The sequence below is a fragment of the Medicago sativa genome, chromosome 1 (assembly GCF_051527215.1).
Source record: "Medicago sativa cultivar Bolivia chromosome 1, Bolivia_mono, whole genome shotgun sequence".
NCBI classification, from domain to species: Eukaryota; Viridiplantae; Streptophyta; class Magnoliopsida; order Fabales; family Fabaceae; genus Medicago; species Medicago sativa.
In genome coordinates, this window is record NC_140749.1 from 50,116,781 (window position 1) to 50,188,869 (window position 72,089).

The 72,089-nt window shown below is 34.0% G+C and overlaps 2 protein-coding genes, 2 long non-coding RNA genes and 1 other non-coding gene across 8 annotated transcripts; 1 reads left to right on the forward strand and 4 right to left on the reverse strand.

Moving 5' to 3' along the window:
* Window positions 1–14,601: 14,601 nt before the first annotated feature.
* Window positions 14,602–18,956, reverse strand: LOC146955112 (uncharacterized protein At4g14342-like). Of its 3 annotated transcripts, none has more exons than XM_085720081.1 (3): window positions 18,796–18,956; window positions 16,980–17,225; window positions 14,602–14,857 (listed from the first exon to the last, which is right to left on the reverse strand). In XM_085720081.1, the coding sequence occupies exons 2-3, from the start codon at window positions 17,193–17,195 to the stop codon at window positions 14,810–14,812; spliced, it is 264 nt and encodes an 87-aa protein (XP_085576207.1). In that variant the 5' UTR covers window positions 17,196–17,225; window positions 18,796–18,956; the 3' UTR covers window positions 14,602–14,809. The 3 variants fall into 3 exon arrangements, with proteins under 3 accessions (XP_085576207.1, XP_085576219.1, XP_085576213.1); XM_085720093.1 differs by having other exon boundaries at window positions 16,980–17,219; window positions 18,796–18,910; XM_085720087.1 differs by having other exon boundaries at window positions 18,810–18,890.
* Window positions 18,957–26,082: 7,126 nt separating this feature from the next.
* Window positions 26,083–28,180, reverse strand: LOC146955113 (uncharacterized). Of its 2 annotated transcripts, XR_015008002.1 has the most exons (6): window positions 27,965–28,180; window positions 27,241–27,308; window positions 26,811–26,905; window positions 26,579–26,684; window positions 26,398–26,482; window positions 26,083–26,315 (listed from the first exon to the last, which is right to left on the reverse strand). It is a non-coding gene; the product is annotated as an uncharacterized LOC146955113 (long non-coding RNA). The 2 variants fall into 2 exon arrangements; XR_015008008.1 differs by lacking the exons at window positions 27,241–27,308; window positions 27,965–28,180 and adding an exon at window positions 27,039–27,131.
* A 6,469-nt stretch (window positions 28,181–34,649) lies between these two features.
* LOC146955114 (F-box/kelch-repeat protein At3g23880-like) lies at window positions 34,650–39,554 on the forward strand. The gene is made up of 2 exons (XM_085720104.1): window positions 34,650–36,167; window positions 39,286–39,554. Exon 1 carries the CDS (start codon window positions 34,909–34,911, stop codon window positions 36,163–36,165), a length of 1,257 nt encoding a protein of 418 aa, XP_085576230.1. The 5' UTR covers window positions 34,650–34,908; the 3' UTR covers window positions 36,166–36,167; window positions 39,286–39,554.
* On the reverse strand, window positions 37,790–38,750 carry LOC146955115 (uncharacterized). The gene is made up of 3 exons (XR_015016217.1): window positions 38,613–38,750; window positions 38,193–38,321; window positions 37,790–38,092 (listed from the first exon to the last, which is right to left on the reverse strand). It is a non-coding gene; the product is annotated as an uncharacterized LOC146955115 (long non-coding RNA).
* A 21,739-nt stretch (window positions 39,555–61,293) lies between the features above and the next one.
* Window positions 61,294–61,400, reverse strand: LOC146955116 (small nucleolar RNA R71). The gene has a single exon (XR_015025199.1). It is a non-coding gene; the product is annotated as a small nucleolar RNA R71 (small nucleolar RNA).
* Between the last annotated feature and the right edge of the window lie 10,689 nt (window positions 61,401–72,089).

Here is a 72,089-nt window from a genome sequence, read left to right on the forward strand (position 1 = left end):
TGATGTTTAGTTTTCTTCTGGACCACAACAATGAAAGTTGTTCCTTTGATATAGGAAAATTGCTACCTCTAGCTTCTAGTTCATTTTTATTTTATTTTTGTTTCAATTTTAATTAGATATGAACTTCTAGTTGTTGATTTGTGGATTGGTTTTGCATGTGATGTGCTTTTTTTATTATTTGAATTTCAACATCAATTGTTTGTGAAAAATTCTACATCGTGCTTAAATTTGTAGAGAACTGAATGTGGTGTTTATGGTAGTAGTACTTGTATATTAACCCTAGTTGTCATCATATGTGAATTTATATGGGGTGAACACAGTTGCATTATCTGCATATGTGGATGCATTGGTTTGTAAGCCTTCCATCATTGATGTTGACATACCATAGGGTTGTTTCCTTGTGACCATGGGCATAATGAAATGTTGCATAGAAAGGAATCTATTATCCAACGAAGTTATAACTTGATGATTAGGGGTCACATGAAAAGTTGTTAATGGTGGTACAAAAGCCACCAACTCTGATTGTGTCATTGCAGTAGTTGTCGAAACATATGCAGGGGCAGTTACCCTCGTAACTGTCGAAACTGGCACCCACTATAGGAGAAGATGTCTGGGCAGATTGTGCTTGTGAAGATTGTGCGTTAGTTTGTGAAGGTGATGCATAAGTACCACTTGTATTGGGACGAGCCATTTCTTTAAGGGCTTTGCTACTCCTTAAATGCATGCACAAAATAAAGTTTTCTCCAAAAAAATTTGTCAAAGACAATTAAAATTTTCCAGAAATACTTTTTCACAAGAACTTTTTAGAAAAAATTTGAAGTAATGGAATTTTCTTCCAAAAATTGTAGAAAAAGGGTCCCACCGTGCATACCAATTTCTTTACTTGTATTTTTTTTTTTAAACAATAAGACTAGTTTTGAATAATTACTTGCAGGATCAAACTAGAAATCCTATGACATATTGTGCAATGATTTTCTAGAAAATGTATGAATGTTCATCATATTCGTGAATTTGCTTATGAACAAGATGAATAAAATTGTTTAGGGATGAAGATAACTTTCTTTTCGACAGAAACCAACATATTAAAATAAGCAAAGACTTGAAGTTTTAAAGACAAAAAGACTTAAAGAAAAGTAAATTGCATTGCATAAAAATGAAGGTAGTTCACAAGATCATCAACATATACATTATGACTCGTTTCTCTATGCGCCGGTACTTTGAGTGTATAGAAATTTTGCTAAATGATTTGTGATCCGTTTTTCCTATGAAAAACTATTAATATACATATAAGAGAAAATAACTAACAGACTAACAGATAGAAACTACATTCCTTCGACAGCTTTATGCATGTTTCCCACATGTCTGAACCGTCAAACTTGCCTTTTCAGCAAGAATTCAACGTCTACAAAGGTTTCTCCAGTCGAAAACCTTCACTTGCCGAAATCACTAACTGTCAAAATCTTTTGCTATCGAAATCCAAATGCTTTCTCTTTGGACTTAGAAAATCCTACAGTCTTAGACACTTCTTTTCCTGTCTAAAAAGACATTTGAAAATATAGGCTAATAATGCTTAAACACTATTTATTTGATCTTGTGACCATATTAGAATTCCTCACTTTTGTATTACCACGTCTGACTTGAAGTCCCACATCGGAACATTAAAAGATTAACACATCAAAAGTGTATTATAAAATAGGAAGCTATAACAATTTGGCTACTAGCCTTTGTTTAATTGTCAATTGTGAGTTGAGATATTTTTTTTCATTGGTTTATAATTTAGACAGAAAGATTAGTAGAATAGTTTTTTTTTCTTCATATCCCTCCATATTTAATTTAATTTAAATAACCGCTGAAAGGAAATCGTATTACAAAACAGACAGCGGAATAAAAAAATTCGATTACCTATCCTTGGATCATTACGAATTTGACATGATCAATGATTAGTTTGTTACCTCTAGAAGTACAGAAAAGTATCGATCACAGTAAAGCAAAGTGAAGAGCCTCTGCTGGACCACACGAATAGTGCTCATGTGGTTCCCGATGCTAGCCAAGGGATCAGAGGTTTGGGAGAACTAAGGGTTTCTCAAAAACATGTAACCATGACTACACAAGGGTTCTATTTATAGAACTCCTTGTGTGTTCAGAAAGACAGCAGTCACTATTGGGATTCCTTAAGCCCAATAACTCATTCAACTTTTGCTAACTAATTAGGGTTGTTTGCTAAACGCACCCATAATATAAGTCTTACTTATATTTTCTCCTTTTGACCATTCTATTGTGTGTGACCCTATAGGTTCTTGCCACGTTGGCAATAATATTAAATTTTCTATTTAATATTATAAACAGTGAGCGGTATCTAGCAACACATCACTGCTATCCAAGTGAGAGGAATGTCAAGTGATATGAAAAAACCTTTCCATGATAATTTTCATGTGTACAATTACTCCTTTGTCCTCATATATATATTGATCACAAGGCATAGATTTTGTCACCCTTGCATAGATCCATATTTATATTTCTTGATCCCGAAATATATTGAATAACGAATAAGTCCAATATCTGATATTGACTAAGTTCGGCATGGCATGCAATTTTACAGTCATATTTCATCAAGAGGCCTAAAGATATATCTCTTGTTATGAGGAGGGACAAATCTCATCTAGGACACTCATGTTCCTCAACATGATTCCTCAAGTACCTATTAACCAACATTATGGTTATCCTTTTACAGACAACGTTTGAATGACAATAAAGCACTTGATTCCACATCTAGGGATCATAGTGGTTTCAGGTCTAAGAGTGGTATACACCATTATCATTGTGAGAAAATCTTATTACATTTTCATAACATACTATGTAGTATTCTCACGGTGGGTCAATCCTGTATAAACATTACTCCTTATATTTATACCTATGTATAAACTTAATTTCTCATATACATGACCCATGAGATGTGGTCATCAATCGATATACATAATAGTCTTGACACTTTATTATTATCCCAATTTATATTAAAGCTTGACTACGGATACATTTAAGAATAGTGTTCTTTACATTAATGTATCTCATGATTAAGTAACAGTTAATATTCCATCACACGAACTATCTATTCTCTGGACTTTATTTATCTTACAACAAATATAATAATGAATGCCATATATATTATTCAATAATAAAAGTCATGATACATAGCATAAATTTAACATAAACTATTGGCCTTTAGGGCTTACACCAACAACCACATGGAAAAAAAATGATGATTATCTCTAATCCATAAATTATAGTGTTTATCAGTGCTTTTGGCAAACAAAAGTGCTAGTTTTAAAAAGTTACTTGTAAGATCAAACTAGAAATCTTAGGATATGTTGTGCAATGTTTTTCCAAATTTTGTTTGAATGTTCATCATGTTCATGAGTTTTAAATGTGAACAAGTTGAAGATTCGTAGTTTGATTCAACGGAATCAAACAAGTTTCTAGTGATTTGAAAGTAAACTTAACTTTAAAGATGAAAATAAAGAAGTTTAAAAGAAATAAAATTGCATTGCATTAAGTAAATAGTTCATCAAATCATGTTACATACATTCTATGTTACTCTTTTCTCTTTATGCTTGGATAATTCGAGCATGAGAAGTCTGATAATTATTTGTGACCCTTTCTTCTTATGAAAAACTACAATATATTCATAAGAAAATAACTAACAAATTAACAATCCTAAACTATATGTCTTCGACCGACTTGGACTTCTTTTCATGTGTTTTGGACCTTTGATCTTGCTCTTCAGAGATAATTTGAATTCCTTCTAGTCGAATTCAAAAGACTTGAAACTGTTTACAAACACCGTATCTAGTCGAATACAATTGCTTCTAATTTGAACTTGAAGAAACTCCTCTTCAACTGTAACTTTACCTGTTGTAAACAAACACATTGCCCCTCAAAAATGTCATTTTGGGCTGAATTTAAATGAACGAGAAGATTGACATTTTTTAAAACTTCCCATATTCCCAAGAAAAATGATGTTACTCCTATCATGATATCTCTTCAAACTGTCTTTTTAGTTTAAAAATCATTACTACGCCACTTTAGGGATTTAGTGGGTCACCACATTTAGTTAGAAAGTTAGAGGGCCACCTTATCAAACCTGGGAAAACCAAATGTCAATCAATGGATTTTGCATGCGCCCACTTTCTCTGAATTTTCGACCACGTGGCATCTTCATATGGAGAAAAACTCAAAGGAAAATTTTATGGTACACCTAAAACATTTAAGTGTACCGGTACACTAACTCTTTAAATTAATAGTTAAATGAGTTGTTTTTTAAAGAAAAAAATTATTTTTTATCATTTATAATTATAATAACTAAATCTTATTCATCAAAAGTGTCAACGAAATAAAATTAAACTTTTTTGAATTTTTATTACTCATAATTGAGAACATTGATTAATTTTTACGATAATATGCAAAAAAAATATTACTATGATTCTTATAAACAATGAAATGATGTTTTTTCTTATGAAATCATGTTTATAAAATATAAATATTAACAAATAACTATTTATTTCATAAAAAATAATCGTTAATTTATAAAATTATGAAATAAGAGTACCGGTAAACCTCAATTTATAAATGTACCGCAGAAGTTCCTCTTGAGTTTTTTTTTTTTTTAAAGAAAGTTCCTCTTGAGTTTTATGAGAAAGGTAAGAGAGAGAAGATTGCGAGAGAAGTGAAAAGGGGAGAAAAAGTTGGATTTTATACTTTTTGAAGAGAGAGAAAGTTAAGAACCTTTTGAGTTTGGGAGCTCCATAGTTACATATACAAGAAAACTTCACAAAACCCTTTAAATCTTCCGGGTCTAATTACATGGGTGTCACCAGGTTTCAATATATCTTGCAAACATCTCTTTGATTATCTGACTGATTATGTTTACTCTTCACGTTTTTATTTATTTATACATTTTTATATTCTCTTATATGTGTGTTCTATTTCCTTGAGAGAGTACTCAAATAGACTCGATGCCAATAGATGGGAAGCAAGACTGGAAAAGAAGAATAATAATAGGAGGCTAATTTTTCACTTGGGAACATTTGGTGAGCTCATTCATCTTAGTTTATCTTATCACTTTATTCAACACGATAATGCAACATATATATGTCCTCATTTTTTTTTAAGGATCATGTCTTCTATTTAATAGGTTTAAATGTGTAATTGGTCCCTGCACTTTTAACAGATTTTGGCATTGGTCCCTGCACTTTTTTTTGTTTGGCATTGATCCCTGCACTTTGTAAAAATATTGGCATTGGTCCCTGCACTTTTTTTTGTTTGGCATTGGTCCCTGCACTTTGTAAAAATATTGGTATTGGTCCCTGCACTTTGAAAAAATATTGGTATTGGTGCCACGTGGCATGAAATGATTGGGACCAATACCAATATTTTTCCAAAGTGCAGGGACCAATACCAATATTTTTACAAAGTGCAGGGACGAATGCCAAACAAAAAAAAGTACAGGGACCAATGCCAATATTTTTACAAAGTGCAGGGACCAATGTCAAACAAAAAAAAGTGCAGGGACCAATGCCAAAATCTGTTGAAAGTGCAGGGACCAATTACACATTTAAACCTATTTAATATTCTTAGGTATTTATAAGAATTCCTAGGTGTTATTTCCATTTAAGTTTCTTATATACTCACCTTTTTTTGAGAGGAATTCTTATACACTCACCTTAGCTACTCGTTGTAATAATATATACATACAGAATTTGGATCCTCTTCTCCTCATTCTCTCTTTTTCACCAAGTTGTATCTATCTCTCTTTAAATTTTAGAGAGAGACACAACTTGATGAAGGAGAGAGAATGAAAGAATGAGGAGCAGGAAAGAATCCAATGTAATACATACACTTTAAGTACTAGGGAATGTGTGTCTCTGTTCGGCTGTTGTTTCCCTCTCTGCTGTTTTGCTGGTGTGTGGCCGCTGTCTTGGCAGTTTGGCATGCTGTTTAGTGGTGCTGTCCCATTCTGGTGTGGTTTGAATGTGAGGCAGGGGTATGCCTGCGTCTTTCGTAGGTATATGTCGGCGTCTAGGTTCTTAACCTGTGTATTTTGGGTTTTTCAGGGGTGTCATTTGGTGTCCCGTATATATGCGACGCCCTCCTTGTATTTTTTTCCCCTTTTTTCCGCGAGTTTTTGGTGCTCGTTGCACTTTCCGCGACAAGAATAAAATTTAGCTATTCAAAAACAAAAAAATGGGAATGTGTGTCCTTGTATAAATTCTATATGAAGCGCGTAGTTGCATTTGTGTAGGAGAAATGCTTACTTGCTCACAAACACTAATAAAAAAGGTTTAGGCACACACTCATAAACGGAAAAAATTAAAAGAGAAAATAATTGCATGAGGTGACTAAATTCTTTTTCATTTATTTTCCCTCATTTATGTGAGTTTGTCCAAACTTTATTTATTTTTGTTTGTGCTCATGTAAGACTTGCTCTTCATGTAGTCCAAACTACAAACCATGGTTTAATATTATGATTGCAATCGCGCATGCTTATCATGTAAGACTTACTTGCACAATGATTATTGTGGCGCGCATTGCGATGTGAAAAAAAATTACTTTGAAAATTATATAAAGTATCCCCAACATACCACTACGGTTGTTACCCCCATATCATAGTTTTAGTTTGCTATGTAAGTACTACTGGTTGGGAGGTGATTGAATTACATAGTTAAAAGAGTTTGTTACAACAGATATGAAGTAAATTGGTATAGGGTTTTGAAATTTTAATTTTTTTGTGTGAAGATTTGAACAAATATGGTCAAAATTGTCTATTGCAATTTCTAGTGCAGTTATGATGCAGTTGTACATGTGATTTCACACCGCCATTGCGGTGCGATGCATTGTAGGGACTACGACATCAACAATATTGCGGATGCATACCGCAATTTAAAACCATGTCCATATGTAGCAATATTATGGTCTAAGTAGCGTGCTGCATAGTTTTTGGATTAAGAAAGAAAATAAAAATTCATTTTCGACTTAGTATTGAATATATTTGTGTAATATGTTACTAGTTGCACAATACTTTCAACTAAAGAAGGTCCATTTTCGACTTAGTATTGCTGCAAATATGCTGGATATTATTGCAAATTTAGTTAAAGATGTATTTACTATTTACACCAAGATATCAGTGTTATATGCAATTTATTATCAGACACTGAGGAAAAAGCTGCTAGAGCATATGATGCAGCAGCAAAGAAACTCAAAGGAGATGATGCAGCCACTCATTTTGGTCCCAATGATTTTGATATTTTCAAATACATGGAAGCATATCATACTGAAAACCAGGAAAATAATCATCCAGCATTGTTGCATCAACATGATGATATCAACTCATCAGCTCCAATTGTACTTTACAATTTCAATAATAATTCAGTTTATGAAGTTGGAAATGATGGAAACAGAAGCATTGCAGATCATTATATGGAACAATAAATATTTGTTGGAACAACCATTATTGGAGTCTCTTCAAACCAAGGAGTGGTAGATAATGCTCCTGCTAGTTCATTTTAAGCTTGTTATAATAAAAAATTCCAGAATATTAATCATATGCTAAATGTTTTGCAGATCAAACAAACAATGATTTTGACATAAGTGGATATCTTGATGTGGAGGATCAGAAGATTAATGGCGTCTAGTTTTCTACTTGACCACAACAATGAAATTTGTTCCTTCGATATAGGAAAATTGATACCTCAAACTTCTAGTTCATTTTTATTATATTTTTGTTTCAATTTTAATTAGATATGAACTTCTACTTGTTGATTTGTGGATTGGTTTTGCATCTGATGTGCCTTTTTTATTATTTGAATTTCAATATTAATTGTTTGTGAAAAATTCTACGTCGATCGTGCTTAAATTTGTAGAGAATTGAATGTGGAGTTTATGGTGGTAGTACTTGAAATTAACCCTAGTTGTCATCATATGTGAATTCAATGAGGATAGGGTTTGTGGTGCCAACATGACACTCTTGATGAAAAAAAATCGTAGACACTTAATCAATAGGTCTTATATTATCAACGTTTTCTTTTAATGACATACAAATATTATCGAAAGGAAGCAAGATGGTACAAATATAGGAAGGAAGTTTCACCGAAGATTCCACATTAATGCAAGAGGTATGTTTACTGTGAACTCGATATATAGTACCCTAGAAACAAATTCTCTCTTATGTTTACTATATCGGGTTCAGTAATTGTATATGATATTGAGAAAATTTTAGGAATGCTACACTCTTTCAAAATTTTGCGTTTTCGGCTCCTTACTAGAGTTAGTTTGTTCAAGAAGGGATATTCGACAGTGTTCAGAAGCCTTCATGTACTTGGTATTGGTTAAGAAGGGAGTAAGAGGATCATCTTTTTGTAAAGTGTGCGCAGTGGCGTTGCGAGGACCCCGGACCAGGGGGTTCAAATATTTTAAGAAAATGACATACTGATTTTACAATTTCTCTCTACGCGGTTTTATATTATGAAATCGTTAAATAATTAACTCATTATCAATGAAGTCGTACTCATCTCTTTTAATATAAGATCTTTTACAAATTTCTAAATAGATTTATTATTTTTCTTTCAAAAATGTAATTTATTATTAATACTATTAATTTGTTTTCTTAATATGTGTAAAATATGTTGTAGGATCTTATAAATAGAGACGGACAAAGTGTATAAATTGTTGTTCAAAATTATAAAGTATTGTATTACATAATATTTGGATTGATTTACCAACAACCTTTTAGCTTTTGGTGGTAATGGCATGCTCAATTGGGCATCTAAAACATTTTTTTTATACGGTGTGTAGTTTTTTTTGCATTTTTAGAATTTCAAAGTTCTTCAAGTATTAATAATAAGGAGAATATAAAATATAATCCAATAATAAGAAAGTGAAGAAAGAAAAAAAACTGAGTTATTCTATCGAAAAGTAAATATAATGATACAAATGCAGTGTCAATAGTCGGTCATCCTTGGCGTAGATCTGTCAAAAACACAGAGGTGCCAAAGTGAGGTTCAAATCTATAAATCCAGGAGGTTCAAATAGTAAGTAAATAAGATTATTAAGGGTAATTCTAGAAACTCAGGGGGTTCATATGAACCCCCTCACTCTTAACTAGCTCCGCCCATGAGTGTGCGTTAGCTGGGGGATTTATGACATTTTAATTGTTTTGCGTTACACAACTTTGTTTCTCTATTGGTATTGTCCTAAAAGGCCCAACCAAATTATCCTTTGGTCGGCGAATAGGATAGCACATTAAAAATATGACATGAAAGCCTAATAAACGAGTCAAGTCCAAGACAACTGAGATGACCACCTCATCTTATCACATGGTTCAACACATAATCTAACCTCCTACACCATATCAGGAGACATCATGTCTCAGAATAACATTCAACACAAAGTAAATGACCATCTACGATGTCTCACAAACCAAGCGCTGACGGGCTTCAGCTACCGTTTTGTATAGTTATTAGTTTAAGAAAAGATTATTAATGAAGGTTGGAGGATGACATGTTTTTCACCGGACCACATCAAAATGAAGGTTGTTCCTTTGATATACGAAAATTGCCATCGCTAGCTTATTTCTAATTCATATTATTTTTGGTTTCAATTTTAATTAGATTTGTTTTTGACAATATCAATTTTAACTATATTCTTTTTTTAGTGGATTGTTGATTAGTTTTCATGTGACACGCCGTCTTTTTCATTTGAATTTCATCATTAATTTTTGGCTTAATTGCATATTTGGTATCTTATGTTTATTTTAGGTTTTAAGTTGGTCTCTTATGTATTAATAGTTTCAAGTTGGCCCAGAACGTTACTCACCTTAAAATAAAATAGTCCCTTCTGTCACTTGAACGTTTAGAGTGAGAATATGAGTGATGTAGTTTAACTTGTTTAGAAAATCAATTTGAAAACATTTTTCAATTTTTTTTTGTTTTATTAAACTCAATATCATGTCGCTATAGGGATTAATTTATTTCAATGTGAGTAATATTTTGGACCAACTTAAAACTTTTAAAACGAGAGGGACCAACTTCAAACTCTTTTTCTTACAGACAGAACTTAAAACTTTTAAAACATGAATGACCACTTGAAATCTAAAATAAACATAAGGGATCAAACATGCAATTAAGCCTTAATTTTTTTTAAGGCAAAACTTCAGCAAGTAATTTCTTGCAGAAAACTCCACATTGTGCTTAAATTTATAGAGAATTGAATGTGGCGTGTTTATGGTACTTGTATATTAGTAACTCTAATTGTCATCATACTCAGATTTAACGAGCATAGTGTTTGTGATTGTACTTTTGATTAAAAAATTAAATGTTTGTTTTGGGAATTGAAAAATACCTAGCTATCAGATCACTTGTTCTTACAAGGTTTCGCAGTACTCTTTTTTTTTTTTTTTGAAAGAACGTTTTGCAGTACTCTTGCAAAAGAGACAAACCAGTCAGCCCATATGATGAACAATGTCCAAACCCATGTCCAATTTTGTGTTAATTTAACACTGATCTACTCAAGGGGTGTGTCTCCACCATAGTCACACGGTTCACAATTCGCTTCGGTACGTGGTACGGGTTCGGGTATGCGGTTCGCAACTTTGAAAGAATTCGGTACGTGAGGGGGTATACAGAGTCGGTACGCTTAGGTTCGTGGTTCAAATATAATAATCGGTATACTATGGATAACAAAATTAATTAATTAAAAATATAAAACAAACAAAGCAAATATATAACATGTTGAACCTCACTGATAAATTATTTTACAAAAATATGAGATATACTAGTTGAACCTCACTGATATGAAAGCATTGAGATATATAAAATGAGCTAAGTCCCACATCGACTACTTAGCAGCATAGAATGAAAAGCTAAAGTTATAAATAGAGCGCCCTCCTAAAGTTATAAATAGAGCGCCCTCCTCGCATATTTGTCGTAGGGTTGAAAGTGCTTCCCATGCCTTCAGTAGGTGGGGCCAGTGAATTCTCTCCCTTCTTTAATGGGTGGGGCCAGCAAATTTTCTCCCTTCTTTAATAGGTGGGGCTCGTGAATTCTCTACTGGCGAGAATTTGTTTTTCTATTAGTTATTTAGTTTAATTTTTGTGTTCTTTTAGTCTTTCGAGCTGGTTCGCTAGATACGTCTTTTTGAACGAATTTCCTTGCGAATTTTAACTCGTAAAAGTACTGCGAACTGGTTTGTGGTTCTCAGGCTCTCAAACGAATTATGTGACTATAGTCTCAACACTGTCAAAGGGTCCTTGCGATGTTATAACTTTTTCAATGACAAGGAATGTTTCTTTAATTAATGTTTCTTTAATTGATTGTTGTCATTCAAAATTTTAAGTATGATTATGTGAACTACTGAGTTTGATGAAAGCATACGTGAATTACATTTTGTGTAATCCGAGTTTGCCTAAGTGTACGCTATTATTCTTGATAGAACTCATAATTAACAGAAATGCATATAAAAGTAAAATGGAAAATAATATTGATTGTGAGAGAAAATAGACCAACTAAATTCTAACTAATCTTACCAACACTACTAGAAAATAGTCATTTAGTGACCGATTTAGAGACCAAAAATAATTGGTCACTGTAGAGACTGATTTTGAGACTGAATTATTGTACGTAGCTTGCAAAACCATTTTTTTTCTTCATTTAATCAAGAAAGCTCCACTAATTTATATCGTCCGAAAACTTCTAAAAGGATTACAATTAACGAAAAATGGAATAGGAGAATGAGATAAGTTAGTTCCCCAAAAAAAAAAAAGGATACATAATTATTGAAAATAAGATAATATTCAACTAAAATGAGACTACCATGTAACATGGGATACAAAAGATAATGTTATAGAATTTGTGGTTTTTGTTGAAGAATGATTATACTCATTGTAGTTTGTTCGTTTCCACACTGGCAAAGGTTCCTAGAACTTTTGCTAACCAATCTTTCCGTGTCAATGTTGTATACTTCCATATACCCATGTTGATGTCGATAGGAAGAAATGAACCAGTAAAGGTGCAGTAGGTTCCTAATGAAAGAAATGTTGCGAGAAAGTTTAGACTCTCTCACATTACATATGCTCTAAGAGCTTGCTAAATTTGTATAGACTCTTGTGAATAATGAGAGGTTGCAAATTTGTGAATAATGATACAGATGCAAGGGTTCCAGATATTCAATCAACACCCTTAAGCTTCCTATCAACGCTTCCTGGCGTCCATGGTATTCTGGAAAAGAGGTACTGAAATCTGTCTATTTATACTTTGAGGAAGAGACTAAATTAATTGATATTCTATAATTAAAGGGATTAGTTTGTTACTTACAACGTAGTGTACATAAATGCTAATTTATTCAATATATGGCTGATTTACTGACTTTCTTCTAGACCAAGTAATAAGATTTTTCAAACATGACCAAATTTTAATAATGACAGATTGGCGGATATATGGTGGGATTCAAAGGATCTCGTCATTCCTCTATGGAAGTTTGCTTCCTGCTTCACCATCAAAACAATGTTAGATTGTAATAACAAAATTTAGTTTGAACTTTCAACTACAATTTTTGTTACATATCAACTGATTAAAATCTACTAGTGTTTCATGTCTTGATTTTTAATGTCACATTTGTGATGAACCAAATTGGCTTAAGAAAGCTAATTTTTTTGTTATGGTTCCCATAAGAAAGCTAAATTTTTTGTTATGGCTTAATAAGTTACATATCAACTGATTACATCTTTATATTTCTCAAGGGAAATTTGTAAGAAATTCAGCTTTTCCACTTCCCTTAGATTCTTTTTCGCAAGGCCAGCCGATAACTTGTAGCTCCCTCAGATTCTGTTTCACAAGGCCAACCGAGAACTTATAGCATATAAGCTAGTATTATCAAAGTAAAACTGTTTCATAACCACCAATCTATCCGCGTTTACATTGTTTCATCAGTGGTTTATATCTTTTTTTCAGATGTGCATTTGAGTTTGTTTATAACTAGATCATAACTACCACTGTTTTCTCGTTTTATACTCCTTATTTAAATTAAAATCATTTTTTATTTTTATTTCTTCAAACCTTATTAACCCTTATAAATCCAAATTAAGCAGTAATGTTAATGACGTGTAGATAGTTTTTTTGTGAAACAATGTTGCACTATAGAAATGCCACCCCTGCCCAATCTGTGTACAACATGCCCAGATGCTATTAGCCAATTTCCAGTCAACCCTACTAGACATTTCAGCAAACACTCAACACTAATTCGAGCATACCATGCCACCTAGCTAATTTAGAATACATATTAACCAAAACTATGCTGCACACACTTCTCAAGAATAAAGCTTGAGGGATGTAAGGTTGGTTTCTTGATGAACAACAAAGTTTGGCTGAAGAGGTTCGGTTGCGGTGATGATCAATTACTCTTGGGGATGGAGGGAGTATATTGCAGTAAGAAAAACAAATTGAGAGGAAATAAAAGAAAGGTAAATGACAGAAAAAGGTGAAAAGTGAGCATGATATGTTTCTTGTGGAAACTAAACAAGCATGTGGGTTCAACAATCCTCTTATTTTTTATGTAAGTTTGTGTCCCACATCGGGCAAATAGAAAGAAACAAGGCACTTTAAGATTATAAAACAAAACCGGACACAAACATGTGAAGGTAACACGTGTTCACTTGCCCCATTGGGCGAAGACCCTTTGGTCAGTTGTCAATTGGAGAGTTGAGATTTTTTTATTTCTTGAGAAACTTGAATTTAAACTTGAATTTATAGAGCAACAGATTAATAGAATAGTTTATTCTATGCATCGGTTTTTGCTTAAATGAATTCAAGAGTCTTAAAAATGAAAAAATCTCATCTTTAATCAATAAATATTTTTCTTTAGGGGTTATTCCATAAACATATATTCTAATTCAATTAACTAAGTTTTAGAGTGTTTTTGCTTAAATGAATTCAAGAGTCTTAAAAATGAAAAAATCTCATCTTTAATCAATAAATATTTTTCTTTAGGGGTTATTCCATAAACATATATTCTAATTCAATTAACTAAGTTTTAGAGTGATAATGAATTTGCAAATTTAGTATTTAGCAATAGCCAGAACACTGCCAAAATTTAGCGGCATGGTCCAGGCCATTTGCAAAGGATTCTCAAATTACTCATAATCCATTCATAGTAAAACTTCTCTATGACAATAACAAAACTGTCATTACCACTGCCAAGTACATAGAAATTAACCATCATTTCCAAAAAACATTGATGATGATTATGATGGTATTATCAGTCTTGAGTCCACTGCCTAGTGCATCCCAGCATAAAACAATTAAACTATAACCCTTTTAAAATATAATTATGAAAACCTAAGATCCAATCTAGACATCAAGAGAGGGGCAGTGCTCGTGATCAGCTCCTATGTTTTAGGAACATACAAAATCATTTGATGTCTCTATCAATTCAATCATTTTAGGGAATTTGTTACTGATTTATATGTTATCTTTTTGGAGGGTATTGTCTCTCCTATTTCTATGCTACTAAAGTAAATATTTTGTCCAAGTTCCCTGTTTAGACTAATCTCCAACACAATTCATGAAAAGTACAATATTTTGCTTCAACTTATTGTCTCGTGATCAAGTTTCCGAAGCTCCATACCATAAAAACAGGCAAAGTTAAGCAACTAAAAAAAATGATAGAACAATCTCTAAACAAACATATTTGTTTCCTCGATCAAATTATACAGTACAACATATGGTCAAAGCCTTTCAACTCTCCTGTGATGATCCCAACGATAATTCTAATCTTCTTCTCTTTCAGGAGCAAGACCACATGGCAGGAGCATTTTCTGCACAAAAGATAGAAATTGTTAAATTAGAATATAAAGTGCTAGGTGTGATTATAGTGTCAGGAATGTTATTCATATTTCAATCAAGTAGTGTAAAATAAAAATTGAATAAATCCATGTGAGATTATAAAGTATCAAGAATGTTATCCATATTTCAATCAATCAAGTAATGTAAAATAAAAATTGAATAAACCCAGGAGTGATAAGGAGGTAATGGGTTCAACTCCCCACACTAACAACAACAGCTAATATTTGTCATTTAAAAAAAAAAAAAATTTGGTTCTCCAAAGATTAGGGTGTCACTACATTCAGCCTCCAAATATTTTTGTCACCACTTTAATCCATATGGATTTTTATAATGTTGAGGAACTTATTTGATGAAAAATTCTTAAGAAGGTAATTAAAATTGAGATTTTACACAAAAACGGAAAGGAGTCAAATCATAAATCGTGCAATTGTTAACACCCATATATGCATACAAATTCATATGCATATAAATAGCATAAGACAGAGAAAATCTTAAATCACATTTAAAATACTTAAGTAAATTAAAATTGGTAAGCATAAGGAAGTCAATAAATGAAGTCTCACAAACTCATAACTTACAGCTTCACAAGTCACAAACAAAACAACTAACAATAGTAAAACAACCAAGAACAACTAATCGTCAACCTCTTCTAGAGAAGGCATATCATGACCACCCTCATGCTCTATAACATAATGTTCAAAGGGACTAGGAGTATTATTTTCCTTCACAATCCATTCATTATTAGATGAGACATCATCAAATTACAACCTTCTTAAACATGTTATTGGTAGTGGGTTGTGAGCTAAACCTCCTCTTAAAAATGTTTTTGGAGCTGTCAACAACACCCTCCACTTCAATGCTTTCTCTTTTTTCAGTAAGTTCTATACAATCACTCCTATTTTCAAGACGTTTTAGGCTTTTTCTTTTAAAGCGAAGGATATTCTTAGCTTGTTTCTATAGCTAAGGACAGGAGAGTGAATAGCAGCATATGCCTCACCAGTAGCAACATGAGAATTTGAAGCCATTTGGTTAACAACCAAAAAACCATATTTCTAAACTAGTTTTCTTCTAACCCGCAAGAAGAAAACAGGTTCTTTTCCTAACCCTAGCATGTGCGTCATACCCGAATCAGAATCGCAAAAACTCCAGAAAGATCAAGATCATTCAATTCAACGATTGACAGTGGCGATTCCACCCAATTTGAACAAAATCTGATTTTTTAGCACTCTTAGTCCCTGAGGGCAAGCAAAGTTGTACAATTGTGTGATTGTATGGTTTAAAAAGTGATTTTGACTACCATGCTTAAGAGAGCTAATAATATGGTAACACTTCAATCAAAAAGGAACTAAACTAGTGACAAAAATCTTTGGAAGACTAAAATGACTTTCAAAGATTTTTGTCACTAGTTTAAGCTCAATTTTCATCAGCATTATTGTTTAAGCTCAATTTCTCCATAACAGAGAAAAGAATTGAAAAATCAGAAAATGACTTTCAAACAATCCCCAAATTGTGGTGCCAAAAAAGAGTCTGAAAAAGTTCTGAGGTTATTATTCCATGCCCCTCTGTTCCCTTCTTAAACTCAAATATTAATATACCTCTCTTTCCCTTCCCTACTGGTAGAAATCTGGTATTTTATTAGAAAGAATGGGGATATGAATCGCAACCCAAAGGCCCCAATTCTCTGTCAAATCGCTTGAACATCTCCTTCTCATCGTATCCTATTATTTCTAAATCACGGTCTGACTCTCTAGCTAAGCCTGCCATTTCCAAATAACCGACCAGAGTTTGGGTACCGACACTCTCCTCGACGCCTATTTACGGCAAACGCTTTAGCATCACAGCAGACTCCTAATCCTCTCCGCTATTTCGCTATTGCCTGCTATGGCAGCACAGCACAGCACTACTGTTGATGTGTAAAAATAAACAAATCAGCCTACTACAAGTTGATGTGTCAAACTGCAATCTTAACCTAACCAAGTTCAATGTTTTGACATCATAAAGTGCGAAAAATAATGTCTATGTTTGATGAAAGAAAATAGTAACGATATAGGCATTGAACATGAATCAAATTGAAAAGTAGTGAATAAAAATTACCTGCATAAAAGTGTAACGCTGTCTACCAATAGATTCGTTTTGAGCAATAGAAAAGTAAGAAAGTAAAGGGTAATGGCCAATATACGAAGCATAGCTATCACGTTGAATATTCACAGCCCATTCAAATCTATTGATATCAGCATGACCAGTTCCAACATATTTAGCTTGCAGATGCTCGAGTTGGGAATTTATGTTAAACCTATCACTCGCCTGCATATTGCCTCTCCAACAAGTCACGAACTGGAACTGAAACGAACAAATCATTAACAAGCTCACTTAGCAAAATAGATATATAACATTTAAGGAAAATGCTAAATATAGCGAATGAAAATTAGTGAAAATATGCGAATGAGTTACAACCATTGATTAAAACTAGTACTAAGCGATTAAATTAATAGTATTTCCCTCTCAAAGTGTGAACCAAGTAACTGTATATTATATGAAAATTGTGGAAGTGTAAGAACTCATAATTAAAAATTGAAAATAACCAAATGAATTAACAAGGATCTAGCATTTACATTTCAAAATAAAATATTAGAATAAGACAACAGTTAGATTCCAAATTATATGTTATATGAATCAGATCAGATTTGTTCTGCAAACAAAGCCAAAAGCTAGTGAAAAATATAAAGAACTCCATATAGAATTATTTTGCAAAAAAGTGTATCAGACAGTCGATAGCCAACGGTAGAAACAGACTTACTCCATCAATTTAAGTCAGAGATGTAGAATATTGATATGTTTGGTTTTACAGTACCTTCACAATATTAGTATCTCACAACTAACTACATTGGTGGACATTGATGAGTGATGACTTATAAGGAGAGACACCGAAGCCTAACCAAACAGGGAAGGAAAAATGCAGCTCAGTTTCAACACTAACACCTAGCATCTCTACTTCTCTCGTTAATTGTCTCAACTTTTTGTTTTACCACAACCTTTCTTTCTTTTATATAAATCACCTTTCTTCACTACCTTCTTGCCTATGAAGCACGGACACTCCTCGGATTAGGCGTGTCCCGGTATCGAACACGTGTTGTGTCCGACACCGACACATGTAATTACACTAAATTATGCAATTTTCTCAAATTATTAGCGATGTCGGCGTGTCGAACACGTGTTGTGTCCGACACCGACACATGTAATTACACTAAATTATGCAATTTTCTCAAATTATTAGCGATGTCGGCGTGTCAGTGTCTGTGATGTGTCCGGTGTTCGTGTTCGTGTTCGTGTTCGTGGTCGTGCTTCATATCTTCTTGCTCTGTAACAAACAACTCCGTATTCTCTCTTAAATCTCTTCACCCTCTATCACAACCAATCTCTCCTTAAGCCTTCACTTCTCTAACTTTTCCTTATTGTTCACATCACATTGTTAACATTCAAACTATATTTTAATTTTGTCACCATAATTATTCAGGGTTTGGCAGGGGACTTTGTAGCTTTGGTATCCTTCTCAAAGGGTAAATGGGAAAATCAAGTTAAATCAATATCTTCGATGGCTTATGAAAATAAGCTGAAAACAGCTTATGAACATGTCATAAGCTGTTTTCATAAGTTCTTGGCAAACAACTTATGGCAGTATATAAGAGCAAATACATCGATTCAAACACTACCAAAACCTACAAAATCTCCATAAAATAAAATCACTTTTCATTACAAGTAAAAGTAGTTCTTATTCTTAAAACCTAACATGTTATAGTAAAAACAAATCAAAAAATAAAAGATAAATTATGAAATTGAACCACCCTATTTGATTGAATCATGGCATAGAAAGTAAAAACGGAAGAAAAGTGAAATTTGGAATTTGACTTACAGTTACGGATGAACAGTGCTGCGATTTGGGAACGGTGAAGAACAGAGGGATTTGGTTCAGCTTCAATCGGTGAAGAATGAGTGATGTTTTTATTAGCAAAATCAGGGTTGAGATTGTAACCGTATAATATCAAGCACTTGTTAAAGAAAATGTAAATCATTTTTGGATTTGTGCTTTTTATGTTTTTGATCTTTTTTTTGGTGATCGGTGTTCGAACCCTGAACATTGCATATGCATTGTCAACTTTTCCATATAGCTAACTTCACAAGACTTATGTTTTTGATCTTTATCTATACTATCTATACTATATATAAAGAAAACTACCCCTTTCAGCACACCTTTGGGTTGGACGTTTCTTTCCAAAAATATCCTTAATATTAAATACAAATAGCCAATTATAAAATAACATGTGGATTAATAATCAATGTCACTAATCGTCACCGGTAACTTTCTTTTACCACCGTTAACAACAGATCAAACTCACAAAAAGTTTAAAAATTATATTTGGATTCTTTATGTCTCTTCTCATGAATTCAAATCGATCCAGAATTCATCATAGTACCCTCTGATCACGTTCCAAGGCTAACGAACTTGATTAATACTTCTTTAGCACCATTGAATGGAATATTTTTAAGGTCCACTTCATGAATTGAATATCTTTCTGTTTTATGCAATTTACTTTCCGCCAACATTACAATTCAAGCTTTGTTTTTACTTTTTTTTGTTAGAAGAATGAATGAATCAGAATTTGAGAAAATCAAAGTTGAACAATAATCACTTATGAAAAAAAAAAAATCCAAAGTTTATGTTTTTTCCTGCTTTATTTCTCACGACTCATTGAGTTTTTTTAATTTTTTTTAAACAAAAATAATAGCCGATGAGGATTGGACTATAAATCCTCTAAAAAAAATTAGTAACAAACGTGAGCAAAAAATATTATTAAAGATTGGACTTTAAATCCTCTAAAAAAACATTAGTAACAAACATGAGCAAAAAATAATGTTAAACATTAGACTTTAAATCCTCTAATAAAAGATTAGTAACAAACAAGTTAAACATTAGACTTTAAATCCTCTAATAAAAGATTAGTAACAAACGTGAGTAAAAAAAAAGATTAGTAACAAACTAAGCAAAAAATAATGTTAAAAATTGTACTTTAAATTCTCTGATAAAAATATTAGTAACAAACGTGAGCAAAATATTATGATTCAAAATCTTTTAGAAAAAGATTTGTTAGCACTACATTAAATGGGCTATAAATCCTCTAAAAAAATAATAGTAACAAACGTGAGCAAAAAATATTGTTAAAGATTGAACTTTAAATCCTCTAAAAAAATATTAGTAACAAACATGAGCAAAAAATAATGTTAAATATTAGACTTTAAATCTTCTAATAAAAGATTAGTAACAAACGTGAGCAAAAAAAAAGATTAGTAACAAACATGAGAAAAAAAATAATGTTAAAAATTGGACTTTAAATCCTCTAATAAAAATATTATTAATAAACGTGAGCAAAATATTATGATTCAAAATCTTTTAGAAAAAGATTTGTTAGCACTATATTAAAAATATTAATAAGTAGGGTTCTCACAGTTCATAGTTCATTCCCGCATTGTTTAGTTTTTCTCAACCTCTCTCCGTCCTCTGCATCAGAATTCATAATTAACCTGTAAGTTTTTTTTTTCTTTTATGTTACAACTAATCAAAGTTTATTAATTTTATGGATTATTTGACTTTGCTGGTTTATAAGTGATTATGATTCAAATTATTTACGATTAATTTTAAGAATTATTTGACTTTGCTGGTTTATAATTGCTTATACAAACTATGATAGTGTGCTTTTTTTTTTTTTATCTATAAGCACACCTTTGGGTTGGACGTTTCTTTCCAAAAATATCCTTAATATTAAATACAAATAGCCAATTATAAAATAACATGTGGATTAATAATCAATGTCACTAATCGTCACCGGTAACTTTCTTTTACCACCGTTAACAACAGATCAAACTCACAAAAGTTTAAAAATTATATTTGGATTCTTTATGTCTCTTCTCATGAATTCAAATCGATCCAGAATTCATCATAGTACCCTCTGATCACATCTCATCACCTCTAAAAAATTAGAAAGTTGGCTCACGAACTTGATTAATACTTCTTTAGCACCATTGAATGGAATATTTTTAAGGTCCACTTCATGAATTGAATATCTTTCTGTTTTATGCAATTTATTTTCCGCCAACATTACAATTCAAGCTTTGTTTTTACTTTTTTTTTGTTAGAAGAATGAATGAATCAGAATTTGAGAAAATCAAAGTTGAACAATAATCACTTATGAAAAAAAAATCCAAAGTTTATGTTTTTTCCTGCTTTATTTCTCACGAGTCTGTGAGTTTTTTTAATTTTTTTTTTAAACAAAAATAATAGCCGATGAGGATTGGACTATAAATCCTCTAAAAAAAATTAGTAACAAACGTGAGCAAAAAATATTGTTAAAGATTGGACTTTAAATCCTCTAAAAAAATATTAGTAACAAACATGAGCAAAAAATAATGTTAAACATTCGACTTTAAATCCTCTAAAAAAATATTAGTAACAAACATGAGCAAAAAATAATGTTAAACATTAGACTTTAAATCCTTTAATAAAAGATTAGTAACAAACGTGAGTAAAAAAAGAAAGATTAGTAACACACTAAGAAAAAAATAATGTTAAAAATTGTACTTTAAATCCTCTGATAAAAATATTAGTATAACAAACGTGAGCAAAATATTATGATTCAAAATCTTTTAGAAAAAGATTTGTTAGCACTATATTAAATGGGCTATAAATCCTCTAAAAAAATAATAGTAACAAACGTGAGCAAAAAATATTGTTAAAGATTGAACTTTAAATCCTCTAAAAAAATATTAGTAACAAACATGAACAAAAAATAATGTTAAACATTAGACTTTAAATCCTTTAATAAAAGATTAGTAACAAACGTGAGCAAAAAAAATGATTAGTAACAAACATAAGAAAAAAAATAATGTTAAAAATTGGACTTTAAATCCTCTAATAAAAATATTAGTAATAAACGTGAGCAAAATATTATGATTCAAAATCTTTTAGAAAAAGATTTGTTAGCACTATATTAAAAATATTAATAAGTAGGGTTCTCACAGTTCATAGTTCATTCCCGCATTGTTTAGTTTTTCTCAACCTCTCTCCGCCCTCTGCATCAGAATTCATAATTAACCTGTAAGTTTTTTTTTTCTTTCATGTTACAACTAATCAAAGTTTATTAATTTTATGGATTATTTGACTTTGCTGGTTTATAAGTGATTATGATTCAAATTATTTACGATTAATTTTAAGAATTATTTGACTTTGCTGGTTTATAGTTGCTTATACAAACTATGATAGTGTGCTTTTTTTTTTTTTATCTATAAGCACACCTTTGGGTTGGACGTTTCTTTCCAAAAATACCCTTAATTTTAAATACAAATAGACAATTATAAAATAATACGTGGATTAGTAATCCATGTCACTAATCGTCACCGTTAGCCCTCTTTTACCTCTGTTAACCAAAGATCAAACTCACAAAAAAACTAGCACATAACAACAACTCATGTTACTTTTTTATCAGCGCTTTTATGTTGTACATCTGTGTTGTTCCCCTCAATACAACCGACAAAGATTGTCAAGTATTTTCATATCCCTTCCACAAACAACAGTATTTCATATTATTTTATTGATATAAATTACTCATCCTTAGTCTTTGATCAATTGTAAAATGTAACAAACGTGAGTAAAAAATAATGGAAAAGATTGGACTTTAAATCCTCTAAAAAAAATATTAGTAACAAACGTGAGCAAAAAATAATGTTAAATATTGGAATTTAAATCCTTTAAAAAATAATTAGTAACAAACGTGAGCAAAAAATATTGTTAAAGATTGGACTTTAAATCCTCTAAAAAAAGATTAGTAATAGACGTGAGCAAAAAATATTGTTGAAGATTGGACTATAAATTCTCTAAAAAAAAGATTAGTAACAAACGTGAGCAAAAAATAATGTTAAAGATTGGACTTTAAATCCTCTAAAAAAAGATTAGTAACAAATGTGAGAAAGAAATAATGTTAAAGATTGAACTTTAAATACTCTAAAAAATATATTAGTAACAAACGTGAGCAAAAAATATTGTTAAATATTGAACTTTAAATCCTCTAGAAAAAAATATTAGTAACAAACGTGAGCAAAATATTATGTTAAAGATTGGACTTTAAATCCTCTAAAAAAATATTAGTAACAAATGTGAGCAAAAATTAATTTTAAAGGCAGACCATTCCCAATGTCGGAATCTATCTTCCACGACATGTTTTCAGTCATGGTCAATTATATGTAGCTTTATCGAGATAAATTTCTCAAAATTCAACAAAAGTTCTCATTAATGAGGGTAAAATAGAAGGAGAAGATGGAGACTTTACGAAAAATGTAGTTTTTAAGGATATTCTTTTATCGCAATCATAACAATGTTTCTTTTACATAAAAGGTCATTTATACATTTATGTTATGATGTTACTAATTACTATTAGAATAAACAATAAAAGATCATTATTTTTTCTTTATTTTATATGCAGACAAACTAAAATATGTTGAGTTCATAACTAACTGTTATATAACTTGACAATATTTTGTTTATAAATCAATATATCAATAATTTCCATTAATATTTAAAAATTTAAAAAATTTAATCAAAATTATACAAACAAACATAATAAAATAATCACATGCGTTAGCGCAGTAGAAAGAGCGGACAGACGGGCACGATAGTGCCCGTCTTTCCGCTAGTAAATATAATTTTTTGTTTGCCTCTTTAAAAAATTTCGTTCAACTTTTTAGTCTTTTAAAAAATTTCATTTTTATTTTTGTCCCCTATTTTAAAGTAAACTTATATGTAGAATTCATATTTTTAAATAAAAAATTTTCAGAAAAATTTATAATATTATTAGAATCTCTCCCAAAAAAATTTTGATTTTATTAACAAAATAAATTAAATATGAATTTTTATTTTTTTTGCAGTTAAAAATTCATACTTGCGGTTGTGGTTAAAAATTCATATTTAATTTATGTTTTGTTAAAAATTCTATTTTTTTGGGAGTGATTTAATACGATATTCTACACATTTATGCACAATTTCATTAAAAAAAAAATACAAAAATTGACTTAAAAATAAAGACCAAAAGTAGTGATTGCAGGGTCGTTGTAAGAGACCTGCAGACACTCCGACGCTCAAGTCAGTAAGAGATCTGAATGAGGGTTTAGAGAGATGATATATTCTACCTTGGGGACTGCCAAGAGTCCCCTTGTTTGCAGGGTCGTTGTAAGGCACACATGTGCTCGCGCGGTTACGAACTCGTAGGAAATATAACCGTCGAGGAGAGATTCGCAGGAGCCATGACGGTGACCGTTATCGTTCGTTTGAACTAGTCAAAATATTGCAAAGAAAGTATTTTGTCCAAAATTCCGTCCCAGATTTCAACTGGGACGGAAATTTACACTACTGTGCGATGGAAATTTTCGTCCCAAATCAATGTTTTTCTTGCGGTGGGTCAACGTAGGTTAACTCACATTAGGGTTATTTTAGGAAGTTTGAGTTTGAGGATGCTTACCAAAATTGAGTTTGCGTAAACTTAAGTGAGCAAAGTTGTGTAAATTGAGTTTGCTTAAGTGTACTCATTATTATTCTTTATAGAACTCATAATTAAGAGAAAAGTATAGAAAAGTGAAATGAAAAATATTAACATTTAAGCAATGTATACTTGATTGTGAGAGAAGTGTAGTTCTACTTGAGGCTTATATGGGAAAATAGATCAACTAACTCCTAACTAATCTAAATAACATGTAAGTAACTCTTATATCTCTAATAGCATCCCACAAGCTAGAAGATATTAACATTTCCTGCAACTTGGGAAATACAAAAAAGAAATGCCTAAACACATCGACAAAGAAAAATATGAAATGTTTAAATACACCAACTAAAAAATGTTTGTTCATCAAATTTTTTATGGAGATAAACTAAAATGTCAATTAGGCTAAAATGAAAGAAGGGTACACTCTCAACACCAATGTAGTTAAGTAGAAGGGTCTAATTCTCTCTATAACATAACAATCACATTTTTGGTTTCTGCAGAGAAAAAAATTTAACATTTATATCGTCTGAAAACTTCTAAAAGAGGATTACTATCAATGAAAAATGGAAGGAGGATGAGACAAGTTAGTTCCCCAAAAAATAAAGGACATGAAATTAATGAAAAAAAATTCAACTAAAATGAGACTACCATGTAACATGGGATACAAAAGATAATGTTATAGAATTTGTGGTTTTTGTTGAAGAATGATTAATATACTCATTGTAGTTGGTTGTTCCCACACTGGCAAAGGTTCCTAGAACTTTTGCTAATCAATCTTTATGTCCAATGTCATACCTTCCTCAATGACAAACCACACATCATTACCTTGAAAGCCAAAAGGTAACTTGTATACTTCCATATACCCATGTTGCTGCCGATAGGAAGAAATGAAGCAGTAAAGGTGCAGTAGGTTCCTTATGAAAGAAATGTTGTCAAAGATCATGTTTAAATATTTTTTTATGAACAAATCAAAATGGGATATTATAAACAAATAGTGAGTCGCTCCGCACAAGGCGTGCTGAAAGTGAAACACTAAGCAAAGTACAATGTCACAGTTTGCACCTAGCAAAGAGGCACAAGAGAGCTACATCTATAAAAATTACAGTGACCCTCATACAAAGAAGTGGGTGACAACACCTATCATGTTAACAAAAACAAAAGATGATTGACACTACAAGAATTTTGGTTATTACTGGTGGAAATAATCCCCCAGTAATGCAAAAAATCCCTCAGTAATACGCATTACTGGCGGATTCGAGTCCCTCAGTAATATGAGCGTCAGAAATGTTACTGGCGGAATTTTCCCTCAGTAATGGGGAGGTAGTTTTGACAAAGCATTACTGAGGGATTATTCCGCCAGTAATTACTGACGGATTGCAATCCGACAGTAATTACTGACGGAATAATCCCTCAGTAATGCTTTGTCAAAACCACCTTTACATTACTGAGGGAAAATTCCGCCAGTAATGATTATGCAGATTTGCTTTACTGACGGAAATTTCCGCCAGTAATGTACTTTACACTTTTTTTTTATTCCATTCCCTCTTTTTATTTTAATTAAAGAAATAAATTAAATAACACAAATAAATTAAGGAAATAAAATTTAAAAAGACACATTAATTAAACGACGTATCATCATAATTTCATATAATTTATATAGAGTTTTCGTACAAAATTATAAATATTTCAATAATATTCATATAACACAAATAATATTCATTCTTAATTACTTGTTGCTGTGAGCCTAAGCTGAAGGTGGTTTGAGTTCCATCAAGTAGAGGTTGTGAACATGACTTGATTGCAGCATGTAGCTCCTTAAGATGTCCCCATTTTGGTTGTCTAACCAAACCTGGTTACCTTAGCATAGTCAGTCACATAACAATGGTTCAATATTTGCAATTTTCTCAGATAGAGAAAATAAAAAACCATACCATATTCATCCAGTGGAGCCTCATCATAATAAGTTGTTATTATGAAAGCAGAGGCCAATCTATCAAAATTGGTTCCTCCATGGTACTGCATCAAATCCGTCAAGTGAGTTACCAAGAAAAATAAGCAGAAATTCAGCTAAGTTGAAAATAAAGGAGGAGCAATTATAGACAGTGATGATACCATGTAATAATTGACATAACTTCCTTTCTTTGCTATGAACAAGGCAACATTATAGGCAATGTCTGAAGCTGATCTCAAGTATGGTGCTCCACCAAAAGCTTGTAAACTATTAATTCAAACGTTAAGTAAATGACATTAGTCTAGTAAGATAAGATAATTTGCTAACTAAAACTCACACTTAAGAAAAACGGAGGTTTTGGAATTTGTAATGTAAAATTGCACAATAACATACAAACTAGTCCAATTCTCTGTCCAAAGTGAAGGGTTGTTAGGTGAGTTTGGCCCCTTAAATGTTCTCCCACATTGCATGCCATTGCATGCGTTGATCTGCATATTATATACATAAGTTATTCATGTGTTCTTCTAAACGATTCGACGACCGACAATATAAGATAGAGGGAGTGTGTTAAATCCATCCATGATAAATAACCACTTGATTGAACTTCATCATGTATATTACCTATAATTCAGTTGCATAAGGTGCAATTAACTTCTGCTGTTCTGCATCTCAATTTTTTTTAGAAAAACTCATTTAATTTCTCCATAAACTCCTACAAAAATTGTGAGAACTTTTTTCCTAAGTGAAAAAACCATTAACTTATTTTAACTGAGAAGTTCTGACAGTCACAAGATAGAAGGTAACTGAAACTCGAACAAATTACCTTAACCAAGGTAGGTCGAACGGCAGATGAACATAGCAAAGATTCCTTCTGAAATCTCTCTTCAAAACCTGCAGCAAGAAGCAATGTTAGAACGCAGAAATAAAACAATAGCATACTCATAACGAGGTCAGATTGCTTTGAGATGACCTTCATCTTACATGAACATACAGAATCAGTTGATGAATTAGACAGTAGAAATTTACTTGCTAGCGATAAAAAAAAACCTAAATTCCATATAAAACTAAATGTAAATAAATCACTGACAGCAAAATAGTAAATTATGTCTATCTGATGAATAGCATCACTTGGCAAGCAGGACATCTCGGTTTTACAAATACAAGAAGACACAATCAATTTGCTTCAAAGTCCAAACATCACCATACAGATCACCACAACATTCCACCTTCTAATACAGATTAACTTTGTATTTAAATAGTGAACAAAACAACTGAAATGTTACATTTTGATAGGCTAGAACCAAATGTAACCTTATCATGGCTCAATATTCAGCCATATCACATTGCAATTTAAACAGACTCATACCATCCTAAAATATCAAGCCTAACTCAACTTTACAAAACCAACTTCTAAGGTTAGCACTAATGAACTCATATCTTATCTAATGTGGGACTCATAACATGATGAGCAAGGCAAACAAACATGTTATTGAAAGAATAAAAGAACACTAAAATAATTAATAAGGGAAGGGGAAACAATTACTGACCTTCCTTCAGGGGAAGATTTCATCCTTTGAAGAACCCTTTCAAAGGCAGGCTTTCCAGTTGTTTCACCAAGAGCTGCTATCAAATCAGCTCTTCGTGGATCCAAAAGTGCTCCAACTGCAGAACCTAATGCCACAGCTGCCTGCTGCCATGTCTTCAGCTTGATTGTACCGCCTCCCACCATTCCAACTACTTTGTAAAATCTGATCATAACAGAACCTTATTATTACCATTCATTCACGGAATTCAGAATTGAAGGAAATTACATTCAAATTTCACGTTACCTTACAAGTTACAACAATTAGGGTTTGTAGAGAGAGATGGATGGAGATAGCTCTCTAAACAAAAGAATCAATACAGAAGATGGAGGAGGATGCGGCGGTGATGGATGGAGAAGGAGGATAGTGGTCGCGGTTTGCCGGCGGTGGTGTGGTGGTGGATGTTGTTCATCGATCTCGGATTTGCTTTGGCTGGGAGAAGAAAAAAGAGGAACGCGCATCAGATGAAAGAGAGAGGGGAAGAGGAGATGAAATTGAATTGGTAATATTCATATTAATAAAAGGCATTGTATTACTAGCGGATTTGATTCATTACTGACGGATTAATTGCTTCAATTACTGGCGGAATTTGCGTATTACCGACGGATTCGAATGCAACATTATTACTGGCGGATATGTTGCATTAGTGGCGGAATATTTAATCCGTTATATTATTACTGTCGGATTTATATCCCTCAGTAACGCAAAGGCATGTGTGTTTACATTACTGGCGGTATATTGCATTACTGGCGGAATATTTAATCCGTTATACTATTACTGTCGGACATATATCCCTCAGTAACGCAAACACATGTGTGTTTACATTATTGGCGGAATATTTCCGCCAGTAATACATCGTAGGTTCTTTATTGATATTACTGGCGGATTTATCCGTCAGTAACGTTATTGAGGGTTTTTTTGATGTTATTGGAGGTTTATTCCGCCAGTAATTACTGAGGGTCTGAATCCCCCAGTAATGCTATTTTGAATTGGTTAGTATATTGAAGAATTCTTGTAGTGTGATTTGTTTTCAACCATAAAAAGGAATTCAGCTTCACTATATCAACGAGAGCAACAGGACCACACTTTTGAAGATCATGTTTAAATATGCATATTGCACTAAGAAAAAGAAACTGCGAGGAAATAATAGGTGAAAAGTGAGCATAAGTTTTTGTAAAATAAACTAGCAAGTTGGTACATGTTAACATAATAATTTTCCCAAGTAAGTTGAAGTATGAAAATGAAATGAAGGAAACAAGTTTAGACTCTCTCACATTACATATGCTGTAAGAGCTTGCTAAATTTCGTATTACCACATTTCTTTTAAGTCCCACATCGAGCATTAAGAGAGAAACAGTGAAATTGTGGAATATAAAACCAGAAGCAGCAAGAGTTACCCACATGGAATATTAATCTTTTACCATTGCTGTCAACATGAAGTTGAGAGATCAATAACCTATATGGACATCTTGACTGGATAGAGATAGATTAATAAAATAAAAATTACTCTAGTAACTTTTTCTTATTCTATTTGTCTTTTTTCTCTTTTCAATTTCTATGTCCTATAATGTTGATATTTTTACCTTTTTTTTTTTTTTTTTTTTTGTTTTGGAAACAAAGGGGCCTTTGCCCGAAAAAAGAGAAAATTAAACAGAGATACTCTAGTGATTGCTATCTCCATAACATGCTAACACCAGAGATCTTAGCCTAGATGAACACTGCTCATACACAAGCAATCTAGGAGCATGCTCACAACCCATGTTTGCAAGAGCGTATGCACACAAATTCGCCTTACGATAAAAATGACAAATCTTCACGTCCCACACCATAGCAAGCAATCGGCGAATTTCTTGAATGAGACGCCAACCAACAATACAGATTGATATATGCTAAAGTTGTGGCATCCGAATGTTGTGCTCTGCCTGGGAGCGATTACTCGTCCTCCACATATTTCTATCTTGACAGAGTTTCTTCCTAGGTTAGTTTAATCTTTTTGACGCATCGAGTTACTAAAGACTTCCCTTTTGTGTAATTTTCTTCAATAAACTTTTTGTTTATGCGAATGCGAAGTACTTTTTTATAGTTTATTCGCCATATATCTTGCTCATAGTCACATAATACGCGGTTCGCGTCGGTACGCGGTACGGGTTCGGGTTCGCGGTACGCAACATGAGAAGAATTCGGTGCACATAGGGGTATAGAGCTTCGGTACGCGTCGGTTCGTAATACTAGTAAAAATATAAAGTATTTTTTAAAGATAGAAATATAGTGTAGCAGAAGGATAAAATTATAAGAGTTTTGGTTGTGGATAGAGGAGGAATCATAAGAAGCAGGAAAGGATAAATGGCTAGTTGCTGCTATTGTACAAAAGCCTACTGACTTGGCCTAAACCTTCTATACACCAATTCAAATTTACTTCCTTAGATTGAGATGAGACTTGATCACTAAAAATTGATCACACATAAGAAGCATTAACACCTGATCACATTCGACTAATACAATCCACACCATACCAAAACTTGCAGATTAAAACTTCAGACCCCATTGTTTACTATAAAAGTCTTTGAAGACAATGTGTTGGTTGGAGAAATTCTTGAAACAAAAGTATAAGAGCTTTGGTTGTTGTGGATAGAGGAGGAATCATGAGGTGTGCCCTTGTTGGAAGGAATTTGGTGCAGTTGGCTAAAAACATGGGCTGGTCTGGCAGATTTTAGTGAATGGTTGTGTTAAACATGTGGTGAGACTAATATTTGAAGTCCCACATCGGATATTTTGAAAACAAATGAGAGGACCACTGGCTATAAATTTATAGAGTAGACAGCAGAAGTGAAAGTACTAACAATGAGCTTGAGTATTTCTAATGTGGGTCCAGTGTTCCACTAATATGTATGTGCGTGTGGGTCCTGTTCAACTAATATTAAAGTGTTGAGCACTTCCCATTCCCATTGCAGTATTAATATATTTTTTTTACTATTAAAGTGTTGAGCACTTCCCATTGCAGTATTAATATATTATTTTTACTGGTAGTTGTTTTCCCTGTTTTGAGCTTCCTGTTTTGCTCAAAACAAATGAATTTAAGGCAGTTAAATTTTTCTTAACTGCTGGTATTTTTTGTTCGTTCTGGTTCGTTCAGTTAGACGAATTTTTGTACGAATTTGTCCGAACCAGTACACAAAAGTACCAGTGCGAACCGGTTTGCGGTTCTCGGTTCTCAGTTAAACCGGCGAATTATGTGACTATGGTGTGGATTGTATTAGTCGAATGTCATCTAGTGTTAATGCTTCTTATGTGTGATCAATTTTTAGTGATCAAGTCTCATCTCAATCTAAGGAAGTAAATTTGAATTGGTGTATAGAAGGTTTAGGCCAAGTCAGTAGGCTTTTGTACAATAGCAGCAACTAGCCATTTATCGTTTCCTGCTTCTCATGATTCCTCCTCTATCCACAACCAAAACTCTTATAATTTTATCCTTCTGCTACACTATATTTCTATCTTTAAAAAATACTTTATATTTTTACTAGTATTACGAACTGACGCGTACCGAAGCTCTATACCCCTATGTGCACCGAATTCTTCTCATGTCGCGTACCGCAAACCCGAACCCGTACCGCGTACCGACGCGAACCGCGTATTATGTGACTATGGTTAAAATTGATGGAGATGTTGCTTATATGGAAAAATGTCTAGATGAGTTTACTGTCAAAGAGTGGCTTGATGTGGAAGATATGTGAGGGTTAAGGTTACCTATCCTATTTAATTATGTAATAATAATTTCTTTTTACTTAACAGAGTTGGTTGATTGAATGGGAAAATAGTAGTGGCGATGATGGAAAGGAGAACTTGCTTCATTAAAGGTGATAGATGCACTAATAAATTTTCAGCACAAGCTTCCCTAAATGTTCATAATTGTATAATTTGTTGGTCAAACTGCCAAGTTAGATGCACTTATGAGTCTATTGATTTTGTTAACTTTTAGTTTTGATTGCAGGAACTGAGGAAAGTCAATGATCCTTTGCCATAGTCACCTAGATTGGTAATAATGGTTTGACTAGAAATGTTGCATCCTTAGCTGGATATCACAATTTACGTATGGTCTCTCTGCTACTTTATTGATTATTTGGATTATTGGTTAAGTTAGCTTTTCATTAAGTTTTCCTTATCTGATTCCATCTAAATAATTGATTGCTAACTATTTTATCGGTTTGTCTGTTTTGCTGTCTTTTTGTTTTGATTCTTTAACACTTCTTGGTACCTAATGCACTTTATTCAACCTTGAATACAATGCCAAATCTATGTTCCACCAGAGACATGTTGGTATAGTGAGCACAGATCTGTCAATTTTTACTATGACAGGCAGGTTTCCGTTTCACCAGGCATACATGATCACATCGATACTTGGAGTAAAATTAATGTGACTGGATCTTAATGTATTGTTGAAATTCATCGTCTCAATTATGAATGCTACTATTGGGAAAAACTGGTAGAGAGCTTACCAAATGACAATGTTGCTTCGTTAACTGGATCTACACAAGATAGATGCACTTATGGGTCTATTGAGAAGTTACATGTTAAGAATTATAAGAACTCGAATGTAATGTAGCTTTAGTTAATCCTTCACATAATTCCAGACAGAAACCAATTAGCTATTGAGTCTAAGTATCATGTTATAGCAGTAAAATGTAAATTTCTTCTATTTCTCAGTAATTTATCATCAAAGGCTTCTTGGATTTTCACCACCTTTTACTTGTTTTTTACCATATTTTATCCAATTGTATCCATCATCTGATCTTCTGCTGAAGCAAGTGGAACGAAACAATTGTGCAGAGGAACAAAGCAAACCCACCTGTAACAAACGGATATGGCGTAATGCACGAGAAGGAACTGGTATGGCAAACTGGGAAATTGGAACATACGATCATGGGGTCGCGCACACATGGAAAGTTACAGTGTCACCTGCAACAATGGTGTCACACACCCAGGGAAAGTTACATAATTACATTGTCACTCGCAGGATTGACGTCGAGGTTTAACTATACTGATAGAGTATAACTCCTTTGTTCTTATTTCCCTTCATTTTGTACAACCAAAATCCATAACACTTTTAATAATTTCTGCATACCTCCATTTTTGCTGGTATAACTTTTTCCTTTCTAATCTATAGTTTCATTGATACACAACAACAACAACAACAACGCCTTATCCCACTAAGTGGGGTCGGCTACATGGATCAAATGCCGCCATAATGTTCTATCAAAGACCATATTTGGATCCCCTTACTGTGCAAATAATAATAATAATAATAATTTTCCTTTTGGCCTAATACCCCCTTACTGTGCAAATTTACGCACAGGTTCATAATTTGAACATCAGTAGGCAACTGCAAGATTTGAATAGCCAAGTCTGGCATACTATCAAAAGTTTGAAAGAGAAATTAAAAGTTTTATTAATCACAAGGTTTAAAGATATTGTTAGATTATAATTGTCTATTAGAAAGTGCAATTGCTTTTTTCTCCCAATGAGGCTCGAACAAATTAAGATCACTCTTTTCATTGTGTTAAAGATAGTTTATATATTCCTCATAAAGACAATGTAGACATAATAGAATGTTGATCTCCACATTTTAGATGAGCATATATTATGGTAATTAGGGGAACAAATGGCCATGTTTAGATGTTTTCCACAAGTACTATAATTTTTATCTCAGTCGAGAAAGTCCTGTAAGACTAATCTGAACAAAAAAGACAAATACTTCAAATGATCTCATCTTCTCTTTTGTACAACTTTGTTACCTAATTTCGGTATCATTTTTATCCTAGAGAAACTAACATTTTCTTAAAAAAAGGAAAAATAATATCAGATATTATAATACTTCATTAATTAATTGTGTTATGGTTATCTGTGAACAAACTCACACACAACATCCATGTTAATAGCATAAAACAGCAAAGTATTTATGCTACAAATATGACTAATATGACTATATTCGAGTCTCCGGAATACTCATGTCTCCGGATCTGCAACATTGACGACGCCAAAGTCATTGTCATTGATCGGAACTGCATTTGCTCAAAGCTAATCTTTCAACCTGAATACAATAAACACCGCACTAAGACGGGAAATCAAAAACTCACCGCACAAAGACGGGAAATCAAAACATACAGAGTCGTTCAGAGACGACGAAATCACAAAAACAAACGAAAGAAAACAGAAAATATGTGAAATCACTTATTCAATTAAGATAGAAGGAAAAACAAACTCGGAGAGGTGATTTTTGGGTCAAAATTGACCTTAAATCACCCTTCTGACACGAAGAAGAAGAAAGATGTGACGGCTAGGGTTTGAGAAGGAGAACTTAGTTATCTATTGTTTGTTTATTACGTACTCCCTCCGGTCACATTTACAATGAAAAAACTATTTTTTAGGTTCATAATTAATGGATATAGTCACAATTATAGACCAAATACATTAGTTATGTACCTCAAAAGTTCTCTCAAAAAAAAAAAATGTACCTCAAAAGTTTTGTTTTGCTTATAAATATGACCGAAAGGAGTATTAAAAGACTAATTTAACATGGAATATCCTAGGGCTGGACAGATTGGGCCGACCCGTCCAAAACCGACCGACCCGCGAGCAAAAAATGAGCAATGGGCAGGCGGGTTACTGGTTCGGTTATATTGAATATCATGTTGTCTAACAGTTACACAATCGTAACTACTTTACACATTCACGACAAAAATTACTGTTGCCCAAAATAAAATAAAAACAACTATCTCATCCAAACACGCCCTTACTCTCACTTCTCTTCTCAGTCTCACTATCATCATTGATTACGCAACACCATCGCCGCCGTCCCCATTAACAAACCATACGGCCGTGGGCTGTCGCCACCAACCATCTCGGAAATCACAATGACTCCGTCACCGTCAGTCCCCTCGGTCCTCTTCGACGATCTCATCTTCGAGGTACTTTCGTATCTTCCTGTTAGATCTCTTCTTCGTTTCAGGTCTGTAAGTAAGTGTTGGAAAACCCTAATTTCCGACCCCACCTTTGTGAAATCGCACCTCCAGAAATCACAATCACAAACACGAAATTCACTCTTCCCAATAATCTTGCAGAACGTAAAACCTATTCCAGGAAGTTATTATAAATGGGAGGAGGTTTACAGCGTCATTCCATACCCTATAGATCGTTTGTTTGAAAACTGTTCATTCAACGTTTCCGACGATCCTTACTATCATCATTTGCGCAATAAAATATCTAAAAGAGACTCTCCAATAATTGGTTCAGTCAATGGATTGATTCTTTTGGCTGAGATGTGGGATAAATTTGAGTGTGAAGATTACTGGCTCCGTGTTTGGAACCCGGCAACCAGATCAATAACTGAATATTTTGGGTATTTTTCTGATTCTAGAAATGTCACATTCCACTTTGCCTTTGGATGTGATAATTCAACCGGAACTTATAAAGTGGTGGCGTACAGGTCCCATTACATTTACGATCAATTTTCAACAGAGGTGAGAGTTATCAACATGGGTGATGATGTTTGGAGAAACATTGAAAGTTTTCCGGTTATTCCTCTTCGATCGGACGATGGTGTGTATTTGAGTGGCGCTCTTAATTGGTTGGCTATTCGCAGCATGTACTTTTGGTATGATTGTGATGATATTACTGTTGAACAGTTTGCGATTGTTTCACTTGATTTGGAGACGGAGACATGCAATCAATACATTGTGCCTTATGGTTTTGATGAAGTGCCGCCGATAGAGCCAACTATTGGTGTATTGAGGGGCTGTCTTTGTTTTTCATATTCGTACAAGGAAACCGATTTTGTTATATGGGAGATGAAGGAATTTGGAGTTGAAGATTCTTGGACTCAACTCCTTAAAGTTAGTTACCATAATCTTCTGATAGATTATGACTTTATTGACACTTCGATAAAATTTCGTTTTCAATTGGCACCATTATTTCTTTCTGAAGATGGTGATACCCTAATACTTGAGAGCAATCAAGAATTGCAAACACTAATTCTCTACAGTAGGAGAGATAATAGAGTAGAGAGAGTAAAAATTATTGCAAGTAAAACTAATACCGATAATACAACCAGTGATCAAGTAGATTTGGACTATGCCAATGATTATGTTGAAAGCTTAGTTCCAATTTTTTGAAAGTAAGTTTCTCTTCCATCTTTTATGTGTTTGAATTTATGTTCATTATAATTGATTGTGTTATTATTCTTTTTTATGTTTGCTTAGGTTAATTGTATATTGAGCATGTGTCTTATATTGAGGAATTCTATATGGTTAGTATATAATAACTATGAACAAGATTTGTCAAAAAAAAAAAAAAAAACTATGAACAAATTGGTGTAGCTCTTTTCATATAATGTTTGATTTGTATAACATTGTTGTGGAGAGATTTTGGAGTTTCTCTTTTTTCTCAAGAACGTGATGTATTGATGTTTTCATGTTTAAAGATAGGAAAAGGGCACCACATCGTTTGAGAGATGGCCTGAATAGGTGTTTATAATTGGGGGCAATCTTCACCTCACAAGCATAATTTTTGTTGTTGTAGCCCACCTTCAGGCGGGGTCCAAGGTTTTCTCTTCCTATCATGGAAAAAGTCATTTGAGAGTTTTAAGGTTTTTACATATCAAACCCCCAGTAAAAAAGTGAGATGCCGAGTAAGGAGAGAGTTTACAGGAATGAACTGTAATTTGACTGATATATTATCATCACCAACAACATTGCACGAGAGAAGGCACAACTAGATTATGATATACATACCATCTCAACATTTAAGTTTTGTATAGTAAAGATTTTCTATTCGGGGTTCAGGATTTTTCCTTTTCTGATTTATTAGTTATTTGCAGTCATGGTTCTCCTCATATTGGCAGCAAGCCTAGAAGTCGAGGACTCTGTTTAATATGAAAATAAAATAATACTTATATCTTGCTAGTTTTTTAACAAGCTAAACTTTAAAGCCATCGAATTATTCGACATAGCATGTAAGCACTGGATGAGCCATATAAATGTTTCAAAAATGTAGAGCATTTCGAAATCATTTCTTCTTGCTTTTACTTTTTACACTTATTGTTAGTAAGTTGGTAATCTCTAAGTCAATCTTGTACATGCATTCTTACGCTTTCAATTTAAGCTCATGGATCTTAGGCATTTAAATGGTCTGATATGGAGGAAGTAATTTAGGTATGTATGAGATATTTGCTCTTCAACTGGTTTAGCTCAATGTTAGTCTATTTAACTAGGAATGAATGGAACATGAGACTCATAGTAGACAATGTGGTTTTGTTAATCGGTGTAAGAATTTCTCTCCGTAATGGGAACAGACTTAGGTGGCTTAACATACAATAAAGGAAATTCACAAATGAGATTTGTCTAACAATTCCTTGAAAGGATCATCTAAATGAACTGGTTAACTTCCTAAAACCCGTGTTTATTACCTATTTTCAAAATATTACTTTTTACTAGCTTAATTGTAAGTTATGGCCAAATGTTGATCACTACAAGAAATATGTTTGATCTGAAGATCGTGTTCATGTTGATGCTTGATAAGTGATTTGAGGCTGTGTGACATTTAACTATCTAAGAGTAAACTACGCTTTGTTTTTTTACCTTGCTTCTGAGTTATTGGATGTTCTAAACCATTTACACCTTTAAAAGGGTATTATACTATAAGCTAAATGTTCCTTCTTTAATTTTGAATTATCTAATAAATTGGTTTACTGGTTTCTCTACACTTTCTGCATATGTATGTATGCCTTTGTAACAGAAATGCCAATGTAACAATGAAACTTTCATATCCGTGTAACTTTAATTTATTTTTCCTCTCACAGCAAGTGCATGTATGCCAACTAGTCTTTGCCCCGTGCAACGCACGGGCAAAAAGTGGTATATTGTAGTACGTTGAATTGTTGACACTTAACACAATAGTTCAGTACCACATTAATGTCTTTTAATCATAAAATGAACAAAACAATGGCTCAAAACAATTATATAGATAAATAGAAGGAAAAAGTAATCAAAATAGGCCCTTGTAGACAATGCATTTGCTGGCCCTTCATAGCTCCAAAATTATCTGCAAAATAAATGAAAGATACATCTATTTAATTTGTATAGCTTGCATAATGATGAGTGAAACCTATAATATTCACATTTTAATAACTATATATTCATACCTTGTATGCCTGCAATCTACACCTTTTCAAATACTTCTGGATAATATATGCTTTTGATTCAAAATACACTATAAGGAGGAAGATTCCAAAAGCCTCCCGTGTTTGTTGGAGGCAAATTTTGAAATTATCCTAATGGATGGATAAACAAAGAGTGAGTATTAACTTAAATAATAATTTTGTTTATGTTTAAAAAGATAAATTAAAAAAAAAGTAAATGTTAAAAGAAATTGAGGTCCGGTTTGTTTACCCATAAGAACAATTTTTTAGAGAACCCATAAGAATAGTTGTTTCTCTAACATTACTACTGATTCAAACTACACTACGCGGAAGATGATTCCTTAAGTCTCCCGTGTTTCTTGGGGGGATATATTTTCGGATCTGAGTAAAAGATGGGATAGGGTTTAAAAATTAAAATTTTACCTTGGTTATTCTTCTTCCTCACTTTCATTTTCTCTTTCTCCATAGAGATTTGCATTGTGAATGAGTTTATTAGCAGATGAAGAACAAAAATGGTGAATTTTAGAGATTGACAGGAAAATGATGTGGGGGATTTTGAGAGTGAGACCCAAAAAGGGGGGAAAGAGATTGATTTTGAAGAGAGAGAATGGAGAGAAATATGGATCAGATTGTGATGAGAGAGAGAATAAAATAGAATGTGATAAATATTAGATTTTGATAGGAATAAGTGAGAAAAAGTAGAAAGGAAAAAAAAAAGGTTTAAGAGAATTTGAATTTTGAATTTTGAATTGAAGAGGGAAAATGAGAGGAAATGATATTTTAATGTTTGTGATTGATTGAATGTTTAAAATGGTAAAAATAAAAGTAGTATTTTAATGTGATGTGGCAAGAATGATGTGATTGATTGACACCTAGGATTAGGAGACTAAAAATTGTTCCCCATTTGTATATTATTAAGATTAAGATATGTACATTTTATACTCACTTAGCTTTTTAATCTTTTTTTTTCCCTGCTTTAATAACAGAGAAACTTTCATATCTGTGTACATACCACTGAAAATTAAAATGTGTTTTGATTGTATCATTTTTGAGTTCTTTTTTCGATACATCTTTGATTCTTCTGGTGTTAATATAGGTTGGACAACATGATCATGGAGACACCAAACTGCTCTGTCTGGATTAAAAGAAAAGGAAGCTGTAGTATAGTAGCTTTCATTCCTGGCATAATCAGGGAGGATGTATGGTAATGACTAATGAGCTAGACATGTTGAGTTTTGGGTGTTGATAATGCCTTATTATTTATTATTGACGTGTATAATACTTATCCTCACCAAAGATGATATATAACACTCTTGCTTGAAAAGATGATGGATTTAATATTATGTTTTTCTTTTGAAAAATTAACTATGATGTAATTGAGGAATTCTCATCAATTTGCATTTTACTTGGATTTCAATTTGCCAATTCTTTTGTTGATAAAATACAATCATAAAGTGCTTCAATCGCCTAAACTTGGATCTAGTCTTGATATTGAATCTCAGATGCACTACATGATCTAACATGATTTGGAAACCATCTAACATGATTTGGAAACCATATAATGAAAGAGCAAACCTATGAATTAAAATGAATCGTTGAAAAAGTCAAGTTCAAGAAATCACCACTAACTTGATGTTGCATAATAACTTATGAATAGTTTTAGGTTTTGATCTGTGCAGTGAGAACGGTTGAGTTGCAACGGTTATAGAGAATGCTCCGGTGATCGGTAACGGCTTCCGGTGCAGCGGCGAAGCGTCTTCTGCAATGGAACGAAAGGTGCATGTAGGCACGTTAGCACTCCGACGATCAAGTCAGTAATGTAACTGAGAGAAAAAGTCTAACAAGTGTTGTGAAAAGTGCTGTGTACCTTGAGGGTGAAGCAAGTTCACCCTTATATAGGCGCGCTCGTGACATAACCGTCTCCGGGTTATACGGCGTATGATTAGGAGCGGGGAAGGACACGTGTAGCGTGGTCCCAGCAAGGAGGTGTGCTACAGTGTGGCACGACGTATGCATGTTGGAGTGCTCCTTTGAGTGCGAAGCCTTAAAACGGCGTAATATTATGCATGTGTAGCCTGCGAGTGGTCCAGAGCAGGTTTATCTCCATTAAAAACTAAGTGTTGACCCCACAGAAGCTTATTATTGAATAATTTTACTCGTAAAGAATCAAATAGATAATACTGTATGAGAGTCCTTAAAAAAAAATATTACGTAATATAAATTATTCAATAATTATTTGGTCACATAAAAATGATATATTTTATGCTGTTAAAAATGAAAAGCTGAAACTATTATGTCGAACATCATGTTCAGGGTTCGAACCTTGACTATTCCACTTATGTGTGAATTTTCAATGATCATTGTCATTTCATTTATGTAATCAAAATGATATATTTTTTGTATAAATTTTATTGCATGTGACACATTGTTTAATCTATAAGCATTTAAAATAATAAAATATAATAAAAGTGGTTCAATTAAAAACTTTGGTAGTGTTCTTCCAACGAAAATGCTGATATTGCTAGGTTAATGTTCTGAGTGGGGTTTAAACCCCGCCTGTTTTACTTATGTGTAAGTTTTTAATGATTATTATTATTTTTTCTGTCTACGAATGTTTTTTTGGCGTGTTCATGTTTTACCAATGACTTTTATCTCTTATGCTTTTTACGGTGACTTTCATTATTCTCACACTAGCGGAAAGACGGGCACTATCGTGCCCGTCTGTCTGCTCTTTCTACTGCGCTAACACATGTGATTATTTTATTATGTTTGTTTGTATAATTTTGATTAAAATTTTTAAATTTTTAAATATTAATGAAAATTATTGATATATTGATTTATAAACAAAATATTGTCAAGGCATATAACAATTATTTATGAACTTTTGTCAAAAAAATTATTTATGAACTCAACATATTTCAGTTTGCTTGCGTATAAAATAATTATCCGTTATTGTTTATTCTAATAGTAATTAGTAACATCATAACATAAATGTATAAATGACATGTTATGTAAAAGAAACATTGTTATGATTGTGATAAAAGAATATCTTTAAAAACTACACTTTTCGTAAAATCTCCATCTTCTCCTTTCTATTTTCCCTTCTTTAATGAGAACTTTTGTTGAATTTTAAGAAACTCCTCTTGATAAAGCTACATATAATTTCTGCATATATATTCAGACATTGGGAATGGTCTGCCCTTGTGACTTATTTATAGTAATAACAAAACTTAGTCTAAAGAAAAACTATTTTCTACTAAGTACAAAGGGAAGTCCTGAACTCGCATTTACCTTTATTAAACATATAATGATTTTTATTTAATAATTAAATAAAAAAACCATGGTTCAATGTTCTTAATAAATTTGATCCAGAATCCTTAAAATTAGGCCATCTAAAATTAGGCCAGAATTCTTCGCACTAAATCAAAAAAATTATTTGATTGCTCTCTATGAATAATGCTCACAAACTTGCTAATAACTTAATAAATTTTTACGATGTGCCTTTATTTATTAGAGTGCAAATAACTTGCTAATAAAACTTTCTCTTTGAATACATACACTGTTTGGCCTAATTTTAGATTGCTAGGTTAAATATAATCACTTATAAACTAACAAAGTCAAATAATCCATAAAATTAATTGACTTTGATTAGTTGTAACATGAAAGAAAAAGAAAAAAAAAACTTTTAGATTAATTCTGAATTCTGATGCAGAAGGCTGAGAGAGATTGAGAAAAACTGAACAATGCGGGAACGAACTATGAATTGTGAGAACCTTTATTTAATATAGTGCTAACAAATCTTTTTCTAAAATATTTTGAGTCCTAATCGTTTCTTTAGAGGATTTAAAGTCCAATCTTTAACATTATTTTTTGCTCAAGTTTGTTACTAATACTTTTTTAGAGGATTTAAAGTACAACCTTTAACATTATTTTTTGCTCACGTTTTTTACTAATATTTTTTTTTAGAGGATTTAAAGTTCAATCTTTAACATTATTTTTTGTTAACGTTTGTTACTAATATTTTTTTAGAGGATTTAAAATCCAATCTTTAACATTATTTTTTGCTCACGTTTGTTACCAATCTTTTTTTTAAAGGAATTAAAGTCCAATCTTTAACATTATTTTTTGCTAACGTTTGTTACTAATCTTTTTTTAGAGGATTTAAAGTCCAATCTTTAACATTATTTTTTGCTCAATCGGTTTCTGTTTCTGGAACAACATCCGGCTATCTTGCCTGTGTTATTTCCAGTCCACATTCAAAATGATCAAAGAATGAGAGTGATCTGAATTCTTCTATCTTCGGTGAGAGTGAGGGTTTAGTTTCTAAACTGAGAGTGATATCGAAAAAGAAAATAGGTTTTTCGATTTTTTTTCCTTTCAAATTTTGTTTAGTTTGAAATTTTTTGGCTATTATTTTTGTTTAAATTTTTTTTAAAAAACTCATAGACTCGTGAGAAATAAAGCAGGAAAAAAACCTAAACTTCGGATTATTTTTTTTTGCATAAGTGATTATTGTTCACCTTTGATTTTCTCAAATTCCGATTCATTCATTCTTTTAACAATAGTAATCTACTAACCCTGCAAATAAAGCAGGAAAAACATAAATTTCACACAATTAATAATATTAATATGATCAATTTTGGATTGCAAACGAATACCCATAATTACTATGATGAATTCTGGATCGATTTGAATTCATGAGACATAAAGAATAAAGAATGCAAATATAATTGGCATTAACGGTGGTAAAAGAGCATTAACGGGGACGATTAGTGACATGCATTACTAATCCACGTGTTATTTTATAATTGGCTATTTGTATTTAAAATTAAGGGTATTTTTGAAAAGAAAAGTCCAACACAAAAGTGTGCTGAAAGGGGTAGTTTTCTTTATATATAGTATAAATATTGTATTTCTGAATTTGCTTTGATGATAATAATATGAGTTAACTTAGTTTGTGTAAAAATTATATAACTCACTTAATCAACGACAAAAAACAAAAAAACAAATAAAATTGAAAACTAGATCCCTAATATCATATAATCTTCGAGCCGGTCTTAAATATCCGAAAATAACTTTTCTATATTTTTATTATTATTAATTATTTTAAATGCTTTAAGATAAATTTTGTCATACAATGCCTCCACGAATCAAAATTTTTGGATCCGTACTGCCACTCCTGCTCATGTTTAAGGCCGCCCTAGTTGTTTCATATGTAATTGAGGTTTTTTTTTTTTTTAAAAAGTATGTTGATGTGCGGATTAGGCAAGTGTACCAAATCGTTTATCAAGTAATAAAGTGTAAGTAGAGTATCGTATTCATAAGGATTGTCGTTTCATCCAAACAATTCGCGTTACTTATTTTTAAGTTGACGATATAATAAAAGAGTTAAGGGTTAAAACTTTGCAATTTTTATCTGTTTGCAACAGAGCAAGTTTACCTGTTTTTGTTGCAGAAAAGTAAGCAGCGGTTAGGATTCTTCGAATCCCCCCTATTTATATTGTTGGATATTAAATAACAGTAATGTCACATTTATTTATTTTAGGCATACTATACAAGTGATGAGGTCGATGGGACGTTACTAACCTAATCGTTCGTCGAGCTGCATGTGCTGATCACGCGGTGATCCTTACGTGTGGGGTCTACTATCTCCGTTGACTAGGTATATCCCTCCAATGTTTGGTTGCACCTGCTGGTCACACGGTGATCCTTACGTGTGGGGTCTTACCACCTCAAAGGTAATTGAAAGCATAAACTTTATGTTTACTTTCCAAGATTTCCCAAGGCAATGAAGGTCAAGGTTCTTGTAGGTCTACCCATCTATGAATCTTAGGACACTCATTGCACACACTCTCTCGCACTTAGTAGTTCTACAAACGGGCAGCCCTATCAGCGTCTACCTTTCCAAGGGTTTAAGAGAATGGTTCTACTATGTTTACTCCCCGGAGTCGCTTGTTTCCTTAATTACTAACTAGTTATATCCTAGGTTCAGCAAATTTTACCCAGTATTAGTAATGTTATCTCCTAAGTACTTACTACTAGGGTCAACTCTCTTTCTGTATCTTTCGTTAGTTACTAACTAATTACTTCCTAGACAGATATATATTAATGTACGAGATATAAATATCATGATATAAGCATCAAGAGAGTAATATCAATACTAGGCCTTGTCACAACCTAAGTATCTAATCTAGGGTTACGATCCTTTGAAATAAATAATTCCTAATAAAACTTAATAACGAACAAAAAAAATAATAAGAACGACATTAAATTAAATAAATATCCAGCAAAAATAAACAGAGTTTCATCTTAGAACTCTAACCTAAAAAGAATTAGTTACATATGACAACTAAAAATAAATTACTAAAGATAAAAACATACCCTAGAAAATCAAGGACAAGATAGAAACTCATCCGAAACTCTAGAATTGTCTTCCTCTTGAACTGTCATATTTATGAACGAGAAATTATGAATGAGAAAGGATGATATTTATAGTGAGAGTTTCTAACTGGGTTTGGGTTAAAACTGCGGGCTTTATCCATAAAAAAGCAGGAAATTATGTCGGCGCCCCTTGCATTTTAGATTCTCGGGGCGCATGAGCAAAACTCTAGGCACATGTGCACCTAAAGCCATGCTCTAGGTGCATAAATCATGCTCTAGGTGCATGGTGTGCCTTCCTGGGCCCGGTTTCTCTGATTTTATTTTCAGTCACTTTAGGTCTTCGTCTTCAAATAACTTCCCTCGGAACTTCGGAACAGAATTTCTCCCACCATAAAGCACATTGAGTCTTCATTCTTGGTCTTCCCAAAGTCTTCACAAATCTTCGGATATTTCGATTTTCCGATTTGCATGATTTCTTTGTGAATTACAAAAACCCCCTGAAATTGCGATGTTTCGGGAAAACTAGAGTTACAAACTCAAATATAGAAAAGTTACAAAAGTCCCGAAATCATAGGCAATCACTCTAATACTCCTCCTTTTTGCAGTTAAAACCTATTTAAATTGACTGAAAAACATGCTAAGAATAACGTAAGATGACCTGTCATCACAACCCCAAACTTAAACCGTTGATTGTCCTCAAGTAACGAAGGAAAAACATATTTTATTCTTTGCATTTTTTCAGGAAAATCATACCTCTCCGAGAGTTGTGTTCAAGACATCATTCATCACATTTATAGCAGAACATCAACTAGCTTACCACATTATATTCAAGCGGGTCCGGCTCGGCGAAAGTTGTAACACCCCAATTTTATTTTTTTAATTAATTCCATGAATTTTAATAGGTGAAGTGTTGGTTAATATTATTTTTGATGCTGCTTTAGCTTGAATGTTATTTTGTTGTTAAGAAGATAGAATATTGATGAGGATTGATAAGTAGTACGAGAATTTATTTTAAATAAAGAGAGGAATCAAAACAAAATAAAATAGTATCGGAGGTGTAGAATATAAGTTTCAAATAAGTGGGGGAGGGGAGGAGAAAAATAATAGTGAATAGAGGAGGAGAAAATTATAACAAGTGATTGACCCAATTATAAATAGAAACATTAGGAGTTAGAAGGGTCACTACGTGGTAAATAGAGAAGAGGGAAGGAGAAAAGGAGAAACCCTAGCTGCGACGGAATCAAGCCAAAACTGGAATTTTCGAAGGAATCGAGGTAAGGGGGAGAATCTTTGCACTTTAGGGTATCCTAATCTATGATATGAGGGTTGTCTTTTAATATGTTGTTGTTGTTATGATGTGAATTTTGATGAGAAAATAATGATGAACGAATTGAAAGATGAAGTTGAAAGATGAGAATTGAGGAAAAACTAGTTTAGGTTTTTGAATTGAGTTTTAGTCTTAAAAAGAGTGGATAATCTGGTAGGTTAACGAAGAATTAGCGTTTGAATGATAGGGTAATGATGGAGTGAATATTAGGGTCGGGTTTGGCGAGTTTAAGGTCGAAAACGGAGTTAGGAAAGGTCCATTAATGCTAAATCGCAGATGTGAAATAGCAGAAAATCTGCGATTTCTGTACCCGAAATAAAAATATAATACTGGGACTTTTCTGTTCCGAATTAGGCTTCGATGTCTTCTTTAAAGTTGTAGATATGAATGTTAGCTTTAATTGGGCGTTGGTCTGACCTCATTCCAACATCTAGAACTCAAGATATGATCACAGAGGTCAGCTGGGTCGTGATCTTTTAAATTTCTATAACCAAAAAACAAAAATAAAAACTGGGACATTTCGGTTCATAATTAGGTTTTTATGTCTTCATCAAAGTTGTATATATCGATGTTAGCTTTCACTAGACTTTGGAGGGAGTCTATTTAAGTATCTAGAACTCAAGATATGATACAAATACGGCACAGGGGTCATCAGGGGACAGCAAGGTCGTCTTTTTTCCCCAAACATAGGAAAAATCAATTTTTCTGCCACCTTATGTTCCAAATTAGGTTTGGGAGTCTTCAGCAAAGTTGTATATGTGTGTGTTAGCTTTCATTCCCCATTAGTTTGAATCCATTAGTCCCTATATAACTTGAGTTATGATTTAAACACCACGTATGGGTCATGCTGCGTTGTTAATGAAATTTCAGCACAATTCTTCTAGTGGACTCTTCAACTCCTATAAAACCAATAGTAACTTTAAGAAATCCATTAGTGTTTAAAGTAAAAGTAAGGACCCCTAGGCTACATATCTATAGGAGGGAATGTGTTCGAACATAAAAGAAAGCGGTTGTTTCAAGATAAAAGCAAGTCTAAATATGAACCAAAGATATATGAACCTATGAGAACCTAATGATGCTAAAGAATGCCTAGCAATAGGGAGTGAAATACAATGATAGGGGGGGGGGGGGGGGGTGGACAGGGGTGACGTTTAAGATAGATGACTAAAACGGTGAAGTAGTTTAAGTATAGAAGGAAAAGTAGAAGAGATATAGATAGGTTGTTCATGGCGGAGTGACAACGACGAGAGTAATCCCTTAGGGTATTTAAAAAGTCTAATGTGGCAAGTCTATTACGAGAGCATAAAATAGGAAAGATATAAAGAAGTGAAAAAGACGATGATGAGCGAGGATATGAAATAGGTGCTTTTCGAGTAACTGACGAAGTCAAACTTAATCTCCGTAAACCAACGATGAGCTTAGGAGTATTGTTAATTAAAGAGTGAGAGAGTCATGGTAATCAAATAACTTCTGGCGAATGTTATATAAGAACGTATGAAGTGTAAAAACGAATAAAGAATATAATGTAGTCGAATTAGGGAATAGTAGACGAATGAAAGATAATAGGAATGATGATAGAGATGAATAAGATCGGATTCGATTAGAAGAGATGAATTAAGATGAATAGGAAATAAAGCAGATAAGAGGTAATAGTTATAATGTTTGACGATAATAATAATGACTGGTATCGAGAGAATAAAACCTTGAATTATAATGAAGTCTTGGTGAGGGAAGTTTATGAAGTCGAAAGTAATGATAAGGTGCGATAATAACTTTAAATTAGAACGAGGTTCAAATTAGGAGAATGGTTTACGAATAGATGACGATCAATGTGAGGACGAAATAATAAGATGTAAAGTCGCATTAATGAGGAGAATATGTATGAAGAAGTTAATGACGATGGTTAGGTAGAACCTAGTTGTAAAGGGAGGAGATGTTATGATAACAAATAAGTAAACAACTTAAGACTAAGAATGAGGAGTATGGTATGATATCATAATAAAGTATATATAGATCTTAGAATAGATGAGATAATAGAGTATGTCTGTGAGATGAATAATAAAATAAAATAGAGGGTTAATGACATAGAAATGAGTCGCGCGTAAGGGTTGGATTAATGATGATATAATGTGGTGATATAAATGTCTTGATAGGAACAAAATGGTGAGGAGTCTTAGAACTGTAATGAAGAGTGATGATGAGTAATGTTATGTAAACCTATAAATACGTGCGATGAAAGTTAATGAGGTTTATATCATAAAGATGATGAGAGTGATGATGTTTATATTACGATATGAGAACTGATGATGTTTATATTATAATGATGACGAGAATGGTGAAGTTTATTTCCAATAAAAGATGGGAGTGAGAAAGTTAAAGATCATAGAAATAAGAATAGGTGTTGTTTGTTTATATGAGTGATGAACTTGGAGATGTTTAAAGAGTATAAGTACGATAATGGTGACGTTTATTTTAGTTGATGAAGAAAATAAAGAGGTTCAAAATAATTACGGTGGTGACGTTGGTGATGTTTAATAATATTTGGTGATGTAAGCAATGATGGTTATATATGGTGATGTTTAGAGAGTAAGGTGAGGAAATGGTGAGAATATTTATAATTGGTGATGAAAATGGTGATGTTTAATTATGGTAATATACTTGTTTATGTTGTGTGTTTTGCATATTAGGGAGAGTCGTGCATTAAAGAATGATGTGTTGATGATGTGTTGATGCGTATTTACTTGACGAGTCAGTCCCCTTGCATGCATACTAGAATTGAGTCTAGGAAAAATGGTGATGAATTGGTGATGAAAAGTCCAGTAATATATCTCTGGCAATTTGGTGATGAAAAGTCCAGTAACATATCTCTGGCAACTTGGTGATGATAGGTGTGGTACCACAATCATATAGGTCTTAGGAATGAGTCCATATGCATTTAAATGACGTACTTGTTCTTGATATTTTTAAATGTGAAGTGTAATGTGTTGGTGTGATATACGACAAGTTGAGAAAGAATAATAGATGTTGATGATCTTGTAATGGTGAAATATTATTCTTATGATATTTTAATATTGTGAATGTTTCCTTATAATATGTTATGGCTGGATTTCTCACCCCTTTCTTGTTGTTGTATTTATGGTGTCTGTACCAGTGAGGTACAGATACTTAGGACGCGGGACGCCTAGAAGGTTGCGACGGGACTTATCTTCCGTCAACTTTATTTTAGTGATGATTAGACATGTAGTCGAATATAAGCTCTGATATGTAACACCAGGGTTGGGGTTGACGATGAATTTATTTATCTTTGAGTTTAAATCTTGAGAACTATAGTTATTTATATTTCGATGTTGAATGACAAGAGAAATTTTTATTAATGATATCAGAGAATTGTTTTCTATTGTTGAAATTATTATTTAAAAGGAAAATTTATTCTATAATGTGATATCATGTGAAGTTTTGTAACATCCTATTTATTAAATTTATTCTTATTATTTAATAATTATCCTTTGGAAATAGGGTGTTACATAGTTGGTATCAGAGCAGGTCGGTCCATCAGGCCTAGGTTATATATTATTGTTATGTCCCCACATGCGACATGTGTGTAGAAACTGTCGAAGACTGATTATGTTAATACTTGTTTAGTTGTGGATGGTACATAAGAGGATAGTTATGAGGAGATAGTCAAGCGAAGTCTGCCGCTACAAAAGTGCTAGAGAGAGGGAGGGTAAGAATCAGGAGTGTAGTAAGTTTTGTAAGATTCCGGCTGATAAGGGAGAGTGGAAGTTTCAACAGGCAGCTGCTGGTAGAAAAAAATAAATAAACTAGTGAGGGAGATAATCCGACTTCTCTGGAATGCTTCGCAAGTGGTGCCATTCCAAAAGAGGAGTTTTAGTCTTCGAGGTATGAAGTTAAACGTTATGGCAACAACCTCGGAGTTAGATTAGTGCTAGATATAGACTGAAGGAACATAGGGCATGAGTTTGGTATTGAGGCTTAACCAGTTAAGACTGTGTTATGAGTTGAGAATTTTTGGTTCAACCTTGTAAGTTTAACTGTGGGTGAATAAGTTGTAGCAGAGTGACAGATGTGGTTTAGGTTTGTTATCAGCAGGTTTGAAAATCATTTTGTGCGACATGTTTTAGATGGATAGTCACAAGATGCTATAAAGAGTGATATTTTTTGTGGATGCAGGTTAGGTAGTATTTACTTACATAATGGGGGATATAAGTTTTGATCAATTGAATTATCCTCGTATGAGAGGCTTGTAGGCAATCTTGCATAATATTTTAAGCCTTCATTTGGATTACTAGAGAATAGATTCAGAATCCGAGTGGGCATGCCATGAAGAGACCAGAGGTGAGATATGATGAAGCCAAGAGGATCTACAAGAGATTTAATAAATAACAGGTAACAGTTGTATGTCGAGGATGGAGAACGCGTGAAGGTGTAGACTTTAGCTAGCTAAATTATATTAGTTTAGGATCTGGATTTCTAAAACCGAACATCAACTGGAGGAGTAAGGAATAGATGTACCAGGGTAGAATCAGAGGAGGAGGAGGAGGTTTTATCCAAAGCAATTACCTACGAGTAATTTTCAAGGGCGAAAATTCTTTAAGTGGGGGAGAGTTGTGACACCCCAATTTTATTTTTTTAATTAATTCCATGAATTTTAATAGGTGAAGTGTTGGTTAATATTATTATTGATGCTGCTTTAGCTTGAATGTTATTTTGTTGTTAAGAAGATAGAATATTGATGAGGATTGATAAGCTGTACGAGAATTTATTTTAAATAAAGAGAGGAATCAAAACAAAATAGAATAGTGTCGGAGGTGTAGAATATATGTTTCAAATAAGTGGGGGAGGGGAGGAGAAAAATAATAGTGAATAGAGGAGGAGAAAATTATAACAAGTGATTGACCCAATTATAAATAGAAACATTAGGAGTTAGAAGGGTCACTTTTGCTGAACGTGGAAAATAGAGAAGAGGGGAGGAAAAAAGGAGAAACCCTAGCTGCGACGGAATCAAGCCAAAGCTGGAATTTTCGAAGGAATCGAGGTAAGGGGGAGAATCTTTGCACTTTAGGGTATCCTAATCTATGATATGAGGGTTGTCTTTTAATATGTTGTTGTTGTTATGATGTGAATTTTGATGAGAAAATAATGATGAACGAATTGAAAGATGAAGTTGAAAGATGAGAATTGAGGAAAAACTAGTTTAGGTTTTTGAATTGAGTTTTAGTCTTAAAAAGAGTGGATAATCTGGTAGGTTAACGAAGAATTAGTGTTTGAATGATAGGGTAATGATGGAGTGAATATTAGGGTTAGAGCTGTCAAAATGGGCCGGGCCGTACGGGCCGGTCCGAAAGGCCGAATAAAATGTAGGGCCTGGGCCGAATAATTGCAGCTCGAATTTTTTCAGGGCTTTTTAGCCTGTCCCGAAAAAGCCCGTAGCCGGTTCGGGCTACGGGCAGCCCGCCAGCCCGCCAAAAAATACTAGTTTTTTTTTTGTTTTTTGTTATTTTTGTGTGGTCTGTAATCAATTAGTGTCCTCCTTTAACTCTACATTTGTGAAACTAAGATGGTTGTGCATATAAATGTATACTTTAAGATTATTCATAAGCTCCCATTATATTATGATGGCCATTAATTTGCCAAAAGTTACACCATGAATCTTTAATACGTTATGATGCATTCCATATCTCTATCTATTAAAGACAGAACAATATTATTCGGAGGCGTTGATGGTAGTTGCAATAAAACATGCTATAATACTATTATTACTACTAATACAATTTTGAATTATATGCACAATGTCGTATTATGTTCACTTCTTTAGGTGTAATAACAATTAACAGTAATGTGCTACTTGCTATGGTTGATCAACTTGTACCATCAATGATCCATTATTATTTATAACATTGCAGTCCTTAAAAAATGAAAAAAAAAATATGTGCGGGCTCGGGCTGGCCCATTAGCCCGGGAGCCCGTATAGGGCCGGGCTCGGGCTCAATTATTCCAGCCCATATTTAAACTGGGCTTTTTAGCCCGGCCCTAAAAAGCCCGTTACCCAGTCGGGCCGGGCCGTCCGTTTTGATAGCTCTAATTAGGGTCGGGTTTGGCGAGTTTAGGGTCGAAAACGGAGTTAGGAAAGGTCCCTTAATGCTAAATCACAGATGTGAAATAGCAGAAAATCTGCGATTTCTGTACCCGAAATAAAAATATAATACAGGGACTTTTCTATTCCGAATTAGGTTTCAATGTCTTCTTGAAAGTTGTAGATATGAATGTTAGCTTTAATTGGGCGTTGGTCTGACCTCATTCCAACATCTAGAACTCAGGATATGATCAAAATACTACACAGAGTTCAGCTGGGTCGTGATCTTTTAAATTTCTGTAACCGAAAAACAAAAATAAAAACTGGGACATTTCGGTTCATAAAAGTTGTAGATATCGATGTTAGTAGCACAACCATGATTCAACCTTGATAAAAGTTATATTCCAACTCAAACTTTCATCACCAAAACCCTAGCTCTTGATTCAACCATGATTCCTTAACTTAAAAATCAATCCAAGCTTCTAGTTGTTTCTTGAAGAAGAAGAAGAAGAAGACCATGATGCTTGCTTCATCACCAACCAAAGGATCCTCGAGAGAGTTTGTGAATTTGGGAGGGAGAGGGGCGATGGGTTTCTAGAGAGAAGGAGGAGAGAAATTTCTCGCAAAACCTAGAGAGAGAAACATCCCAAAATTATGAAGATTTTGCCCAAAAAAATTCACTTATATACCCTTTTTACATGAAAGTACCAAAATTCCCTTCGTCTTAAACGTGTTTAGCTAACACTGATACTTAACTCGTATTTAGCTGACATCACGTAATAAACATTTCCTGTCGTACTTACGTTGCATAACATTTCCTTTGGTACGATCGACTGGTAATATGCCACTAGCTGACGAGTGGGATATTACACTCTACCCCCTTAAAAAAAAATTCGTCCTCGAAGTTTAGAGATTACTTACCAATTATTGCAACTAAAATATACCATCTCTGGCCTCAGTCAAGCAAAGCCAGATCGTACACTCTCAAAAGAGTTCGACGTATACTTTCTTCATCAAAACATGTAATTCATCCTGTTTCCTTAATCTTAATATCCTCTTCTAAATTTAAAGTTATCTTAGAACATCGTGATTGAAACTTACCCTTACTACATGTGGGCTAGTTGTCTCGGATACATATCTTATATGCTTGGTCTTATTCATTCGTATAAGTAACTTATCATTAACTGGAACACTCAGGATTTGCCATGCAGTGCTCGATTGCATCAGGGCATCTTATCATGCATATACATAATCCATACTTAATCTTCCTTACTGTACCTTGTGATTTATTTCTCTTACTTGCGTTGGTTACTCAATGATCCTTACAATTCTCTTATCTCGTCTCAGAGTCTTAAGAAATCTTTCGATCTCCTTACGATCTCATTGCACCCAAATTCATGTGTAACTCATATAACTTGGCATGGAGAAACGAAATCCAATACGCCGATACACCTAACATCCATTAACCAGTCTTTAGTTCTCATACACTTGAATCTACCGACTTAGACCACTTGCACTTGAATACTCTTAACATTAAATGGTGCGTCTCATAAGACTCTTCGAAGAACATTATTGTTCACTTCGTCAAACCTTAATTTTCATAGTACCTTACATACTTTCAAGTGCCACATACTGTTAGATAATAACGATACTTGTTCTAACATGTTGCTCTAAGAAATCTTCTAAACATTGGTATACGGGTCCTTGGAACGAACAGATACATGACTTTTTAAAAGAACATTGTGAAACCAAACCCATAACGGTACTGCAGAACCACAAGACGAGTCACTATATTTTTGAAAAGGTTTTCAACTCGCCCCAAGCTCGCCAATGACGAGTTGGTCCTAAGTCCGCACGTCTTAAGTGAGCTTACTCGCTTATGGCGTGTGTCATTGGTTTCAGAACATAAAAATTTCTTGTTATTAAAATAAACTTCGCTTCCAAGTCCCTTAATACCCATCTTAACTTTAAAAGTTATAAAATCATTGTTTGACATTATTATATCAAGTATCGTTATCACTTAACAAGTTTAGCACATGTGGGTATGAATCTCATTATGCATAACTCATGAGTCGTGTTTTACTTTCGTGATAAAATTCTTAAACTTCAAAGATAGATTAATTCTTATTCCTTCTTAACTTATATGTATATCTTAGGTACACATACTGCATAACATAAATCTTATAGGATCATTGACCCTCATGACGATATCTCGTTCCCTTATTCCAAGAACATTGAACTTGAATCTTCATAACATCATATTCGGATAATGCTCGAATGTTGTTACCTTTCCCCGAATGGCACCTCTTCTTCGAACACCGGTCAACACACTTGATGACTCGATCATTACTTTGAGTCGCAAGAAAGAACCTTCCGAATCTTACATGTATTCCTATTGCCATAGCACATACTCTTCCTAGCCAACTGACAGTTCTTGCGCGTGTTCGACATCATCAATTAGGCAACCCAATTACTTCATATGTAGTGACTCTAGTCTTTCTTATTTTACTTGTTGAAGACACATTCATTATACTTTTACCATATCTATCATTGACTGTATAAGTCTCATTACTTACTTAACGTTTTGAGAACTCCTCGCTCGTCTCATAATGCTTCTCACGAAGATTCTTGCTATCAAGCTCCATGCTCCATGGTTACTGTCAACATCTTTACCGATTAACTTCCGTTGCGCCATTTTGATTCCCTCCTGTTGGCTTTAACCAATACCTTAATCCGTTGAGACGGGTAAAACTTCACATTGCTTTGTAAGATTGAACCTCTCGATAGGCTTATCGTATACTCATATTACTTTCCTCGCGGATAGACCTTACATACTTAATGGTTGGAATTATCTCCTGACATAACGATACCATTCTTAAACTTGTTCTCGAGCAATCTTGACTCATACTGCACATCCTTGTTAATACATAATTACCATTTCCATGAATCATCCTTACGAATTCCCATGGTAAACTCATCATGCACTCGTACATACCTTTATTGAACATCCAACATTGCATCTTCATATTCTCGCATGCTATGCTTTACTTAATCATACCAATGCTTGCCCATTAATTTCCTTCTTAAAGAAAACTTCATAAATCAGTACACGGGTCATTGGCGTTGATGATTCTTCATCATATACATATAGTGAATTCCATTTTAGTTTCAAGAACTCCAACTCCAATTACCCATATGCGTATGTATATATTCTTAAACTTTATAAACATTGAGATTCATCATTGTAACGAGCCTTAGCAAGTTAATTAAGCAAAACATAGACTCGAGGAAAACCCATAACTTCACAAAATCTGAAAATCTTGTGACTATACATAAATTTTTCACCATTCTACTTTCCGTCCAGTGACTTCACATCCACAACGTCTATCCCATAAACCGGAACCTCCAACTTCTGATTCAAACCCCTTCTTAACTCTTAACACATTAACTTCTAATGTTACCTTGAACCGAATCGATTCTGTTAATGGTTGTCCATGCCTTTTCCTTTGAAAACCCTAGGATGTAATGTTCATTCGATACTGGTTGTTGTAAAGGGTTTTTATTGCGTAAAAGATTGTGAAGACAACCCCCAATAGCCACTACGTACCTTAGAGACGAACGGGCAGTTTTCGAAAAAACTAAAATTTCGCCCTCAGATTGGCTCACTGATTCCGTCAACATATGTCGACTTCATCCATCAACATATGTCGACTTCTCCTTATCTTGTAGCCTTGCACTTAAGTTTCAGAACACAACTCCTTTCTATACCATAATCTCGTTCCATTATAGACTCTTATCGAAGCTCCAGGACAAACTTAGATATTTCCAAATTCTTCACTTTCGGGTGTACGATGTATCATTAACAACTCACCCAACATTGTCGAAACACTCTGTCTTAACATTGCCTTGCATTCTCGGAGGTCTCAACTTCAACGGCTTAGCTCACCGGCCACAATCTGGCACGATTAGACTCTTACTATACTCACTCCGAGTTCACACTTCTCAGTTCTTATTCATTACATACTTCATTCCTCCTGGGTCTCATTCAGCTCTCAGGCATCTGTCCTAATCGTCGAATGTTAAATTGAGCTGATCAGGCTCAACTAACAATATTTAAAACATTTACCTGGAACCCAGAGGTCCCACTACCATAGTTGAAACTTAATGACCTATGGCATGATCTGAATCGACCTGCTCTGATACCAAATGTAACGCCCATACTAAACGTATCTAGAAAGTTTAGCATGTTCGTTATTTTTAGTACTGGATACATTAAAATTTACAACAATAAAACTTCAAACAAATATCTTATACAACCATAAGCGTTCAACATCAAGAGTATAACATAACTTGTCTAAAACATAATAAATACATCCTTTAAATCCATATCATCATGCAGCGGGTACGAACGAGCACTTGCTGAAGCATTCATACGGCTACTAGCTTGCCATACCAACATGTTTATCCGAAACAACTAAGGATTGGGATGAGACATAATGTCTCAGTGAGTTCCACCTAATCCTAGGCTATAGGTGATCTCGAGGGAAACCTACAGTCACCACGTCTCTACAATACAACCAGACGGTTGATTATACGTGTGTGGTCATGCTTGCATAGACGGTCGTGCATACTAGATCCGTCGTAGGTTCATCTTAACTTGTTATAGGTCTTGTCTACATCATATGTGTCATGTCGGATACGGGGGACCTAATACCACTATGCCAAGATACGCTAAACGGATCGAGGCCTAAGCATAACATAATCATGACTTGAACCTAAGCCGGACGATTAGGGAGCCCTAAGATCGTCATCGGCATATCATTCATAACTTGCTCTATTTCATAAACTTATGCATGACTAACATCATATCATAATCATACATAATCATAATCATAATCATAATCATAATCAAAATCATACATACATAGATGTTAGCGTTGAACAAACATATTATCTTGATTCATTTTACGGAGAGCCTCGGGTGGAGTAACCCAGAGAACAATCCCATTCATGACCGATGAAAACCTAGCTAAGGCACATCGGACTCGCTCAGTGACGTGCGGGCCCCTACCGAAAGAAGCTTATCCCGTTCTCACGACACCTACGTCTTACATACTCATTTACCACGGATCCTTAAGAAATCCTATGTGTGGTAAACTGCACATATATATCATAGTCTTAATCATACATACATGAAGGTTAAACCTATTCATACTTGCTCACTAGCCACGGGTCCGTGAACTACCCGTTTAGTGGTAAGCTACCTACATAGACATAATCATTCGTAGTGAAAGGATTAACTTATCTATTCACAGCTTAACATGACGGCATGGTCGTTTTTATTCATGTGCGAAGAGAATACACTAAACATTTCGTGTCTTAACATACGTGGGACTCGTGCTTATCATTCTAGTTATCAACAAACTATGTCGAGGCTCTACATTCATTCCCTTCCTTAAAGATTAGTTTGCTACCCGACTTATATCATATCATTCTCTCGTATGCCATGATTTACCAATATGTTAAATACTTGCTTAATTCTCAAGAAAACCTTTTAGAAGATTATCAAATGGGACCTTAGTTTGAGGGGTTTACTTTCATAAAAAACTGCACAAAGAAAATCCAACGCGAAACGGCCAAAACTGCCCGAAACGAGCCAACAACCAGTTTTGGCACTGTTAGCTCGCCTAGGCGAGTGTGAGGCAAGTAAAACATGCTTGCTATGATGTTTACTCGCCATGGCATGTACTAGCTTGCCCCGACGAGTTATGACAGTCCAGAACTTGTAAAAATGGCATTTCTGGCCCAAAAACCTCAAAACCAAGTGACCCAAAGTATATTTTAACTCTATGGATCATGTAGTACCTGAAAAACATTCTTATGGCAAGTATTCACATGTATAGCAAGCACGGCATAAAAAGGGCAACTAATCATAATACTTAAAAACCCTAGTTTTCATTTTATCCTTACAAAGATAAACACATAGTCCCAAAGGGTGGGAAAACTATCTATGGAACTCACCTTAACATAATCTTGCAATTCTTGAGGCTCTAAAATTCTTAGCTTCAAACCCTAGCTTGATCCATTTGCATTCTTAGCTCAAACCATTCCAATCTTGTTGTTTTCTTGCAATTTAGAGCACCATGATCCTTGCTTGTTCATCAATCTTTAAGTTTATATTCCAACTCAAACTTTCATCACCAAAACCCTAGCTCTTGATTCAACCATGATTCCTTAACTTAAGAAGAAGAAGAAGAAGAAGAAGAAGAAGAAGAAGAAGAAGAAGAAGAAGAAGAAGAAGAAGAAGAAGAAGAAGAAGAAGAAGAAGAAGAGAAGAAGAAGAAGAAGAAGAAGAAGAAGAAGAAGAAGAAGAAGAAGAAGAAGAAGAAGAAGAAGAAGAAGAAGAAGAAGAAGGGCATTTTGGGTATTTGCACGCAAGGAGTATAAAAGCAAGTTAAGACACAAAATATTCATTTGTCCTTGCTCTTTCTCTCTCTAGGTTTGAGAGAAAGAATTCTCTCCTCCTTCTCTCTAGAGGTCACCCCCTTTCCCTCAATCTTCTTCCATCAAAGCTTCCAAATACATGAAATTGGTGGCTTAGCAAGCAAGAAAGCAACAAGAATTGGAATGGTAACTCATTGGAATATCACAAATAAGAACATCAAGGGCTAGGGTTTGGTGTACAAGAGGAATATGAAGATTGAAGCTTGGTGTTGTTGAATCATGCTAGGTGAGTTCTTAGATAGCTTAACCTTCCTTTGGGTTGTGCAATTTTAGCAAGAAAACATGATTTGTGATAGTTTAGTCATGATGAGAAATTTAGTATCCGAAAGCAATTCTTGTTGATTATATGTTAAATTGCCATGAAATATGTTTAAAAATGTCTCTATATGTTGCTGGATGTATATGGTGCATTGTGTAACACTCTACTTCTAATAAGCGGTAAAACGCGCGAATATACAAATATATTCTAGAAATAGATGCTACGTCATCAAAACAAAAGCAACATACATGTATAAATTGTCAAGTTTCATAAGCATAGCAGCGGAACATATATAAAATCATATGAGTAACATCTCCACCTCTCATGATAATAAATACATCTCTCAGATACAATCATTATATCAACTCCTGAATTACATAGTCAAAACAAAACCCATCACGCAAGTACAACCCTAGATCAGAGCCCTAATCTAGACACTTGCACATAAAAGAGGAACTCCACTCCTCGGCAACATCAAGCATACAAACTAAGCATCCTGCACTCCATCTACCCGTCCATACGGAAAGGTAGGTGGTAAACCACTGAGGGTTAGCATTACATCATCATAATCCATATAAGATTTAACAAGAATATTGGGAATGAAGATATATTCAAGAACGAAGGATAACAAGTCATACATGTATTCAAAAGTATTCACAACACTCACATCATTCAATATCATCATTCCAAGTTTGTATCAACAAGTGTATTATATGATGAGTCATAGAATAGTCTAATTTAATGCATTATTTAGTTTAGTTTTATTTAAGATTTGATTTGATTTTATTGCATTTTATTTCCTTTTAGAATATTTTACTTTAAATTGCTTTTTATTTTATTTTAGGAACGAATATATGGTGGAAGGTGTCTTGGAGCAAAAGAAAGAGGACTGGAGCAAATACAGTGCGAAAATACGAAGATACGGAACAAAAATATGTTCCCACCAAGTCAGAAGCTTGGCACGGCCAGTGCCAACATGTGGCACGACCGTGCCACCTCCAGAGGCCTCTTTTGCTGCTTTTTCTTCGGGCCCAAGTTACCCTGTTGCAGCTTTACTGTTTTACCCTTTTAGTTGCTTAGTTTCTAAGTCGATTGTAAAGCTTTAAATAGAGTAGCTCTCCACCATAAACATTCACCTTTCCTTGGAATATTTCAAGTATTATTTCAATAAAAGTTCTTTACTTTATTTACTTTCTTCTTTGCAATTTACTTTTATCGCTTTCTCTCTTCTTCCCCCATGTCTACGATGAACATGAGTGAGTAGACTTCTTTGTCTTGGGATTGTTGGATAAGTCTAATGATGTAATCCGGATCAAGCCAAGCCTTAAACCCTAATTATTTGTTACCTTAATTCCTAATCTAAATTCACCGTTTTAACATGAATTAATTATTATCAAACTGTGGAAGCGAACGCAGAGGGTTTGATAATGGTTAATTCATCATCACAGATATCAATTCATAAAGCGAACGCGGAGCTTTGATATCCGATCAAGTGAATTTAGACAAGGTTTGCGAAACATGAGAATAGTCTAGCAAACCTTGGGACACATAAAGTTTCGACCTTCAAGGGTCCCAAAGGCAATCACCCATGAGAATAGGTGTGGTTGTTGGAGGGATACACTCACTGACTTCGAGAGGAGCTGTGATATGCTAAAGAGAAACTTGTCCTTAGTAATTAAGATTAACGCATAATTATAAGTTTAAGGCTTGCTTGTGAAAAGATTCGTTGTTATGATGAACTAATGATCCCAAGGCTTTTTATTAATATTGTTATTTACCTTCAGCAAACAAACCTCCCTTTTACTAAACTTTCTCCTCTTCTAATCATTCTTTAAAAGTTAATTAGATTGACCAACTCCCTAGCGGAACGATACTCTACTTACTACTATTACTTCGATAGGCCGTGCACTTGCGGTTTGGCCCTATCAAGTTTTTGGCGCCGTTGCCGGGGAGTTGTTGTAATTTGATTAACTTTTTAATAGTGATTAGACTATATATATATATATATATATATATATATATATATCTTTTTCCTTATTTTATTTTACTTCATATAAAAAAAAATCTTTCTCTTTATTTTATTTTATTTTATATATATAAAAAAAAATCTTTTTGTTTATTCTTTCTTTTTCTATTTCTTCTTTTGCCTTTAACTTCTTGGGAAGATAATAACGATATGGCTAAGGAATGCACTCTCATAGAGTATGCAATCCCATCTTCAATTGAGTCATACGATGCTATTGTGTACCCAACGGTTGATGACAATTTTGAAATAGAACCTGCACTTATTGAGTTAGTGCAGCAAAATCAATTTTTCGGATTACCCACTGAGGATCCGAATTTTCATATTTCAACTTTTTTAAGACTCAGTGGAACCGTGAATGCAAACCAAGAGGTCGTAAGGCTGCACTACTTTCCTTTTTCCTTAGGGGGGAGAGCTAGTGCTTGGTTTAATTCATTGAAACTTGGTTCTATCACTTCATGGCATCAAATGAAGCAAAATTTTCTTGCCCGATTCTTCCCCTATTCTAAAACAGTTCAATTAAGAAATCGAATCACACAATTCACTCAAAAAGATGGAGAATCTCTTTACGATGTGTGGGAGCGTTTCAAAGAAATGCTTAGACTTTGTCCCCATCATGGTTTAAAGAACTGGCTTATTATTCACATTTTTTATAATGGTCTTTTGTATCCCACAAAGATTTATGTTGATGCAGCTGCAGGTGGAGCTTTGATGAACAAAACATACACAGAAGCATATGCTTTGATCGAGGACATGGCACAAAACCACTATTAGTGGACCTACGGAAGGGACACCACTAATGTTGCTCCTTCACCCTCTCAGAAAGAGGTAGGTATGTATGAAAATTTTTCCCTTGATCATCTGGCTGCTAAAGTTGACGCACTCTCACAAAAATTTGATAAAATAAATACTAGTGCTGTCACACCTGCCCCTGTATCACCTCTTTGTGAAGTTTGTGGTGTATTTGGCCATATTGGCATTGATTGCCAACTAGGCAGTGTTGTTAGAAGTCCTGAGCAAGTAAACTATGCTGAATATAATCAAGGGTTTAAAAATAACCAAATTTTTTTTCAAACCCCTCAAAATCTTTTTGGACAAGAAACAACACCACTCAGTTATGCAAACAGCCAAATAGTCCCTCATAAATCCAGCTTGGAACTTTTTTTAGAAAATTTTCTTATAAATCAATCTGAGCAGCTCCAACAGTTTAAAAACCAAACTGAATTTTTGAAGGACTCTCTTGCCAAACATACATTGAACGTAGACTCCATAGTTACTCACAGTAAGATGATAGAGACTCAGACTTCTCAAGTACCCCAACAGCTGGCTACTCCCCCTCAAACCTCTGAAGTCCTTCTAGGCCAAACCGAAACCAACCCCAAAGACCATATAAGTGCTATTATTTTTAGGGATGGTAACAAACTAGAGGACCCCGTTGTGAAAATTAAGAACAATGAAGGAGAGATAGGAAGTGATAAGCCTCAAAGTGAGAAAGCTATAGGAGAGAATGACAAGCCATTTGTTTCACCGTCTCATGAGCCTAAAATTCCTTTAACACAAGAGTTTGCTAAATCCAAGTTAGATGAGCAGTTTAGAAATTTTATTGAAATACTTCCAAACAAATTGCCACCTAAACTTAAGGATCCAGAGAGATTTTCCATACCTTGTGTCATAGGATATAAAACATTTGAGAAAGCCATGTGTGATTTGGGAGAGCATGTTAGTTTGTTGCCATTATCCCTTAGTGAGAGATTGGGTATAGGATAGTTAAAACCACCTTCTAACCGTCAAGCTAGTGACTCTAAACAAGCGCTTCGTGGGAGGCAACCCACGCATTTAATTGCTTTTGTTTTGTTTGTTTTTCTTTGTTTTAAGTTGTTTTGTAGGTAATTGTCCAAGTATGATTCAAGAAAAACTGAAAATTTTGAAGCCCCCGTGACCAGAATGTTGGCACGGCCCGTGCTAAGGTTGGCACGGCCGTGGCAACCCAAAACCACCCAAAACCAAAAAACTGGCAGAATGTTGGCACTGCCCGTGCCAATATTGGCACTGCCCGTGCCAATATTGGCACTGCCCGTGCCAAGCTTCTGCACCACATACCTTCAAAAAATTTCTTCTCCTTCCCCATTCACTCATTTCTCTATAAAAACTCCATTAACCCCCAACCTCCAAACTTCCATAACTCCACCAAATCCAAGAAATTCTTAACCAAATTATCCCAATTCATCATTCCAAACTTAACCACCAATCAAAACCAACCTTCATCCAACCAAACACCAAATTCATACACCATTAAACCCTAACCCAATTTCTTCACCAATCTTCATCATCAAACTCATAAACCTTACTCAAACATCAACCCCAACCCTAAACCAATCCTTTCCACCACAAATCTTCCAAAACCCTAACCTTCAACCAAACCACACAAAGTCAACCCAAGGTCAAGGTCTAATGGCTTCAAGAAGAAGTGGTAAGGAACCAGCAAGGTCTCAAGGAGGACCTCCCTCAAAGAAGCAAGCACAAGTCAAGAATCATGGGATCAAGTTTAAGGACAATTCACAAAGGGATAGGTATAAAATTCTAATCTTTAAACCCTTTTGCATCCTTCTCGATATCTTGATTCTTACACTTTGAATATGCTAGAGCTGAGAAATGATGTCTATAGGTTGATAGGAAGGCTAGGTTGGACTGATATGTTAGAACCTATGAGGGATTATGAGAATTTCACCTATGACTTTTTGAGTTCCATTGTTTTTACTAAAGATAGGTTGAATTATGATAACCCTAACCATAGAGTTTCCTTTAGGCTAATGAATATTGATTATGATATGTCTCTTCAGCACTTTTGTGATGCCTTAGGTTTTGCAAACGAGGGGTATATCCATGATTCTTGGGATCCTAGCCTTAAGCCGGTTGACTATCAACCCGCTGTCTTTTGGGAACGTATCACCGGCCTTTGCTCCTTTGTCACTAGAGCCAATAAAGCTAGCAACATTCACAACCCCGTACTTAGGTACCTTCAAAGGGTAATGACTTGCACTATTTGGGGTAGAACCGAGCTAGGAAATACTTGAACCGATGAATTGTTAATGTTATGGGCAATGCTCCAAAACCACCCCGTCAACACTTGTTTCTATTTGATTGATTACCTAGACTTCTTAGGTAATAAACCACCCGGTAGGGGAGACATAGTGGTGGGAGGCATCATTACGTACATAGCTAGGTGTTTTGGAGTAAGTGAAGATGAGGGGATCAAACCAATTGAGGGAAACAATAGACTCAACATAGATACCCTTATTGCTATGAACTTCATTAAACAACGCCCACCCCTCCATTACCAACTCAAGCTAAATGTGCCTATCTTGTTTTTACTTCCTAACCCATCTCGGACTACCACCGAGGTGGAAGAAAATTGGTTGTATGTTGATGATGTGCAGGTTCTTGGTGAGCAACATGAAGATGAAGGAGAAGGTGCTAACTTGCACCAACATGTGGGAAAAGGTGCTAACTTGCACCATGAGGAAGAATACCATGGCCATGATGCCGGTGTGCTTAATGAGGATCAAAGATGGACATGGATTCACAATGAAATCAAGAGGATGAGCACCGAGCAACAAAGGCAAGGTGTTGAAATCTCCGGCCTTCGCAATGAAGTTCAAAGGGGCAACCGTGTCAATGATGAAAATAATGAGATGCTCCGTCGGATGATGCAACACCTCCAACTTCAAGGCCCTCCTTATAGACCTCAATAAATTGTGAGCTTTCCTTTTCCTCTCTTCCCTTCTCTCTTCTCTCTCTACTACTCTTCTTCTACTCCTTCTTTCTTCTTCTTCTTCTTTTTAATTTCTTTTCTTTTTGAATCATTGAGGACAATGCTTCCCCTAAGTGTGTGTGGGGGGGGGGGGGGGCTAATAAAGTGTCTAGAGTTGTAGTGTTCCCAAACTCCCTTGAACTTTATTCTTTTGTTTTGTTTTTATAGTGAAAGGCATGACTAGTAGCTTGGTTTTAATGCAAAATATGGCATAAAAATCTTTGTTTTGTCTCTTCTTTAAAAGTTGTTTCTCGTACATGAAAGTAGTTCTTGTGTTCTTGCTATACCCATGTCTTGTTTTATTGTGAAAATTCTCCATTGAGAAAAGCACCCGGTTGCAATCTTTGAGCAAGTGTATGAATAGGTATTTTAAGGAGCACGTTCCATCTTTAGTGTTAACTTAGACCCTTTAAAGTCTTAAGAGTAAAAGTAGTATAAGTTTGTGTGGGAAATTAATCAATATTCTTAATTGTTATATTCTTAAAATTGTTAAAGTTAAATGGGGCGGGAGAATGGCACCAACATGTGGGGGAAAGGACAATCCCTAACTTCCTAATTGTGGTGGTGACTCCCTAATTTGAACTTAAAAGTGAAACAAATTCATCAATGCTAGGGGGAAAGGACAATTACATCCAAAAAGACTTCCTACGCGGAGATGAAATAAAATAAAATTTTGCAGCACTGCTTAGGGTGATTTTGAATCTAGGGGGAAAAGACAATTACATCCGAGAAGACTTCCTACGAGGATAGATAGCCCCTAAGCATCTGCAGCCCCTTGTGCTTAATTGTTAATCTAATTTAATTTTAACTCAAATTCCCATCACTCTTATATGAAATGAAGAAAGGAATTTTCTCGGTTACTTTAGCATTAAGGATAGAACCTATTCCTCATAATATCTGTCTTATACAGGAGCAATAAAAGGGTTGGACTGCACACACACACACTCACTTGAGACTTGATGTTGGGTAGAATAGGTTCATGAGGAATGTTTGAAATTGTAATTGTGTACTTGAAGCAAAACCTTTCTTTTGAGATATGTGTTCTTAATATTGCCATGAATAATCTTTTGTTGCTGCTATGTCTATTGCCTTTTGCTTGAGGACAAGCAAAGATTCAAGTGTGGGGGAGTTTGATGAGTCATAGAATAGTCTAATTTAATGCATTATTTAGTTTAGTTTTATTTAGGATTTGATTTGATTTTATTGCATTTTATTTCCTTTTAGAATATTTTACTTTAAATTGCTTTTTATTTTATTTTAGGAACGAATATATGGTGGAAGGTGTCTTGGAGCAAAAGAAAGAGGACTGGAGCAAATACAGTGCGAAAATACGAAGATACGGAACAAAAATATGTTCCCACCAAGTCAGAAGCTTGGCACGGCCAGTGCCAACATGTGGCACGGCCGTGCCACCTCCAGAGGCCTCTTTTGCTGCTTTTTCTTCGGGCCCAAGTTACCCTGTTGCAGCTTTACTGTTTTACCCTTTTAGTTGCTTAGTTTCTAAGTCGATTGTAAAGCTATAAATAGAGTAGCTCTCCACCATAAACATTCACCTTTCCTTGGAATATTTCAAGTATTATTTCAATAAAAGTTCTTTACTTTATTTACTTTCTTCTTTGCAATTTACTTTTATCGCTTTCTCTCTTCTTCCCCCATGTCTACGATGAACATGAGTGAGTAGACTTCTTTGTCTTGGGATTGTTGGATAAGTCTAATGACGTAATCCGGATCAAGCCAAGCCTTAAACCCTAATTATTTGTTACCTTAATTCCTAATCTAAATTCACCGTTTTAACATGAATTAATTATTATCAAACTGTGGAAGCGAACGCGGAGGGTTTGATAATGGTTAATTCATCATCACAGATATCAATTCATAAAGCGAACGCGGAGCTTTGATATCCGATCAAGTGAATTTAGACAAGGTTTACGAAACATGAGAATAGTCTAGCAAACCTTGGGACACATAAAGTTTCGACCTTCAAGGGTCCCAAAGGCAATCACCCATGAGAATAGGTGTGGTTGTTGGAGGGATACACTCACTGACTTCGAGAGGAGCTGTGATATGCTAAAGAGAAACTTGTCCTTAGTAATTAAGATTAACGCATAATTATAATTTTAAGGCTTGCTTGTGAAAAGATTCGTTGTTATGATGAACCAATGATCCCAAGGCTTTTTATTAATATTGTTATTTGCCTTCAGCAAACAAACCTCCCTTTTATTAAACTTTCTCCTCTTCTAATCATTCTTTAAAAGTTAATTAGATTGACCAACTCCCTAGCGGAACGATACTCTACTTACTACTATTACTTCGATAGGCCGTGCACTTGCGGTTTGGCCCTATCATTATACACATCTCACAATTTCAACCATGACAATTAACAATTAATAGGTTCAATCATCATGTACAACTCAAATGTAATTCAATTCACCAACAATGTATGCAATGGCTCTAGACTCATCTAGATGCATGCGGTACCATATCACCTCAAGGTCATCACCTTCGATGCAACAAAAACATCGTAATCACCTCAATTGGATATAAAATCCACCACCATCAGTCATGAATGCATGAACATATGACTCGACTACAATGCATATGTTCACACAAACTAATCACCTCAACATCACCAATACTTGTATATATGCAATCAACAACAATTCACCACCACGTAACATATATACAATCACCAACAACATTCATAATTCAAGCAACATATATTTATCACATCTCCACATAATTCTTTATAATCCAAATAAAGGAACAAATACAACATATGATCATAAACATCATATTCATCACCTAACAACCATTCATACATCATCTCATAATCATATCAATCTATTCATAAAGGATTTATAGGACAATCGATCCTTAAAACCATTTTCATCAAAGTTCATCTCATATTTACTTCATTTAATGTCGAGCAACACAAGAACTCAATAAACCCTTAAAACAAAGTTATTTCTTTCATAAAAGTACCCCTAGATGATTAGAGAGAAGTCCCTATACTTAGGAATAAGTTTAAAACAATTGGATTGAAGACAAATGCATTTTTGAGGTTTCTGGGCTGTTAAAATAACTTCATGATCCGTAAGATTGCTTCATGATTTTGACAGCATCAGACTGTGCAACAAAATTTGTTGTTGCTGTCAAAATCGCCTCATGATTCGCGAAATCGCTTCATGATTTTGACAGCAACAGTTTATGCAGAAATCAACTTTCAAATACGAATTTTCTCAAATAATTGCTTTTAAGTCACATAATCCAACCCCAATACTTCCCAATCATTTCCAAAACTTAACCCATTATTAAACCCTTTATAACCACCACTTAAAAAAACTTGAAACATCATTTCTCATTCCAAAATCACTTAACTAGCTCTTCATATAAAAACCTAAGTTTCTTTCCAAAACTTTTCACAACAAAATCTTATAACTAAAAACAGAATTTCATTAAACTTATATCAACACAACAACACCAACATTTCACCTTAATTCATCAAGAATCACAATCCACCATGAATAACCCATTTTCATCAAACTCTTAAAACAACAACTTCATAAAATGGAACACTCATGGCATAAATCAACAACAACATCAAAATCTCTTCATCAATTCATCGATCTTGGTACCCAAAGAACCAATTCAACAACAACATGTTCCAAATCAATAACAGCAACTAATGAATACAAATTCATGCACAATTCAACACCACAACTTCAATTCTCATCAAACTTGCTCAAGAACACAAAGCACCAACAACTATGCATTTAAACATGTTAATTCACATACTAACATACAATTATCATATAAATCATGTTCTCAAACATAACAACAACAATCATGCACGAATTTACAACAATTAGATTCAATTCATCAATTTCACAAAATGGGCAGAAATGAAAAGTTATGAATTATGGTTAAAATCTAACCCTCTTACCTTTAGCACCAAGAATCTCTAACTCAAGCTTCAATTTAGCTCCTAGATGATGAATCCCCTCTTGCCTCTAACCCTTGTTCTTGTTCTTCCCTCTAGCCTCTATCTCTTCTCTTCTCAAATGAAAAATGTTGGTAAAAAACCCTATTTCTCTACTAACATTAGTTTATATAAGCTCCCCTAATTGGGCTTATCTCACAAACCTTAACGGGCCTAATCCATTTCTATTCTAACCTCAAAAATGTTACTACTCACTTAATGGTAAAATATATCACTAACGGTCGCTTACCGGTAAATAAAATAATTACTACAGCTCCCTAACACTTAGTAAAATAACAACTCCTACTAAACACTAAAAATAATAGTCCTCAACAAAATTACTAAATTACCCCTGCTCACAAAATGACCAAAATACCCCTAAGCCCAAAATGACTAAAATACCCTTCCAACACCGAATTCTACAAATCTCAACCCAAAATACACACAGAGACAATTAATCACATATGAGCACATATAACACACATAAATAAATAATAAAATAAATCTAACGAAAATCGGGCTGTTACAGTTTCCGCTAGGTGAAACGGGATAAGCTCCACAAGGGGGCCTGCACGTCACTGAGGGAGTGTTATACCCTAATTTTGGACCTAAAAATACTAATCAATTCTTCTTTTCTTGCATTTCAAGTCATTTGATATGTCTCTGATTAATTGCATCCTTCTCTGCATTTTATTTCAATGTTGTTTGCAAAATTCACATGCAAGGGTATTTTAGTCATTTCCTATGTCAAAATTTCTTTCTGGATTTTAAAAATTTGTTTGAGTCCTTTCAAGCAGTGTGAATAAGTCCCTGTTTCATTCTATGTCAAAATCCATTTCAAAAATTGCGTTTGAAGTCATTTTGAGTCAGTTTTGCCCTTAGGGGCATTTTAGTCTTTTCATGTGTTAAAGCCCTGTTTAAATTCTAAAAATTGTCTCTGAGTCTTGTATAAGTTCTTGCTTTAATTTCCTGTCAAAAAATCCATTTTAAAATTTCGTCTGAGTCATTTTTAGTCGTTTTAAGCCCCTAGGGGCATTTTGGTCATTTCACATAATATTTCTGTTTCATTTTAATCTGCTTTGTTGTTTTAATCGTCTCGCTTTACGTTAATTTTCATTTTACTTTTTCAATTCAATTTTAGTTTAATTTTCATTTTAGTCCTCGTACTTTTGTTATTTACATTTTAATCCCTTTTAAGTTTGTTAGAGTCCAAGTGCCATGTGTCCAAATGCTATTGGCCCTTAAGAGTTTGTTACAAGTCCAAGTCCATGTGGCATTTCCTCATTGGTCCAAGCATCCCTTTCATCACCTATATAAGTCAAACTTGTGGTCAAATTATTCATTCAATCATTTTTCCCACAAAAAATTCCACAAAAAATAAAAAAAAACTCTTTCATTTTCTCTCCCTCTCTTTTCCATTTACGTGAACATCACCACCACAACCAATTCATAACTAACCCACTCCTCCACCTTCAACCACCCTAACAAACTCCATAACTAATTTCCACCACCACAAACCACCACCATCTTCATCAATCTTCATCTTTAATCATCATAACAACCTTCAATCACTACAACAAAACCTCCATCTTCCACCACCAAAACCACCACAACTCCACCACAATCCTCCATAACCAAACCTTCATCATCATCATCTTCTCCAACAATCTAACCTCCATCCAATATCATCATCCACAAACACAATTCTGTTTCCGAAGTCGCCATCAATCCAAACCTGAATCAAGAACGTGAAAAGAAGAGCTCGAACCGTACAAATCAAACGGTAACAAGTGAAGATTTGCGAAAGGGAAGTGGGGAAGACGAAGCTGAACAATCTCGAGCAACAAACAACATGGATTCGAAGAAAAAGAAACAAGATCGGATTGAAGAAGGCATCAGAATCTGAGGCAAAGCACCGAACTAGTTTCGAATCGAAGTGAAGAGGAGCTAAAGTTTTCCCGTCGAAAGCTCGTGGTTCCGCCGGTTAACTCAGGTATCATCGATATTCATGCATATACGCCATTATCAGTGCTTTAAAGTCCATTTCGTTGCTGTTCATGTGAAAACTTGTTGTTGCTTTTGTGCTCATGTCGTTCCTTGATTGAATCCGTTTCCGGCGTCGTGTGCGTGAGATTGCGAAAGTGTTTGTTGGAATTTTAGTGGTAGATGATTTGAGGAATGTTTGAGTGTTAGGAGAAGCTGTTTGTGCAATGATTAAGGGGGAAAAGATTGTTTTGTTTGGGATTGGAAAAATGAACGGTACAATGAAGAAGAAAGGGGAATGGCGCGTGTGTTATGAAGGAGAAAGGATCCAAATCATTGACCCATGGATCTTGCTCCATAACCCATGCCCAGCCTCTTAAGCCCAACGTTTTGCTTTTCCTTTCCAGTTTCACTTTTCGTACCCCCCATTCCTGCATATTCTTGATGGTTTTTGGCTATTTACACCCCTGTCTGCCTAAAACTCTTTCAAAAAAATTCCTAAAAAATTCTATGCGTTCTTGATTGCTTTCTTGACAATTTTTTGGTGTTTTTATGTGTTAAGTCTTGGTTGAAAAATAGGTAGTATTTTCTTGTTAAGAGTTTACCATTGTTTGTTAAAAATTGTGAAATTCACATGTATTTTGTGGTTAAAAATTCTCTAAAAACTCCAAAAATTTCCATACATATTTCTTGATAATTTTGTGATGTTCTTGTGATAATTTTGCATAATAAAAATTGGTAAAAATAATGTGTTTAATTTTCTTGTCATTTTTGTCATATTTTGTGCTAAAAATGAATGAAAATTTGCTTGATTTCAATCCCAATCGCTTGATGAACACTTGTGACCTATGCCACTTGATTTGAGGGCGTTTTAGCCACTGTTTGTGTTGATATTAGTGCATGAGTATGAATCTTGATTAGTTACTTAGTTCACAAGCTAGTTGTGTAGTTAAATAATGCAAATATGCTTAAAGTTTGTTTTAAAATGCCAAGTAGATCATGTTGCCTTAATTCCCATTCCAAGACTTGATTCTAAACCTTTAAAAAATGTATTGGAATGTGAGAATTATAGGTCATATGGTTCTTGCATTCTATGAACAAATTTTAGCCATGTTTGCACTCATTTTCTATCCTTTATGTTCTAGTGTTTCTCTTGCTTTATTTCCTTTGATATTGTCATGTGCTACTAACTCCTTTCATTTCATGTTTCATCATTTCATAAGCATCTCCATTTCATCCCATATTCATCCCTATTTTTCTTGCAATTTAATTTGTACCAAAGTTAGAATGTAAACACTTAGGAGTTTTGTAATATTTTACTTTTATGCCACTTTTAATTTCTTGGCAAAGAGGCCATAGAATGTATCTAGGGTATGATGTAAAGGACAATGGACTCTAATGATGTACACCGACACAAGCACCGACACATGCACACACACCACTTTAGATATAGCTAGAATATGCATGTTTAGATGTATGTCTAGGATTGTATGTTTAGATGGATGTTTAGGCTTTATACTTAGAAAAATCAATTTCCCA

Bases quoted from the DNA above. Each gene is read 5' to 3' on its own strand.
- LOC146955112 (XM_085720081.1), bottom strand. From the start codon at position 17,195: ATGCAGGCGAGTGATAGGTTTAACATAAATTCCCAACTCGAGCATCTG. The intron at 14,858-16,979 runs GTAATTTTTATT...TCTTTTGTGCAG, and splicing joins AGCGTTACACTTTTATGCAG to AAAATGCTCCTGCCATGTGG.
- LOC146955114 (XM_085720104.1), top strand. From the start codon at position 34,909: ATGACTCCGTCACCGTCAGTCCCCTCGGTCCTCTTCGACGATCTCATC.